At 36.4% G+C, this 60,122-nt stretch overlaps 5 protein-coding genes across 7 annotated transcripts; 3 read left to right on the plus strand and 2 right to left on the minus strand.

The window, feature by feature from the left end:
- Positions 1 to 3,206: 3,206 nt before the first annotated feature.
- Positions 3,207 to 9,579, plus strand: LOC131024704 (probable inactive DNA (cytosine-5)-methyltransferase DRM3). 2 transcript variants are annotated; one of them, XM_057954242.1, is made up of 12 exons: positions 3,207 to 3,483; positions 3,575 to 3,637; positions 3,742 to 3,870; positions 4,055 to 4,151; positions 4,388 to 4,434; positions 4,825 to 4,914; positions 5,462 to 5,560; positions 6,533 to 6,632; positions 7,075 to 7,187; positions 7,384 to 7,486; positions 8,022 to 8,092; positions 8,195 to 9,579. In XM_057954242.1, exons 2-12 carry the CDS (start codon positions 3,635 to 3,637, stop codon positions 9,509 to 9,511), a joined length of 2,169 nt encoding a protein of 722 aa, XP_057810225.1. In that variant the 5' UTR covers positions 3,207 to 3,483; positions 3,575 to 3,634; the 3' UTR covers positions 9,512 to 9,579. The 2 variants fall into 2 exon arrangements, with proteins under 2 accessions (XP_057810225.1, XP_057810224.1); XM_057954241.1 differs by having other exon boundaries at positions 3,220 to 3,488.
- An 8,292-nt stretch (positions 9,580 to 17,871) lies between these two features.
- LOC131024707 (1-Cys peroxiredoxin) lies at positions 17,872 to 18,889 on the plus strand. The gene is made up of 3 exons (XM_057954247.1): positions 17,872 to 18,024; positions 18,112 to 18,407; positions 18,479 to 18,889. The coding sequence occupies exons 1-3, from the start codon at positions 17,907 to 17,909 to the stop codon at positions 18,725 to 18,727; spliced, it is 663 nt and encodes a 220-aa protein (XP_057810230.1). The 5' UTR covers positions 17,872 to 17,906; the 3' UTR covers positions 18,728 to 18,889.
- A 1,502-nt stretch (positions 18,890 to 20,391) lies between these two features.
- Positions 20,392 to 31,595, plus strand: LOC131024702 (kinesin-like protein KIN-12E). The gene is given in 36 exon segments (XM_057954239.1): positions 20,392 to 21,072; positions 21,189 to 21,344; positions 21,556 to 21,639; positions 21,734 to 21,853; positions 21,929 to 22,042; positions 22,145 to 22,237; positions 22,315 to 22,475; positions 22,551 to 22,625; positions 23,305 to 23,392; positions 23,488 to 23,546; positions 23,631 to 23,694; positions 23,761 to 23,826; positions 23,904 to 24,068; positions 24,166 to 24,270; positions 24,348 to 24,583; positions 24,666 to 24,735; positions 24,811 to 24,879; positions 24,969 to 25,027; positions 25,451 to 25,517; positions 25,717 to 26,220; positions 26,222 to 26,299; positions 26,301 to 26,739; positions 26,818 to 26,879; positions 27,022 to 28,329; positions 28,403 to 28,510; positions 28,666 to 28,773; positions 28,775 to 28,830; positions 28,909 to 28,996; positions 29,081 to 29,155; positions 29,523 to 29,759; positions 30,069 to 30,167; positions 30,245 to 30,319; positions 30,391 to 30,449; positions 30,652 to 30,763; positions 30,863 to 31,124; positions 31,220 to 31,595. Coding segments are annotated over 36 exon segments (6,063 nt in total). The 5' UTR covers positions 20,392 to 20,562; the 3' UTR covers positions 31,252 to 31,595.
- Positions 31,596 to 31,829: 234 nt separating this feature from the next.
- Positions 31,830 to 35,094, minus strand: LOC131024706 (uncharacterized). Of its 2 annotated transcripts, XM_057954246.1 has the most exons (9): positions 34,468 to 35,081; positions 34,173 to 34,286; positions 33,857 to 33,925; positions 33,756 to 33,775; positions 33,623 to 33,675; positions 33,488 to 33,518; positions 33,266 to 33,341; positions 32,266 to 32,399; positions 31,830 to 32,117 (listed from the first exon to the last, which is right to left on the minus strand). In XM_057954246.1, the coding sequence occupies exons 1-9, from the start codon at positions 34,697 to 34,699 to the stop codon at positions 32,091 to 32,093; spliced, it is 756 nt and encodes a 251-aa protein (XP_057810229.1). In that variant the 5' UTR covers positions 34,700 to 35,081; the 3' UTR covers positions 31,830 to 32,090. The 2 variants fall into 2 exon arrangements, with proteins under 2 accessions (XP_057810229.1, XP_057810228.1); XM_057954245.1 differs by lacking the exon at positions 33,756 to 33,775 and having other exon boundaries at positions 33,623 to 33,698; positions 33,854 to 33,925; positions 34,468 to 35,094.
- An 11,938-nt stretch (positions 35,095 to 47,032) lies between these two features.
- Positions 47,033 to 48,928, minus strand: LOC131024708 (probable E3 ubiquitin-protein ligase RHA4A). Its single transcript, XM_057954248.1, has 3 exons — positions 48,470 to 48,928; positions 48,291 to 48,379; positions 47,033 to 47,372 (listed from the first exon to the last, which is right to left on the minus strand). Exons 1-3 carry the CDS (start codon positions 48,671 to 48,673, stop codon positions 47,168 to 47,170), a joined length of 498 nt encoding a protein of 165 aa, XP_057810231.1. The 5' UTR covers positions 48,674 to 48,928; the 3' UTR covers positions 47,033 to 47,167.
- Positions 48,929 to 60,122: the final 11,194 nt, after the last annotated feature.

The raw sequence follows: 60,122 nt of genomic DNA on the forward strand, positions 1-60,122 counted from the left end.
AAATCGAGAATGATTGAATTCCTTGGTTTGTAAAGATGGTTATTTAATTATTTTATTTGTTTTTCGATTAAGCATGATGATAGGAGTGGTCTGCAAAATTTTTTAATTAAGACATTGTAAAAAATAAGAAAAGAAAATAGAAATAAAAGAGGAAAATAGGAATTGAAAAATGTTGGCAAGGGGTTTCGAACCCCTGCCTTTGGGATGCACAAGGCACATTTATTGCCAAATGCGCTACACTATAGTTTGGATTTTTTTTTACCAACATTTATACTGCATCCGTCCACAAAATAAAATCTCATTTGCCCTTAAATTTTTGTCCACCAAATAAACTTCTATTCTGTTTTTTGTACAATTATGTCATCCTTTATTTCCTATATTTATTATTCTTTACCACTTATGGATCCACCCCGCAACACCTTTATCATTTTTATATTCACATTTATTATCCTTTACAATTTATGGGCCCACCTCACAACACCTTTATCATTTTTAAATTTTATATTTACTACCATTTACCATTCATGGGCCACCCCACAATACATTTATTACTTTAGTCAATTACTCATATATTACACTCACAACATCTTTATCAGTTTTCTTAGTTTCTGTGTCGACCATCAAATGAGAGTTTATTTCATGGACGGAGGGAATAATATATATTGTTGACGTGGGTCAGGGTGGACCCGCCGCATACCATGCGGTGGGTCACACCAGAGACCAACTCAACTTTAATTGTTTCAAGAACGCAGTGAAAGTGTGTGTGTATTCAAAAATGATTTATTTAAAAAAATATTACAAACATTTAAATTTAAGGGTAAATATCATGAAAACCCCTGAAGTATATCCGCTTTATCAAAAATACCCTGAAACTTTCAAAATGTTCTCTAAACCCTCAAACTATCGGGTTTTTATCAAATATATCCCGCATCTATTTTTCGGTCACCAAAAACGTGATGTGGTTCGTCGAATGCCACAATGTAATTTATATTCTATTTTTTAAATGAAATGGCAAAAACGATGTCGTTTCATAGCATATCATTTTTAAAAAAATCCACTCTGAAATTTAAAATTCACTCCTATCGTGTTTGAAATTCACGCTAATAACCTAGAATTAGGGATAAACACGATAGAATATGGTACAAAACGAAATCATTTTTTCTATGTCATTTTAAAAAAATAGAATATAAATTACATTGTGGCATCCGGCGAGCCACATCACATTTCTGGTAACCGAAAAATAGATGCGAGATATATTTAATAAAAACCTGATAGTTTGAGGGTTTAGAGAACATTTTAAAAGTTTCAGGATATTTTTGATAAAGTGAGTATAGTTCATGGATTTTTCATAATATTTACCCTAAATTATTTAAATTTAAAAAATATTTATATGCTTATAGTAAGAATTATTAATAAAAAATAAAATAAAAATGAAAAATACTTAATGGTGTTAAGTGCTCGTTAAAAGCAGTGGCATTTTGCACTATTTATGATATATTGAGAGCCTAAGAGCACCCGCATCGCGGGTACTCGAGGAGGTCCTCGAGGAGAGGGAGTGCGTCGAGGAGGGCGATGCGGCGTGGAGCTCCTCGAGGACTCCTCGAGTTATCGAGTATCCTCGAATGGGTGGAGGAGATGGCGCGTGCAATGCACGCGCCCAATTTAAAAAAAAAATTATGAAAAATTCGAAAATTCGAATTTATATACATTCTTTTGACCGCAGCTCCTCGGTCTCCGCACCTTTGACCGACCGTTTGCATTAATTTTTTTTTTTTCTCCTTCTTCTCTTCTTTAAAATACCCCACCTTCTTCCTTCTTCTCTTCACACCTCTTCTCCTTCTTCCTTCTTCCTTCTTCTCTTCACACCTCTTCTTCTCCTACAATTTTCTCCGTCATGGATCCACACAACCCTTTCTACGATCCAAATTGGTGCCCTGATCTCTCCTCCGATTATCATCCCGATATGGGAGGAATCAACTTGGAGGAGAGCCCGCCCGAGGAGGAACCGGTGAGTGCTCAGCAGAGTGTCTCCCCACCAAAAAAAGGCGGCCGGAGGAAGGAAAAGGCCACCAAAATGAAGCACGACAAACAAAAAGTTTACCGTCATACTTACCTTCCACAGCATACGGATCTCATCGTCCAAATTTGGGCGGAGGAGACCAACGACTCGATCCGTGGGACGGATCAGAAGTGAGAGTCATATTGGGGCCGGATCCGCGAACGTGTGAACCCCATCCTCGGCGTCGACCTCGGCATCAAGAACTTCAAGGCCACTGGTCCCGGGTGAGCGCGGATGTGCGTCTCTGGGAAGTTGTTTGGGTGGAGACGCGCAACAATTGGTCGTCCGGTCATTCGGATGATATGATTCGTGAAAAGGCCCAAACCATCTTCAAGGCTCGAAGCCCACAGAGGGCCTCCTTCAATTTCTGGAACGCGTGGAGAGTTCTCCGGAACAATCCCAAGTTCAAGTCGATGTACCTCCTTGGAGACGTGCATGCCTCCAAGAGGACAAAGACTACGGAAGAGGGCGGCTTCACCACCTCGGCGTCGGGCGAGGAGATCTCTTCTGCTCGGCCCATTGGCAACAAGGCGGCGAAGGCGGCGGAGAAAGGGAAAGGGAAGGCAGCAGCGTCGCATACGAGCTCGGATCCTCCACCAGAAATTGTGGAGAGGTTGGATAGGAACGACGCGCAGATGAGGGCATTCACCGCCCAGTACCAGCGGAGGAACAATATCCGGGAGAGGGAGCTCGATATGCAGCTCCTGAACACGGATACGACGAACATGACGGACGCACAACGTGCATTGCACGCGTCCATGGTCGCCGACGTGCTCAGGCGTCGTGGTCTATCCTAGGCTTTTAATTATGTGATTTTAATGATGTTTTAGGTTTTTTAAATTTTTATGTATTTTTTTTTATGTTTTAAATAGGTTTTTTAAATTTTATGTTTAATCCAGTATTTAAATATGCAATTTAAATTATGCAATAAAATTTAAATGAAAAATATAAAATCAAAACTAATATTATCAAGTAGGCTATCAAGGAACCCCAATGCAGCACTACCTACTCAATAACACAAACACTATCAAGTAGGCTATCAAGGAGGTCCCAATGCAGATGCTCTAACAGCCCATAATCAAAAGATAGAGATATAAAATATTAGGAATTTATATGATAGGGGTTATTTGCTATTTCTCCCGTAAAGAAAACTTTGAACTGATTTCAAGAAGTACTAGTTTATATTTCGCAGCGACTCTTCACGCGCCGCTATCTGCCGCCGTGAGTATTTTACGCTTCTAACCCTGGTTCCTTGTGGTTCTGTCTGAGCAAATCAAGGAGGACAAAAGCAATGGTTTTTATCATCATCTGTACTACTTTTTGATGATTTATTTGCATGCACTCGGAATGCGGCTCAGTTTATTAGCCTTTCAAAAAAAATTGTACCTTTGTTGTGCGGTTTCGTGTTCAATTGCCTGCAGCTGGTAAAGTATGATTCTCAATTTGGATATTGTTAATTTGTTTTCAGTCTTCCTGCTTTCCGTGTTATGTGTTCATTTTAATTTTGAATTGCAGGTTTTGTGCGAGAAGCAAGCTTGTCTTTTGATTTAATTGGGCGCGCAACCTATTTTTAAGATGGTGAGTGTCAAAGTTTTGAGCTTTATTTTGTTTCTTTAATGTTCTGTATTTTTCTTCGTATATGTCTGCCTTTTAATTAAAAAAATCTCCTGTTCTGTTTGCAGTGTGATGTAGTGGACATTTCAGATGATGAGGATTCCTTTTTGCTGGAAAATGATGCTGGAGTTATACCCAAGGATGAGAATTTGGATTATGATTTACCACCGCCGAAAACATTCTCAATGCCAAGGGAGGTATGATTCTCCTTAATAAAATACAGCAAATTCGTTAAGGATTGGGGGAAATCATGTCTTGGTTAAGTTTAATGCTGAAAGAGTGAGATTGATTCCACTACCGTTGTAGCTTTAGGACTTGAAGGACATGTTTTGCATCTTTTATTTACTGAAGAATTCATCGTCTTCTTTGGCTGCACTGTAGGAGGATGGCGCAAGCTCGTCGGGGACTAATTTAAGATCATCGTTCATTGGAATGGGGTTTGCACCAGCTCTCGTCGACAAAGCAATCAAGGAAAAGGGTTGGTGTACCTTACTCCTAGACAGTTTTGTGGCTTTTGTAATGTTTGAGTTGATATTAATCTGAGCATGGCTGTTAACCATTAATTTTCTTTTAGAGAGTCTCCAAACCATTGTACTGGCAATTTCAACTAAATCAAGATTTTGAAATAGTTATCTTTTATGTATTATAGTTACACATCACTATTCGTTTTGAATAATGACACATCAGGAAACTAATATCTACCTTACATTTTAGGTGAAGAAAACAGCGAACTGATACTGGAAGCTCTTTTTTCATATGATGTAAGTGTTAATCTCGCAAGATAAAAGTGATAAACTACCATATTTTCATACTTCTGGATTTTGGGTTAACATGACACACAAGTTTGTCTTTCACCATGCCATAAGTAATTTTCCTTTGAATTAGACTGTTGCCCATTTAAACTCAATCATTTGACTTTTTATCCTTACATCTATCATGTTGATAAGTTATGGCTGACTGCTGGTATTTCTATGAAAGACTTCTTTCCTTTTGCAGCTTATAATGCTTGAATTAGACATGTTTTTCCCAATTGAAGTTAGCCTTTTCCTTTGACTAGGATGCTGAATTGTGCCATGCATATCAACACAGAATTTAGCCTTTTTTGTTTAACTCTGCGTATGAAGTTATGCTGTCCATCCCTAATTGAACAGGCCCTTCAGAAACCAAAGAATGAAGTTCTTGATAATAGTTTTTCTGGGGAATGCAGTGATAGTTTAGCTGGAAACCTTCGTGCTGGGGAGGTATGCTTGTTCTCAGTTGTCTCTATGAGAATCCTTTCAATCATATCTACATTTGAGTCATTGACAAATCCAACATGTTGTCTCTGGTAACTTGCAAAGGATGAATTTTCTGTGCAAATAAAGACTTCCATTCAAAAACTGCATTCAGTTTTTCTGATTTATGATTGTTAATGCTAGAGATCCTTACTAGATCTGTGTTCTTATCTCAGTCTTTCCTACTTTTTTTGATCAATTGTTTGTTAGAGCATGTAGCTTACATTATGTCTATTCTTAATGTTCATAATATGGGTGTCTATGAAGTGAATCACTTATCCTTCTGATTTTATTAGTGAACCTTCTTTAGTTAAAATACTCGCCCCTGAGTTAACTAGTGAACCGTAGTTTTCTGGTCATTCTTTTTATCTACCTTTAGTTCCCACCCATAGATAAAGTTTAATATTATCTGTGTACTTGCAGAATGCACATTTAACTGTTCTCTTCTCTAGTCTTGAGCTTTCTTTTTGAATGTTTTAGTTTCTGTTTTCTGAAGTATTTTGAAATATACCAGGATTTTCACAAATCGGAGTCATCGGATTCTCTTGGTAGATTGTTTGCTGAAGGTACAAAGAAGAATGTCTATGTTGAGGCTGATATTCCTTTAAAAGTGGTAAATATCCATATTTTTCCATTACTTGTTTCATTCACATGTCATAACCATAGCATAAGGTGAAATTTCCCTTTAATCAACTGACGTAGTAGGCATTGCCTTGCTGCTGCATAGTTTTATCAGCTTTCTGTGTGACGTGTGCATGTTGTTTTTGTTGAAAGCCTTTTGCTAACTATGGCTTGAACTTTTCTGTACTGTACTTCTGAAGTCTTATACTCCCTCCAGGCTCCAGCCCATAAGAAAGTATCACATTTTCCATTTTCGTCCGTCCCATAAGAAAGTATCACTTGGGACATGGCCCCACTTTCTCTTTTTAACCACAACCACTCATTTCTACATAACTCTACAATCAATTCAACCATAAACACTCATTTCCACTCAATACATTACCTATCAACCTTTTCTTAAAACCCGTGCCATCCCATATGCGATACTCTCTTACGGGATTGAGGGAGTAACGATTATTAGGTTCTCAGTCTACTGTCTTTCTTACAGTTGCATATGTCTATTTATGTAATACTAGTTGCTGGCTGCATCAATTTGCAAACCAACCCAAATTTATGAGTAGAATAACTGTGCTAAGGAAGTACTAGTGATTTGATGCCTGCTAATCAGTCATCTAATTTCCAAAGCCTTGGGCTTTTTGTGTATTATTGTGCTCAAAATGTCTTATTCATGAAAATTTATAGCATCTTATTTTCTACAAATCAAATGATTAGAAACAATATTTCTGTTACTTTGATGGAAATTATTTTAATTGAAGAGTCAACTGTGTTCGGAATTACATGCTTTCCATTATACTTAATTTATTCTAAACATTCAACTACTTCGCTGATTTGTCATTGGAAATTTTCTTTCTATGTTTTTACCTCCCAAGGATGAAATTTACTCGTTTGCTTGCATCGAATAAGTCAGATTTCCTCTCCTCATACTCTGATGATTCTGATTTTGTTGCGATAACTGTTCTTTCAGGAACTTGATGTTGGCGATAGTGTCATTGATGAGAAAACGGCATCGTTGCTAAAAATGAATTTCTCTTTGGATGAAGTTGGATTTGCTATGCAAAGACTTGGTTCGTGGAATTTTCCCCATTCCAGCCTTGAGCTTCTAATTATGTGAAACATGCCTCATCTGTAAATCTAGTGAAGTGTGCACTCAGTGTCTCCCTGTAATTAGTAATTTATAACATGAGAATGAGCTGTGCTACTCTTGACTAGGTCATTATGCTACACTTGGTCATTTGCTGTATTTGATAATCTGTCAAATAATTTCTGTAGCTTCCTAAGTTTGTCAGTCATGCTTAATATTTCTAATATAGTTGTTTTTAATCATCATTTTGTTGATTGAAGTTTTCTTTCACGGTTTCACCTTATTCCTATTGATTATTAAATTTACAGCTAATTCTACTGCATGGAAAGTTAGCTGTAAAGTTACCTCACAGTTTGCTCAAAAAAGAAAAAGAAAAATTACGTCATAGTTGTTGCCTAACTGGTTACTTTGGTGTTGGATCACAGGTAAAAATGCTGCTATTGGTCAACTAATGGACTTCATCTTCGCTGCACGGATGGCTAGAAAGTATGAAAAGGACACAAATAATTCAATTCCTGGAAATGAGGAAACCGAAAAGGTCTTAGATGACATCTTTTTTATAGTTTGTTAGATAGATCTGATGATTTCAGATGGTTAGGTACTTAGGTTACATGGTTGGGGATGCCACCATAGATTTTGTTTGCTATTTATACAGATACTTATTTATTTCTATTATGCTCACTATCTTTTATGTTTTGGAATCTCATGTCTTAAACTCAGTTGCAAATTTGCAGGATTGCAACAATGAGGTATTATTTGGTATTATGGAGAAGTCACTTCAACTGCTCGAAATGGGCTTTACAGAAAACGAAATTTCCGCAGCTTTTGAGAGATGTGGTGAGATGATTATGCAAATTGACAAAAATATGCATTTAGTAAGTTCACCAGATGGTGCTAGAATAGTCGTATCCAAAGTAAGATGGTTTTCCAAATGTGATGTTGGAGTCCTATTCTATTTGATACCCCATGCATTGTTTCTCACCATGAGCATCTGATGTTTATTTTGAGGATGCATTGTTTGTGAGTGAGGTAATGAAGGACTTAAAGTAAACTGGAAAATAAAATTTTTGGAGTCTCTAGGAGATTGAACAATAATGATACTAGTTGTAATAGATAGATGCGTGCAATCAATTGAAAGTTTTTGCAATTTCTTGGTTAAATTCAAAACGAAAGTGCTACCGGATGTAGGTGTTTCCTACATTAGATCCACACCTGCACCGTTGATGGACCATTCCATTAAGTCCCAAGTAAATAGGATTACAACAATTGAATTTCAGGTTATTGTGTTCATATTAGTATTGTTACCACCAATATTTCTTGTTCTCTCCGAGTTAGTAATTTCATGATCTCTCACCATGTTATCATATCTTAGGTTCGGAAGCACCCGTGACACTACTTGCTGAATCGATTGTTACAGGTGGTACTTGCCCATTACCAGATAAGGTCTACATCATTACTAATACGATGATTCTTCATTTGTAGATCCACAGAACTGCCTTGTTATGGAAGGATCACAACTTCTGTTTATTGATCTTCATTTTGCAGTATTCCTCAACTCTTTTGAGCACCTCAGGTGTCCGAAGGAGTTTTCAGTCTTCGAAAAGAAAGATGGAAGATTACAACTCGATCTGCATTAAAACTGAAGAATACAGTTCAGATGTAGCATCTCAAGTTAGGACTTCTGACTTGCTGGAGAAATTGAAAGGCAAGATGCCAGAAGTAGACATAGATGAACCAAACAATTTCAAGAAACCAAAGGAAGAATTTATGGAAGACTACCCTTCAGTTGGTAATTCTGCGGCAGTCCTACAGAGACGGGGTGGCTGTTTTGCAAGCATTGATGATGATAGGAAGCCCACAATATCCTTACCCAATGCTTGCAGAAGTCTTAGTGATGGGGTGGCCAAACCCCCGTATTTCCTTTATGGAAACGTCACAAGTCTATCTCCGGGCTCTTGGGCCAAAATATGTAAGTTCTTGTACTCAGTTCAGCCGGAGTTTGTGGATTCTCATTTGTTCTCAGCATTGAACAGAAAGGAAGGCTATGTCCATAACCTCCCAAGTGAAGATCGGTTTCACATTTTTCCAAAGGGACCAATGACTATTGCAGAAGCCATTCCATATGCCAAAAAATGCTGGCCGTCATGGGATAATCGGAAGCAACTAAGCTCCATCACTTGTGATACGACTGGATTACCCTATCTCTGTGAGAAACTAGGAAGAATGCTGGCTGAATGCAACGGGCCTCCATCTGCAGAACTACAAACAAGGATTCTCCAACAATGTGTGGCCAAGAATCTTGTTTGGGTAGGCAAGCAGAAGCTAGGTCCACTTGAACCTGAACATCTGGAGCACATAATGGGCTATCCGCAGCATCACAGTCGAATTGCTGGATATAGCTTGACGGAGAGGCTGAAATCGCTGAAGCTCTCGTTCCAGACAGACACGTTGGGGTACCATCTCTCAGTGTTGAAGCGCTTGTTTCCAAGCGGGGTGACAGTGCTGTCGTTCTTCAGTGGTATTGGTGGAGCAGAGGTTGCTCTACACCGGCTTGGGATTCGTCTGAAAGGGGTGGTCTCGGTGGAGCCGTGTGAGACGAAGCGCAGGATCATGAAGAAGTGGTGGGAGAAGTCAGCGCAGAGTGGAGAGTTGATTCAGCTTGAGAGCATCAACAAATTAACAAGCAACAAGCTTGAAGATCTGTTGAAGAAGTTGAAGGGATTTGATTTGGTTATATGCCAGAATCCATATTCTGGTGCAGAATCAGATAGTGATAGCTTGGGCGGTTCAGATTTCTCAATGTTTGTAGAATTTGTAAGAATTATGCAGCGTGTAAGGTCTACGTCTGTGGATGACTTTTAAGTTGTTTATGTGATGAATATCATTTCAGACACTTTAATTCTAAATGTGACGAAGAAAGTAAGTGATTATATTCGCTTCTTTTATAGTGCTGAATGAAACATTAAGCTACTTCACTGATTTCTCATTGAGTTGAGACTTTTCTTTACTTTGGAAGGATGACAAGTGTTTGGCTCAACTTATAAACTCTTTTTTAAACAATTTAAAAGCTCGTCAAAAATAAGTTTATCCATCTAAATTAATTTTTTTCATAATCTTATATGCAATAATTAGTTTACAAATATTTTTTAACTATACTTTGTAATTTTCATTATATACATTTTCAACTTCACTTCTCTTTAATTTTCATATTTTGCTAAAAAACTTATCTCTCTAGCACAAAAAGTTTCAATTATCCAAATATTTTGGTAAATTATAACTTTTGGAGAAACTGCATCTTATAAGCTTCTATAATATTTTATAAATTGTTAGAGCTTACAAACTTTTTAAAATATGCTTAATCAAACACCCTCGGGTCAAATTTGATTTTGTTGCCATCTGTGTATATTGTGACTATTATCATTACTTTCTAAACACAGTAAATAATGCTAACTTATAACAACATTTTTTTCACGATTTGGTCTCTTGAAATTGGGCCAAACCTATTAGGACTTTTACAGGCTTAGATTGGGCATTCTCTTTAAAAAAATGAATCAGGTTGGGTTTGAAGAGACTTTGAGCTCCTCTTCATTGCTAATCGCGCGACTGAATTCCAATTTCCAACCATCCAATTCAATACAAAATTGCATATATTTAGAATATGAAAGCATAGTATATAGTAGCAATGTCATAACTTTATTATAAAATCAAAATTAGGATAAACAGAAATCAACATAAATTTTACACTTGAGTCGGCATAACAAAACATAGCAGAATCACTTTTCCCCCCTCTGTTTTAGTTGCAGCTATACCAATGGGATTATTATTAGAGGTATCTTGTTCAACTCAAGCTTTAATGTTTATTTTTATCTTAATATTTTTTTAGCAGACCCTGAACAAATTTTCCTTTTTCAATCTTCTTCTTCTTCATATGTATGAGGTTATACGGTGCTCCAGTATTTTGCTTTTTTTTTTCCTATACGTAGCCCCTTTTAATTTAGGACTACAAGGATAAAATAGTAATTCTATTAATATTTTTATTATTAACTTTAATTAGGAGGCTACAATGAATAAAAAGAGGGCTATGTATAAAATCACCCAGAATTTTATTATACATAGGATTGAGAATCATTAGGGGTGTAGATATCGGGTAGTCCCTCACCCTTTTCGATATCCATATGGATATCGGGTACCTAATATCCTTTAAAATTAATATTAGAGTCGGATGAGGGTATTAATAGTCAAGTATTGGGCATTCGCATCGGGTTTGCGGGTATACCCAATTTTTAATTTATTTATTTATGTTTTAAATAAAAATGATATTATAATTTTTTTAAAATTCATGTTGCGGGTCAGATACCTGCAATTTACAGATAGAAATACCCTCAATTGCAGGGATTCATAAAAATGTGGGTAATGCAGATATCCGAATACCTGTTGCAGGTATTCGGGTACATGTAGAAGGCTTGTGAGATGGGTGAGGGTATCAAATTTAAAGGATTTTGAGGGTCAGGTACCTACATATTGCGGGTAGGGTACCTGACCTGCCTTGAATTTACACCCCTAGTTGAGATCCAATGAGAATACTATTTCTCATGATAAATGAGAATAACGAATAAATCAGTATAAATTTATGAATAAACTGTTGTAATGCAAGAATATCCGTAATTCAGTTAATTGGTGAAATTTTCGCCTCTTCTAGAATTTGAACCCTGATTTGAATGGTTATTCGTGCATTACAAGAAGGTTATTTACAAATTATTACCTTATTCATATTAATTCTCAACATCTAAGAATCTATTGGGTAATGTTCCCTCCGCCCCTAAAAATTATGGACCAAAAGAAATGACACGAATTTTAAGAAAAAGTGTGATAGCTGTGTTTAAGTGGAGATTGAGTCCCATACATTTTTGTAAATAGTGAGATGAAAAGTTTGTGGGGACAGTTCCAAATAAGGAAAGACCACAATTTTTAGGGACGTCCCAACATAGTAATAAAGCCACAATTTTTAGGGACGAATGAAGTATCATTTTGTTGTTTAGTACCTTTCAATTGTTAATACTCATTAACTGTTTCATTTGTTGCTATTAATACGTCCACTCGTGCGATGCACAATAAGCATTGAAATTGAACGATATTTTAAATAATTAAATTTAAATATTAAATATAATTAAAATATAAACAAATGTAATTTTTTTAAAATAATATAATCCATATCAATGAATCAACAAAGCCTTTGAGAATATGTGAGTTTTCAACTTTGTATTTTCAATTGTTTAAATATCAATTAATTAGTTTTACTGATAATGAGTATAAAAATATAAAATTATGAAAAATCAAAAGCAAGCATAAATGATAATGAGTATTCTAAAATATACAAAATTATCTGTCTACATATAATTTATTCGTATATATTTTTGTAATGCATATTCAATATATACTTATCCATTCATTTTGTTTAAATATAAATTGTTGGGAACTTAATGAAATATCATAGCCCTAGTTTTGATGATACCAAAATCCTTAGGTTTTCTTTGTATTAGACTAGAACCTTTCGAACTCAAGTGTTGGAGTTTTCCTTCTAGTTTGTTTAGTATTCTGAAGACTGAAGACCGGAGGACCGGAGGACTGGAGGACTGAAGACTGAAGACTGAAGGCTAATTAACTCAACTGATGTTTGCAACTAAAGGCAAAGTCAAATACGAATGTTTGACTAAACGAGTTTCTCAACTGAAGAATCAGTCTTAACTGATTCATCAATGCTGGCTACGTGGATTTAGCGGACTGATACTAAAGTCAAGTATCAGTCGCCATACTTCCTCGGACTGAATCTCCAGAGTGTAAAGGAAGCCACGCACTCCAAGTACAACCGCATTAATTGCAGAGCATTCATTTTTGGTGATTACTTTTCAGAGGCGCCTTACCTCCTGTTTCTCACCAAATAAGGAATCTCGAAGATTGAAGCCTCAGCCCAAAATTCAAATTACTCTCACAACGGATGAATTCTTGAAGACCATCTCCGCCAACGGATCTATTCAAGACCTCTCCTATAAATAGAGCTCGAGGATCACTTCAATCTTCACCGATTCAAAAGCACAAGCTGAAACGCTACTAAAATTGCACCTCAGCCATTCGAAGCCATCAAAGTTTGAATCGAAGAAGATAATTCACGAAGCCAAAATTAAACTACTGATTACCTACATTCTCTTAGATCCTTAGGCAAATATTTGTAATATCCAAAGCCTAAGTTCTGATTACAGAGAGCATGTTCTCTGTGATCTAGTTGGTATTTCAAACCTCCTTTCAACTGAGCGAAAATAGTGTTTGAAAATAGCGGAGTTCAGACCAGTGTTATGACTCCAAGCGATCTTAGCCAACCGCTAGCAAAGGCATTGTGGTGTCTTAGCGTGCTAAGAGTGAGCGAGAAATCCAACCCAATGTGTTGGTACTGAAAAATTGATTTTCAGTTATAAGGTTTGCTGTGCACCCGTAAGCACAAGCCCATAGTGTTTTGTCAGTGTGATCAACTGACCGTGGACGTAGGAACTTGTTCCGAACCACGTAAAAATTCTTTTATCTTTTATCGCTTTCAGTTCTTACTTTCTTCTCTATGCACAAATTAGTTATTAACTGAAATTGATTAATCGCAAATTGAAACCTTAACCTGACAACGTGTTTATCAAAGGCCTTTTCAAAAGAAAATTTTTTCGCTGCCAGTGTTATTAGTCTAACTGATAAATCTTCGGATAATCAGTAAGATTCATAACACTCATCTGTTTCTAAATCAAGATTGAAGCTCTACGTGAATATCAGTTAAAGTCTCTTGCTTAACTGATATCTCTTTACTGAAGTCATCTTCAGTATCAGTCTTCAACATTTGTTTAACTGAAGTCTTCTCTTTCAGTTAACTTCAAAAGGTTGTTCTGTTTTGTGTTTTGAAAAATAGCCTATAGGTGTATTCCCCCCCCTCCAGACACCTATTCTAGACCTTCCGGGACCTAACAATGTTAAAAATAAATATCATTGAGGACATACAAAGGGTAAACATTACCAATATTATAGGTTTAATCTTAATTTTCCACCTTCTCCCAACTTATATATAAATTAAAATCCTAGAATGCTACATAATAAATATTTTTAAAATATAGTTTTGAATTCTATAATCTACCGTAATGAAGGTCAATTTAATGACAAGTCAAACCAATTTAAATTTTATAAAAACAATAAGTTTATTATTTATGTAAATTTTTAAATTTGACCTTATATAGTGTTGGTCTTGAGTGAGCACGTATGATTGTATTGGAAGGGGGAGGAGGGGGAATAAGCCGGTTACAAACTTTTTATTTGCTTATTAGAATTTAGTCTAAGACAAGTTCAACTAATAATGAGTTAACTTTTGTTAAAAATAAAAAATAATGAGTTGGAATGATTCAGCTCAGCTGACCGAAAGGTAAGCTAACTGGTAATACAGATAACTTTTTGTCTAACTTGGTCATCAACTAGCAATCCTAACGGCTACTCAAAAGTTGATTAATTGGAATAATAACTGATGTTTTGCGGAATGTGGTGGTTAAGCTATCCGCATTGTGAAAATCTTTACGTTCAAATTTTCAGTTTAGTAGTGTTCGATCAGGAGGTTAAGTCTGATGATTTTAAGTATGGTGAAACTAGGTTTTTCAGCTGATACTGGATATTGCAATACTGACTATTAGTGTGTTGATAAATGACAATATAAATATAGTTGTAGGTAATGCAGAATGTACATCACACAATAGTTTGACGTGGTTTAGAGAAACTCTTCTACGTCTACAAGCGCAAATCCACTAACTTCATATTTCTTTTTTTAAAGCTGCGAGTCAGCTGATCGGCAAGTTTCCGTATGCTGATCTACAGGATACTCGGCCGTGACTGTTAGTGTGATTTCCTTGGTTGCTTTCGAATATAACTTCAGTTTTTAGACTATCAAATTGTAAAATACTTACTGACAATATTCTAACAACTAACACATATCTTTTACAATGAGTGAGTATTTGAAGGGTGGTTAGTTTTCTAACTTAAAAACAAATTGTTACAATGAAGAAGAATAGGGTTTTCAGTGTGTTTGAAACTAGGTTTGGATTTACAAAATAAACACCTAGAATGTAAAGGATTAGAATGTTTATCAGAAATTTCTGGAAGATTAATTAGATCTTAAAATTGAATAATACTTAAACACTTGATGATTCACTTCTTTAGAAATACGCTGAGTTTGATAGAGAGTGAGATTGATATATATATATATATATATATATATATATATATAGGGGCGCGCTTCAGTGAGATCTCTTATTTTTCGTGTAACATGAGGACAATGAATAAGACTTATAATACTAATGAATAAGACATATATCTAACGAACAAAATGTATATACTGATGAAAAATAAAATTTTAAAAATTGGTAATGAATAAGACATATATACTGATGAAGAAGGCGGTATATACTGAGGAACAATGTAGTATATACTAATGAATAACAAAATTTAAAATATTATGCTCCCTCCAGGATTCGAACCCTGCGAAAAAAAATCTCCCTCCAGATACAATATCAGTCATATGATTGATAAAATAAACGCACAAGATCGTGCCTCATGTTACACGAAAATTAGGGGGTCTCATTGGAGCGGCCCCCTATATATATATATATATAGGGGAGGGCTACGGTAAAAACACTTCTTAAAATATAAATATAAACGTTTTTTTAATGTACGAATTTTATCCAACAAGGTTACGAATTCATCAAACATAGTTACGAATTATGAAAAATAATTTTTTGCTACCTTTGGGATTCGAACCCTGGACCACGAATTCATCCAACAGGGTTACGAATCAACCGTAGATCTTGATGATCTAAGGGCTGACTATCATTTATATGTTATACACTTAAGAGTGTTTTTATTCTATATATATATATATATATATATATATATATATATATATATATATGGAGAGGTTCAAGAAAGAACCATAAATAAAAAAAGAACGGATAACCATTTTCAACCATTCGATCATCAAGATCTACGGTGAATGCATCATCTTGTTGGATGAATATAGAACCTGGGTTCGAATCCTAAAGGGAGCATTTAAAAAAAATTAGTGCATTAATTTTAACAACGAATGCATTAATTTTTACAGTGAATGCATTAGATTTGATGGTTCTCCCGTTCTCACAAATATTGTAGCGGTGCTAATGTAAGAATAAGAATATACGCTAAATGTTCGACATAATCAATGTCCCAATGAAGAAACTTGGATTCTAAATCTTGATATATCAAACTATGTGATTTTTATATATTAAATGTACTTTTTAAAATAAATTTATTTTTATAATTAAATGTAATTTAATCGAGTTTGTATTGTTATTGTTCTTAAATTTACAATTAACACGATGAATTAACAATTAGCTAGGTAAGTTGTGAATTAGAGTTTCAAAGCCACAATTCACAACTAGCAATAGTTTTGGTAGTGAATTCAAGTTGAAAAACTGAATTTTTAACTCGAGTATAGATTGATTATAAATTCGAATTTAAAGTTAGAATTTATAACTAGAAAGAATATTGGTTGTGAATTTAAGTCTTAAAGCTAAAATTCACAACTAAGAATAATTTTGCTTGTAAATTTGAATTTTAAAATAAAAATTTATAATTTTGAATTTTAAATCTAAAATTTGTAATTAAAAATAATCATGCTTAATTTGAATTTAATTAAATATAAAATTTATAATCAAGTCATACATTGATTGTAAATTGCGGAAGAAAAATATTAAATATAATTATTTTTAATATTTTTAACATTATAGATAATTTTTTATTTTTTCGATTTCAATTGAAACTTATTTAAAGTCCACATATATAATAATATATAAAACATCAGTTTAACGGATATATTTTGGCGCCATAATTTAATTTTCAGTTCTTTACTTATCTACGCGAAATTCCTATTTTTTCGCTCAGTTGTAACGCAAACTCACTTTTTTTCTTTTCAAATAACAGTTCACGCAAATTTACATAGTTTTTTTTCCTTTCCACGCTAATGATTAATTTTCATGATAGAGTTACACCTTACAGTTATTATCTATTTCCCTTTTTTTATTTCTTTTTTCTTTTTTATTTCTTTCTAAAATTTGTGTAGTTTGATTAATAAAAAAAATATTCAATATGCATATCAAAGTAAAGAGCATGAAAAGAGCTTTAATTTGATATATATCATGTTAAAAATTAATTTTAAATAAAAATATTATGAAAGTTAGAATTCCCAAATTCAATTTTTTTTTTTCTCTTATAATGTAAAGAGAGAGAGAAGAGAGAATAAGTAATGAAATTATTGAAATTAGTCGAAAATATAGAAAGAAAAGATGAGAGAGAAAAAAAAGATTAGAGAGAAAGATGAGACAACTTTTTAAATTTTTTTAAATCTATTTTTAACTATTTTATACTATTAAATCAAAAATATATGTAATATAAATTTATATATAATTAGACCGTCACTCAAAATAAGTTGTTTTACCATTTATTTATTTGAAAATTGTCAAATTTGGTTTATGAAAAGATATTCTGTATACATGTTAAATTAAAGATTATGACATGATCATTAATTTGGTGTAGAAATAATTCAAATAAAATTTACAACGAATAAATCATTAGAAATTAATTAGTATTATTATTATTATTATTATTTAATAATTATAATTATCATTACATTTTATATAAAATTAAAAATTTATATGTTCGGATTTGGATTATTTATTGAGTGATTGATGTAGATTATTTTATTTTTTAAAAATTACAGTTGCTTACATTTTAATTATTTTTAGTATTTATATTTATTTGTTTAAATACGTAATTCAATTTCAATGTTCACCGTGCATGACACGGGCGGACGTACGTACTAGTCACATAAAAATACACAGTATATTAAAGGAAAGATAGTGTTTGTTAATAAAGGTGGATGTGGGAAAGCATATTCAAAGTGTTTGACCTTTAAACAAGGGAGTTTCTATTTACAAGTAAAAGATGAATTAATTACGTAAGTAGAAAGAGAACGTGGAGGGAGAAGAAGGAGATAATGCATGCAAACCTTCCACCTCAACTGCCACGTTCTCTTCATGCACCGTGCAACCACCCATCTCTAACTCACCACTTATATATAAGTATGTACCATTCTCCCTCTCTCTCTCTCTCTCTCATCACCGGATACCAACGTAATTAATCCTTAATTAGAAAGATGCCTGGGCTTACCATCGGCGACCCCCTCCCCAATCTCGAAGTGGAAACCACCCATGGCCCCATCAAACTCCACGACTACGTCGCCGACTCTTTCACCATCATCTTCTCTCATCCAGGTAAACCAATTACTCATTCATTTATATATATGACTTCTTACATATATCACAAGTAACTAATAATTTCGTCTTAATTATTTAATTGAGGCGACTTCACTCCCGTGTGCACGACGGAGCTCGGAGCGATGGCCGCCTATGCCGACAAATTCTCAAAGCTCGGCGTGAAGCTGCTGGGGCTCTCTGCCGATGACGTCGAGTCCCATAACGCTTGGATCAAGGACATCGAGGCCTACTGCAACGGCTGCAAGGTGACCTACCCCATCGCCGCCGACCCCCACCGGAAAATCATCAAGGAGCTCAACATGGTCGACCCGGACGAGAAGGATTCCTCAGGCAACCAAGTCCCCTCTCGCGCCCTGCACATCATCGGCCCCGACAAGAGGGTCCGTCATTCATCCATCATATGATATGATTTTGGGTTGAATGTTTTATGTACTAATTCATGTGATGGCAGGTGAAGTTGAGCTTTCTTTACCCGGCGAGCACGGGGCGGAACATGGATGAAGTGGTGAGGGTGGTGGAGTCCCTGCAGAGGGCCGCCAAGCACAAGATTGCTACTCCGGCGAACTGGAAGGCCGGGGATGCTGTCGTGATATCGCCCGGTGTGTCCACCGAGCAGGCCAAGGAGATGTTTCCGCAAGGGTATAAAACCGCCCATCTCCCTTCTAACAAGCCCTACTTGAGGTTCACCAATGTCGATTGATGTCGTCCATCTCAACAATGCAATGTCGATGTGTATCTCAATCTCCATATATAACTACTACATATTACTCTTAATTTTGGAATGTCACTACTAACTAAGTTGATATGTTTTTTCCCTTGTTAAAATTCTATGTATATGCAACTAGCTATTAATGTTTCGTTATTGCATTTTCTTTCAATTTATCTTTGATCGCGAGAAAACTCAATTTGGGGTTTCAATAAGCGATTAGATGTTTTGATTTAATTTCAAATTAGTGTGTAGTTCGGTGGGGACGGGGTGAGGGGCACGGGGCATGACTTTACGATAATTAAATAAAAAATTGAACGGGGTGTCACTTTTAAATAGTTAAATAGGAAAATGACGGGGCATCACTTCACGACAATTAAATAAATGATGATCTTATTGTCAAGAAACGATGTTTGGGTTCGAAAATCTAGTTGCCGATTACGGCGAACCGTTTAGAACATACATTCCTTTAGAACTTATCCAAAAATTTAACCGTTTAGGATATATATTCCGTGAGGACACTTTTAAGGTTTCGAAAAGAACATTTTTAAGGTTTCGAAAATAATATTATATGCTCCTCCAGAACTCTTTTAAGGTTTTGAAAATCACAAAAAATACCGTGAAATCGGTTTCACAATGACACTACTTCTTCAACATACAAATGAAGCTTCATAATAATACTACTTCAATATATAAATGATATTTTAAAATATTAAAGTGTCATTATGAAGCTGGTTACACGAATGAAGCTTCATAATAATTTAATACATGTTTCATAATAATACTACTTCAATACTACTTCATAATAATACTACTTCAATATATAAATGATACTGAATTATTTACCTGTGAGGTAATGTTGAGAATGGTTCCATGCTTGTGAGGCTGGATTACTTGTCGATGAGGCAAGGGTGCTATTTATATTGTGCTGGTGAGGCAAGTTGTGAATGAGTATCGTATTTCCACAATTTAATACATGTTTGGATAAATCATTATTTTCCTATTGTTTTCCACCACTAAGTACGTTATTGTGCTCACCCCCTTTCATTTAAATTATTTTCAAGTAAGTGAGTTTGGAACGGCGGCGGAATGGGTGTAGTGAAGTTTATTTTGTGCTTATTGGTTTCGCCTTGAACGTTAGACTTTATGATCGTTAAATTTCTTTGAGTCGTTAGATATCTCTGAAATTTTATGGTAGTTGGTTTAAATTATTGGTGAATGTTGAACTTGACGTAGAAGTATTTGGTTATTTTGGAGTTAATAGATGTTTTTCTGAAATGGCGAATTTTCCTGAAATTGAACCTATTTTCGCTAATTAGATTTTCGATTGGTTAAAAACTAAGTTGTATTTAGATTCATTTACTTTTATGTTGACCTGAGGTTTTAAGAAAAATATTATTTTTGATTAGTAAATTTTAAGGCGTTAAACTTAATCCTTATAATTTTTAGATGGAGCTAACAATGCCACAACCCTAAAGTTTAGTTTTTTTTAAGATTAAGGCACAACCCTAAAGTTGAGTTAAATACTAATTCGAATCACAATTAAATGCTGGAGAGAGAGAGAGAAGTGGGGTCAGATTGTAATTATACAAATTTGAGGGGTTGGGCCCAAGCAATTCGTCAGTCGAAATTTGAATTTGAAGCGGGCTCTTCTTTTATTAAATTTGTTATCCGTTCATTCACCTTCAGCTTCAATCAAAGCTCACACCTTTCTCACCATAATTTTCTTCCAATTCCCCAAAATATCATCAATCAATGCGTCAACTTTAACACTTCATTAATTTCCAATCTCTTACAAAGTTTTTCCGCTACAAATCACACCTCCAGCAATGTCGCCGATTCGCCGGAGAACGGCGCAGTCGGCCGGCGACGAGAATGAATTCGAGAGCATATGGAATCAGACGATGCTCGTTCCATCAAGACCTCCGCTCAACTCGATTCCTGACCCATCCCAATACCAATCGCAACTATCTCAGCTCCACTTTGAAGAGAAGCCCGAGTCGTCTCGTAGGAGAAAACATGAGGGAGTGGGAGAAAGGCAGGTCATTTCGGCTTTTATGAGAACTCCAAAGGCTAATGGCAGAGCTAAGCCTGCTAGTTCGGAGCCTAATTCAGCCCAGAGCACTCCGGCGAGAAGTGGGCATAGGGTTTCTTTCGCTGGCTCTACTCTTACGAGGTTGCCGTCTCAATTTAGTAATGGCGGAGGAAGAGCAGGCCTACTGCACCGGGATTCTAATTCTAGGAGGTTTTCTATTGCGACGCCTCAGCAATTGTTAGCTGATGTTCCACATTTTGAGCTTGATGATGATCCCTCCTTCTGGAATGACCATAATGTGCAGGTCAATCGCTAGTTGATCTCTTGAGAATTGAGATCAGTTTCTAGCTTTTCGTTGTGAATTCTAAGGAATATGGTTTTGGTATCATCATTTCATGTTCTTATTTTGTTGTCATGTAGGTTTTAATTCGGATGAGACCGTTGAATAGCTCTGAGATGGTCTCACAAGGATATGGGAGATGCTTGAGGCAAGAAAGTCCGCATACAGTAGTTTGGCAAGGCCACCCTGAAACCAGATTTACATTTGATCATATAGCTTGTGAAAGCATATCGCAGGTTTGTTTAACTATTTTGCCAATGATTTTTACTCAGTAATCTTGAAATGGAAATGTACGGACTTGCATTCCTGAACTTAGATGTAACTAATTCACGGCATTGACAAGTGTGCATGTACAATAGTTTTTCTTAAACCATGGATATTCATGTTGTCTAGTATAGCTCCGACAATGGCTCTTGGTACTGACTTGGATACTCTGAGATTGTTTAGGAAAAGCTATTCAAAGTTGCTGGACTACCCATGGTGGATAATTGCATGTCTGGGTATAACAGCTGCATGTTTGCTTATGGGCAGGTAGGTATCATTGTGGAAGTTTGTTATTGGACCATATGATATGAATGTTGTGGTTATTTGAAACAATAATCAAATCTTGGATAATTTGTTGCAGACTGGTAGTGGAAAGACATATACAATGATGGGCGACATTGATAAGATGGACGGAAGGCTTGGTGAGGACTGTGGGATAACTCCGCGCATTTTTGAGTATCTATTCTCAAGGATAAAAAAGGTGGATAACCGTGAGCTGGCGAATATTAAGTATGTGCTTGTATATCGGATGCTGATCTGTATTTATATCTTTTAGGAAGAAGAGAGCAGGCTGCAAGAGAGATTAACATACAGCTGCAAATGTTCTTTCCTAGAGATATACAATGAGCATATAACTGACCTTCTTGAACCTTCGTCTACAAATCTACAGGTAACAAAAGTTATGATTGTCGTTATGAGTATATTGTGAATGCTTACTATGACAATCTAACTGGAATGCAAATAATTTTTGTTGTTGTTTTGATAAGGATAGCTTAGAGAAGACTTGAAGAAAGGAGTATATGTTGAAAATCTTAGTGAGCACAGTGTTAGAACAGTTAACGATGTGCTGCACATTTTACAACAGGTGATTCATTAAGTTATTTATTAATGTAAATTCATTTTCTCCGCGTGAAATTTGTTTTCTGACTATATTTTGGGCAGGGAGCTGCAAACAGGAAGATAGCTGCCACTTATATGAACAGCGAGAGTAGCCGATCTCATAGTGTTTTCACATGCGTTATTGAGAGCCGTTGGGAGAAGGATTCAATGGCCCATCTTAGATTTGGAAGGTTGAATTTGGTAGACCTTGCTGGTTCTGAGAGGTAGTACTATGTCTTAAAGAAAATTAATCCCAATTTGGTGGACAATGCATCTGAATAATATTTAATATTTGATAGACAGAAGAGCTCAGGGGCAGAAGGAGATCGATTGAAAGAAGCTGCAAATATTAACAAGTCACTATCAACTCTAGGGTATTAGTTTCTTAACTTGAATTAGATAGATTTTTCATTGATGCAGCTGTTCCTTAGCCTTTTTGATGTGCTAATACTTTGATTACCATCAACGTAACTCGTCTTCTTTTTTAAATGATATGGTATGTTGAATATTTTCTGAATCACTTTGGTTTATTATCATATCATTGTCCACATGTTCAGTTCTCTTGTATTAGCTAGTTATATTCTTGTCTTCTAATTTAGGTAACCATCCTCAACAGGACATGACAAGTTGTTCAAATGTTATTTGGACACAGAATTCAAAATATTTTTAATATCTACTAGAAATATTGATTGGGTAGCATTAAGATCATAATGTAGATTGGGTCAGCATTAAGATCATAATGTAAAAGCATGCTATCTACAACATGTATGATAGTAATAAAAAACAAACTACTTATTTGATTCATAAGCTCCAATTCGGATATGTACCAGTCATCTGTGCCAGATACTTATGTTGTTGAAGCTTCATAAAATAAAAATAGTTCCATTTTACTCAAGTTTGTCCATCTATTCATCTGTTCACTCTGTTGAACCAATTTCTGTGTATCTACTGGTCATTTCATTCTAAAGACACTATGTTGATTCTTATTCTTTATTTCTTATTTTTTTTTCTTTTGGCAGTTTGACCTAAATCTTCTACTTTTTGTACATTTAGACTGGTCATAATGTCTTTGGTGGATTTAGCGCAAGGGAAACATCGACATGTGCCTTACAGAGACTCCAGGCTGACATTTCTTCTTCAGGTCAGATAAATATAAATTTGGCACTACACAAATAAAATATTCATCAAACTTGTATAATGATGGGTTTGTAATTACATTAACCGATATACATACAGGATTCTCTTGGTGGAAATTCCAAGACAACCATCATAGCAAATGTCAGCCCATCTATTTGGTAGGATGATGATAATCTGGAAGTTAGTATGCAACTAATTTATTGATGAAAGTTGACTAAGACGTTTTTTATTTTGTTTTGCAGCTCTGCAAATGAGACTTTGAGCACTTTGAAGTTTGCACAACGTGCTAAGCTTATCCAGAACAATGTATAGTTTTAATTAACTTGTTCTCTAGAAAATTTGTTTCAGTTATTAATGCTTGGTTCTTTTCAGGCTAAAATAAATGAAGATGCTTCTGCGGGTGTCATTGCATTGCAGCACCAAATCCAACAGTTAAAGGTTGAAACTGTACTACTAGTACACTAGTGTAAATTGTGACACCTGTGAGCTTGTCATTAAGTGATTTACTTAAACAGGACCAGCTGTCTTTCCTGATGAAGAACCAGAACAATCCAATGGAACTTAGAGACATTGTTCCTGGAACTGAACAACGCTTGGGTTACTTTTCTGAGGTTCGTAAGCCTACTAAGGAAATCAATGTTCGTGATGTGTGTGAGACTCAGAAGGGAGAACTTACGAAGGTAACATTATAATGAAATTAGTCACCCGGAAAGCATGTATCTTTTCCATTCACTGATAAAAGCTCTATGGGCTTGTTTGCTATATTGTGCATGGCAGAACAAATACTTGAAAGCTACCCTTCACAGTGCCCTACGGCGAGAGAAATTGGCTGAGACAGAAATCAGAAGCCTGAAAGTGGAAATTGAACACTTAAATCGTCTGGTATTAATTATATTCCTCATAGTTGTTTTGTTATATTGGTGTTTCTATGTTGTTACTTAATTATGAATCTGGTCCAGGCTCACCAGCAACAAGAAGAAACTCAGCGTACTAAGATGATGCTCAAACTCCGGGAGGACAAGATAAAACGCTTGGAATTCCTATCAGATGGATTGACATCTGCTGATAAGTTCTACTTGGACGAAAATAGTGCTTTAAGAGAGGAAAATCAGTTGCTTCAAGCAAAAATTGGAGAACATCCAGAAGTCATAAGATTTGCAAGGGAGAATATCAGATTGCTCGAGCAAATCAGACTGTAATCATCAAGAATATTACATATCTAATTCTTATGCTATGATCTAGTTGTATCTTTAACTCCCTTCCTCCATTCATCTCAGGTTTCAGGAGTTCTATGAACAGGGTGAAAGAGAAACATTACTAGCTGAAATCTCAGAACTGCGCAATCAGGTGCTGAGGAGTTTAAAAAGTAATGTCAGGTTTACCCCATGATAACGTTCTCATTGCAATGTCTCATGTCTGTAGCTTTTGGAATCACTCGAAGTTAGAAAGGGCCACATTCATCACCAGTTCTCTCCAATGAAAAAAGATCAGGTTAACAACATATTACATCTGTATTCTATATTTGATTTTTCTAAAATGTGGAGTTATCTAATTCTACATATATCTACCTCAAAATGCAGGAACCACAAGTCACAAAAGAGTTAGAACTATGCAAGCACATGAATTCGAAATTACTCAGGTGCGTGAATCTATGCCCTCAAGTTTGATAACCTTCAATGAACTCACCTAGGTGGTGGTAAAACTCTTACATGTATCTCGATTCTCGACTGTTTGATATGCTTTTTCCACTTGTAATTTATTAATGGGTTCAGTAAAACAATATTATTTGATACCTATTCTTTTAATAGTTAATATTTTGATTCGTGAAAGTTGGCATAAAATTCTAACTATTTGGCAGTATCTGAAATGAATTCTCTACTTTTCCCCGCTTGTAGTCAGTTGTCCTATTATTATTTAGCATTCCCTTTTCATGACATACAAATGACTTTGTCATGTTTACTTCCTTAATGAACTGCTTTTGAGTCAGAGCTGAACATTTTATAAGTCTTGAGTTATCTTTCTTTGTTCGTTATTTCATTTTTATGCGCATTGCTGTTTTCAGGGAAGTTGATGAATTACAACAGCGACTGTTAAACAGAAGGGACTCTAGCCAAGATACTTTCAACTCTGTAAGGACAAATTATATGTACTTTTTGGAAGGATTCTACTACAGTGCTACTGGTCAAGGCTGTGGTTTAAACTTGAGGAACCTAAAGAGCTAAAGCATAGTTATTAATTATTATTGTTTTAATCTGCATGGCCAAGTAAAAGAGAAGAGTATCCTGGGAATCTGTTCATACTGAATATTTTCTTAACAATATCTTGCAGATGGGTAATCTGTCACTAGGTAATGATAGTGTTGATGAAGTAACATCCAAGAGTCTTCACAAGAATGAAGTTATTGATGGCAAAAATGATGAGAAGGACTGCAGGTTGAAAAATCAGTGTGAGGACTTAGAGAAACAACTGATGGATGCACAAGCTTTGATTGAAACCATGAAACTGGAGCAGTTCCAGCTACTCAAAGAACTAGAAACTATCCAAACCGAAAATCAGAGCTTGATGAATATGCTGGAAAGGAATCAATGTCTTCATGACAGTATTGAAGAAACTGAAGGCACTAGCATCTTGGCTCTGCAAGATAAGTTGGAAAAATTGACTAAGGAGCTAAAGGAAGCGAAGATACTTAATAAACAACATATTGAAGATCATGCAATGCAATCTTCTGAACATCACCAAACTGAACTGGTTCGTAGTGAAGTTGAAATGGAAACTACAAGAACAATCATACATTTGCAGGAGGAAATAGATAGATTACAATCAGAATTTAAGCGTATGCTTGTGCTCTATGACTGAAGAGAACTTGAGTCTCAGAAACAGTGTAGCAGCTAAGGAGGAGGAACTAAGAGTAATTCTGTGCAGAGTGGGAACGGGCAATCTTGGAGCTAACCACATTCCTCATAGATGGTTCTAGATCCCTACGAAATGCATCTCATCAGATAAAGAATATCTCATCATCATTTCCAAATGTCAATGGTTGGATCAATGAACACGTGGAGAGAGCTGCTCAAGTGTCTGTTGAAAAGGAAGAAACCATTTTGCTTCTTCAAAAAAGTTTGGAAGATGCACAGAACACTGTGAGGCATATAGAAGATAAATTATGCTCCTTAAGGGGAGCAGCAATTGCTCTAACTGAGCTTCAGTGGCCAGAGAACACTTCAGAGACAGAGGAAATCCAGATGTCTAGAATGCCAAATGAATCAACTCAAGTTGAAGAGTTTCCCAAAAATAGATCCCCGTCTAGAAAGAGCCAGGCTGTATATTGTTCTACAAGCACTTCTGGAGTCATGGGTAATTTGCCATTATCACTTACAGATGCTCTTGCAACAACAGACGCTGACAACCAAATTGAACTGGCAACCCTTCCAGGTGGAGGACTTGATCAACCAACAAGTGGAAGAACTGAAGCATGCATAAACATTTTTGGAGAGGTAAGCAATCAGATTAATTAATTATAAGCGTAAGCAATATATGATGTAATTTGTTCCCTCCATTTTAATATATATCATAAGTCCAGAAAATAGTTGATTTTCATTCTTGATTGCAAAACCCGACATATTGTGCCACATGCAGTTGGCTGTTGAGGACAAACATAGCCTGCCAAATAGCTTTTTTGCAAAATGTGAAGAGGCTTTTGCTGCCATGAAAGAGGCTGACCACACCTTAAAGGCAATGCTCAAGGCCAATGGAAATGCAAACACATTGACAACAATGTGGAAAGAAGCAGCGGAGGAATTGCTGTCAAATAGTGCTAGCTTGAGTGATGAGCCAGAACAGTTAAAATCATGTGTTTTTATGGGAGATGGGGAGAAAGAAGTACTAAAGAATACAGTCCAGTTTAGCTTGAATGAAAAGGATTGTATGCTGACTTTTCTTGAAGAAAGTTTTCCTGCAATGCAAATAGAAGTTGAAAAATTGTTTGGGACGACGTGCAATGATGCCAAAAAAGTTGTTGAAGAGACTCTGGCTTTCTTTGGTAGCTTCAGATTATCCTTGGAAGACTTAATGTGCAAAGCTTTGGGGAATGATATTACCATACTTGTGCTACAGTTACAAATAGGAGAGTACTCTAAAAAATTCAAAAGCACAACTTCAAATTCTCTTAGATCCATACTCCAAGAACACTCCCTTGCTTATGATAATCTTAAACAAGATCATGTAAGTTTTGTTCGTAACCCAGTTCTTCAACCTGTGAATTATGGATGTGAAGGATCACAGGTTGCATGTGTATCAAGAGAGGAAATCAAAGAGTTTGAACTGGTTGATGGTGATACTTTGGATGAGCACTCTAAACTCCAGAGAGAGCTCCAACACAAAGATGTTTTATTGAAAGGGTTACTATTTGATTTCAGTTTGCTCCAAGAATTTGCTTCCGACAGGAAGGACATCAAGGATGAATTGGAAAAGTTAATTGTTGCCATGCGAAACGTTCAGCAGGAGCTGCAGGTCAAAATTATTGAACTCAACGACATTCTTGTTCAGAAGTTTAAACTTGAAGACCATTTGTCTGAAGCTGAGCAAGACTTATTCGATTCAAACTCTGAATTAAGTCGGGCAAAAGGGACCATAGATGTATTGTCAGAGAAGAATATTGCGTTAAAGGATCTTTCACAAGATTTGTATTTGAAAAACTCTGAAACTGAGCAGCAACTTGAAGATCAAAGAAAAGCTATCCAAAGTTTGGAGAAAGAAATAGTACGATTATCTTCATTACAAGAGATACAACCAGTTTGGTCAATGGAAGATTATGAAGGTGCTTTAACAGAGATGACAACTGAGAGACAACTTCTCCTTGAAAAGTTAAACTCTTTGCAAGATAAGTTGGATATCGCATCTGCTTTAGCTGATGAGAATCAAGCTATTGCTGTAGAAGCCCGCCAGGTATAATTTGGAGGTATTTTTGATATTGTATGAGTTTGTATGATCTACTTCTGAAATCAAGTTGAATTCTCAGGAGTCAGAGACCAGCAAATTGAATGCTGAGCAAAAAGAAGAGGAGGTTAAGATTTTAGAACGTTCTGTGGAGGAGCTTGAGAGCACCATCAATGTACTGGAGAAGAAAGTAAGTCCAATTTTGTACTCCATTTACAAAAGAAAAGTTAATCTAGATTTTCGAATGAGTTGCAATTTCACATTTGAAGTTGGGAAATACGTAAAAGCCTCCTATTTTTAACGAGATTGCTACTTGGGATTTACCTATGTTCTATCATGTTCAAGGTGCTTGAAATGGAAGAAGATGTAGAACAACAGAGGCTGATAAGGGATTCTTTGGAGTTGGAAATTCAAGAACTTAGAGACAGATTATTAACTGTTGAAGACCTCACATGAAAGTATGACTTCTGAGAGCTCTTGTTCTGCAGTATTTGAGGAACAACGTTCAAGGTAGAGGAATCCCCATTTTCCTCTTCATATTGTTTATAAGTTCAAAATTGTTTGCAGACTTCAAATTGTTATTTTCAGGAAGTTGCATCACAGATCTCTGGAAATTAATGAGACCCGTAGCCGCATAAGATTTCTTGAAGAGGAGAATGCAAAACAAGCTAAAGAGGTTCAGTTACTTCTAATTGTGCCTAGCTGATAGACTAGTGTTATACTCCTGTATGCTAATGCATATGGTTTGACATATCTGCAGATCAGACAGTTCAAAGATTATATTTCTGAACTTATTCTGCATGCTGAAGCACAGGCATCTCAGTATCAAAAGAGGGTAAAGAAAACCTATTTTTGGCCAATAGTGTATTTTGTAGATATATCTTAACTATATATTGTTAAATTACTGGTTTATGGAGAAACTTAAGCGGTTCTTTTTGCATACATAGATTTGTGAGAATTTACACTGTATCATTAAGAACCCCGTAGGTAAGTCTGGAATTTTGCTGCAAAAAAGAAAATAAAATAGTAGGCAGACAGTCTAGAATCACCACAAATTGAACTTCCAAAGGAGTGACATGTTGTGACCTCACTATAAATATCATTTACCAAGTTATGAGCCTAGATTTGTCTTGGTTGGTATGTTATGCTTGTCCTACCTGATCTTTTCATTTACAATTGCATGTTATATGTCTTGTGAACAGTATAAGACCTTGGAAGCAATGGTTGATGAAGTTAAAACAGATGTAGCAAATGTATCTGCTGGGCAAGTCTCAGAACGAGGTGATAAAATCACAGGAAGAACTAGAGGTTCGAGTTCACCATTCAGATGCATCAGTACTCTGGTCCAGCAGATGAACCAAGAGAAGGATCAGGAATTGTCAAGTGCTAATCTTCGTATAGAAGAGTTGGAGGCATTGGCAGCCTGTAGGTATAAAGAGGTAAATAGACTATCTCAGTTGTCAATTGTCATAACTATTTTCAAAACTCATCAGCCTACTAACATATATACATTGTTTTTATAAAGACTAATTCAATGTGGTTCCGACATAGTTATTTTTGCCTGCTCGTGGACAATAACTAAACTAAATGCTTTTTCCATCCAGTATAAAATACTTTCTGTTGTTGCCATCTTGTATTTTGGTTTATATGGGTGTCATGTTTGTTTGTCTTGGTATGTCCTTTTGATTCATATTTTTTTCTTGTCGTGAATCCCTTTAAATAGTTGATGCCTATACCTTATACGTCAGGTTTGTTCGCTGAATACTAAACTGGCAAGTGCTGAAAGCATGACACATGATGTCATTCGTGATTTACTCAGTGTCAAATTGGACATCTCGAATTATGCTGTAAGTTCAGGCTTAAATATACAATCAAGATATTGGAAAAACGTTTCGTCTTGAGTCTAATTTTTTGGTTCCTGCAGACTATCATTGAGCAGCATCAACTGCAAAAGTTGATTGAGGAAGCTCATCAACACAGACAAGATTTTGCTGCTATGGTATTTCTGACCACTTTCTGATCATTTTCTTGATATATATTCGTGGATAACATTATATTTTCTGTGACTAGGAGCGCGAAATTGTCAACCTGAAGAGTAAAATTCACGAGTTACATGAAGAACGAGAAAGGTAATTTGCAATAAGTCATACTAAACATAAATCGCATATGGAAATGTTAACTTCTGTTTAAAGACGATTTGGTACAAATATGATGCATTTTCTGGCTAGTGATTTTTCATGAAATCACTTGCATGGTCAGGACTCAGAACATGATAATGCCACTTGAAATGTTGCACTGGTACAAATCACCCCGTCTTTCCTTTCTCTGCAGATGCATTTCAGAAATCAATAAAAACAACGCAGACCAACTTACCATTCAAATTGCCTTTGAACAATTACAAGAACGAGATCAGATGTTGATCGCACAAAACGATATGCTTAAGGTATGAGGCACACTGTATAGGATCTTGTAAAACACATTATCTCCTCAAATCATATAAAGAAGATTACTTATCATACATTTACTGTTAATATGCAAACAGATGGACAAAAGTAATCTACAAAAGAGGGTTGCTGAACTAGACGACATGGTGAGAAAGTTATTCAGCATGCAGGAGTCCCAACCCCAGAGCTGGAACCAACCTAGAAACTCTAGTTTCTCAAGGTCATTCGGATTTGATCTTTCTGAGAGGTTGGCCAATTCACAGAAAGTGCTTTCAAGAGTCAACAATCAACTTGCTCAGTATCGTAGACCTGATGGTACCAGCCCAGATGCCAATGTTCATGCAAATAATCAGTTGAAAGGTGAGTTCTTCAGACTGTTGGAGAGCACATTTCTAAACTATAGTGATTTTACTACCCACTTCTTGTTAGATACTTGTTTATACAATCGTTTACAGGGTGCAGAAGTCGTTATCATAATCATTTGTGATGGTGAAGAGTTGCTTTTTCCCAAGGCTTCCCATGAACAGATGGAATGGCTGTCTAAAAAAGTCTTCTAGTATGTATATTCAGGCATCTTGCTCATACTGATGTATAGAGTTATTGTGTGTGTGGGTGTGGGTGTGTTTATAGTGTAAATTGCTCGAGTTAGTTGTTGTAATTGAGCTGCATAGCTAAGAGCTTGCCATTCTGGTTTTCCTCAAATTCATCTGGCAATCAATTTGTTAATTCGATTGCAGCAAGTTTGTTTCTAACTAGACAGTGTTTTATTGTAAACACAGTACATATCGTACCATCATTGATAAAGAAAGTATTGTATGCGGTTTGGATTCATTCTACTTGTAATTTTAAACAAGAAACACAGAAAAGTCCAAATATGTTTCCAGCTTTGACAGAATTTTGATTATTCCATATCCTAGTCAGAAAACTCGACGAGCTTAATCAGCAATACTTAATGTTATTATCAGTGTCTCCAAAAACAGCCAAAAGCTATCAGTGCTCACTTCTCCCTCAGATTTGGAATATACTTTTCTAGCTGATGACTGTAGAAAGGTTAAAGATTAGAAAGAAAGAAAAGAAGAGAAACTTTTATTCTCCAAATACAACAGTAATAAGATATTACAATCATCAAACAATGCATCCGTATAGTTAGCAGTAGACCCAACTAGACAACTCTGCTCTTACAATTACAAATAGCAGGCAACACTCCCAGCTTAATTTATTAATAATAATGATGTAAAACTAGGGGGTTTAGCAATAATCCTGTATAGAATACAGTTACAGCTGAGGGTGATCTCATCATTTCATTTCCCTGTCAAGATGACTGGCTCATGCTTCATTCTTCTGAGACTTGTCCTGAAGAGCACAAGACCATATTTTAAAAGCAGCAACCATTTTTATTATGGACAATGTCAAAGTAGTAGTAATTAAGGTATTTGCATATATATACTTAATGATATTCAAGAAAGTTGAACTGTACCACAGATTTGTTCCCAATACACACCTTAGTACACACATAGATATAGTGGACATCAGCATTCATTCCTACAGTTCCTGTTGAACCTCCATTTGCATCTAAAGGAATTGGAGTGGTCAGATCCCTGGCCAAATTTGAAGTATTCCCATATTGAAGCTTCCCTGCATGTCATAATGTACACACATATTAGATACAGCTTTAGTGCTCGAACTAATTTTTCAGGATCTTAAGTTAATATTCGGATCAGTTAATTACTTTGGTCGGCTCACACAGTATTTTCATGGTACAGTAAGGCTAACAATTATCAAGTATGTTGTCTGCTAATGCTAGATTTTGGTATTAACCATTGAAATAATTATTCAAATAAGCATTTGCATGAAAGTAAAGAAAAATATGCCTCATTTGATTGCCTCACCCTAATGCAGCCCCCCACACTTTTAAAGATAATACTTATATTTTTTTGATTCGATTTTTTCATATGGCTCCAGTGAAATTTTGTAGTTGTTTCCAATCTCAATCCTTACAAATATTTTCTTTCAAAAAATTTATATTATCACATGGATTTATTATTCTAACCAGTGCCTAGTGCTACATTGCATCCCTAGCAAACAAATGATGATTGAATTATTGGAAAATTCAATTCAGAATAAGGTTAGTAGCTGGGTAGACAACTTTAGTTCATAAAAGCATTATGTTAAAATTAGGCGCAAATATCATGAAGAACTCAAAGCATTTCTTAGAATCGATAGCTAATATTTGATTTGTGGAACGTTTACATGGCTTTTTATATTCTATAGGTTTCCACTTGTAAAATGGTGTAACGGAAGGAACTTAATAGCATCCTTCATTTGACTAGGAATTGGGGAGTTACACCTAACAAGATAGATGATGCAATTACGTTGGAACACCACCTAAAAGAGGACCCTCTACAAGTGTCCACAAAAGCGTATTCATCCTCAGAGCAAAATAGCTGTTTTAAATAAACCTTCAGGGTAACATTTATGACCATTATGAATTTTTAACAAACCTATCACATGAAGCTTAATTGTCCAAGATAACTCTTTCAATATTGGTAGTCGATAAACTGGTGATCCATATGTAATCTGCAAATATGAAAAAACCTAAATTAGATACCAGAGGAATACCTCAAGCAGCTTTCCAATACAATGGGTGGGAAAGAAACATCCTACAAAAATGCTTAAACTAAAAATCGAAAAGAGAGGAAAACACTCTAATTTAGGCGGCTTACCAGAACATATACTCCTTTATCCTTGAGTACCCTATAGTTTGTCATCAACTGCTTCAACTTATTGAAAGAGTGAATTTGATAAAGCAACAAGAGAATTAGAAAATGGGCAAAGGATTTGAAGTTGATTAATTGTACCTCCAGACCTCCACAAGCATTCTAGCAGCATTTTGCTTTGAGTTGAGGCCACACTGAACGAAAAAGATAAACATTTCTGCTTACTAATAACAAGTCTGAAAAAGAAACACCTAAAGCAATATAGATAACTCACCAAAAGAGAGTCCAGTGTCCCTGGAAGAATGCATCAAAAAGCATCAGAAAATACTGCAAATATTGTTTTTTGAGATAAATTCATCATGGCAAAAATACTACCTTTATCTATAACAGCAGCAAAAGATCTCGTGTCAAAGGCACTCATATCTTGTACATCCATAACCATATCTGCTCACACATTTATTAAGGAAATCCATTCCTGCCTTAACTTTGCGATCCAGAAAATACTAGTAACAAGTAATTAATTACAACAGTAATTACTTCTTTGCTTTCTTCTACAAATAATAAGAGTTGCAATCCATATTACCAGCCATTCCCAAGTGTGATCTCAACCACAAAATGTTAAATTTATTCAAAATCTTCCACAACAAAACAAGTTTAACTGAGAATTAATCATATATTCAGTGAAAGATACATTTCAGATTTGGATTATTTGAGTACTTCCTTTGCATTGCTTCGATCACCACTGTCGAGATATCGATATTGATGACTTCACTGTATCCATCATCAGCCAGTCCCTCACTAAAACCTACAGAGAGAGAAAATAACAGCCTTTAAGGTGCCAATTTTGCTGAATCAATCACGACAAAAATGTGGCAAGATACGTTTTAGTCGGTCAATCAATGTGCAAAGATCAATTACGAAATCAGATATAGGCAGCTCACAATCACACACAAAAGGTGAAAAAGTGAAAAGAAAGGGATTATTACCGGAATTGCCGCAGCCGACGACGAGAATGGGGTGGTGGCGGGGGATGTAGAGGCGGATGAGAGGGGCGAGGGAGGGGTATTTCTGGTACCAGTCGAAGGTGGATGGATCCTGCGCGTAGCGGTTGTCCCAGTACCATGCTTCTCCGTACGCCTGCGTGCTGGTGGTGCTGTCGTCGCCGTCGCCGTCGCCGTCCGCGGCCTCCGGAGTTTTACCCGCCGTCATTTCCTTCATTGATTAATTAATGAATGAATCAACCTACACCGAGATGAGATGATTTTGTTACGTGATTCAATTTTTATTTTTGTTATTAATTTGGCAGTGTTAGATCAGATGCAATGATGCATGCTTCCTCCTTCAATGTTGTCTCTGTTAGATACCCCTCCATCCCTTACTTATGCTCCAAATTACAAAAACACCCTTGCACGCATTCATTACTCGTTCTCAAAAAATATGTGTGATGGATAACTTTCCTAAATTGTTTTTTCCCAACGAGATTTGAAAAAATAGATCAAGCTTAAGCTTATTGGTTAGATTCGCAAGTTTTTCTCTTATTCTTGAAAATCAACCCCCAAACAAGAATATCGGTTAGATTTGCAAGTTTGTTGTTGTTAATTTTGCGACTAGAGAGATCATTCTTTAATTTATTTATTTCATTCAAGTTATATTATATTTAGGGCTGGTAAACCGGTCGGTTCGGTTATAACCGAACCGGTTTACCGGTTAACCGGAACCGGTTTAGAGGAAATCCTCTAACCGAAAACCGAACCGGTTTTTCAACCGGTTAACCGATTAACCGGTCCGGTTAACCGGACCGGTTAATCGGTTAACCGGTCGAAACCGATTAATGCGATGGTTCTCAATTTGGCGAATTAAACCGGTTAATTCGGTTAACCGGTTAACCGATTAACCGAATTAACCGGTTTTTTTTAAAAAAAATTCGAATTTTTAAATGTGTGCAATAGGATTTGAACTCATGACCTTTGAAAGAAAGAATGAGACCTTATCCACTGCACCAATTCATAACTTGTGGTAATTTAATAACAAAAAAAAAACTTATAGACACATGTAATTTATATTAAAAAAAAAAAAAAGAACAATGATAATAAATTAATTCCCAACCTAGACAACAATATTAACTCACATTATAGCCAAAATCCAAAAACAACAATAATAAGTCAATTCATAAAAAAATCTAATAAATTTAATCTAAACTCCACCAACAAGGCAACAAACATAAAGTAACATAAGTCTAAAGTTCAACGGTCAACACAAACAACAAATAAATGGATTCACGATAAGGCAATTCGGCTTGTCTGACTAGGAACATCTCCACTACTTTCTCCACGAACTCCATGTCCTCCACTCATCCCAAGTTGTGTCAAAACTGTTAAGTTTTTAAAATTAAACAAAAAGAATAATTAACATATTTGTAAATTATAATGATTTGAATTTTATAGTTTATAAGACATTAAAGTACTCACCCGATTCAAACTCCTTCTCTAACTCAGTCTCAGACACATCTTCTTCATCTTCGAGAAATTTATCCGACGAACTAGATTTGAGCCAATCCTCAGCGCATATCAAAGCCTCCACCATATTAACAGTCAACGAGCTTCTAAATTTAGATAAAACACGACTACCCGTGCTAAATGCAGACTCAGAAGCAACGCTCGATATAGGGATAGCCATGATGTCCCTCACCATCTCGGATAGAACAGGGAAGCGCGGGCTATTTTTGGACCACCACTGTAGGATATCAAACTGATCCCCCTCAATAGCTTTGTGCTTGTATTTCTTTTCAGCAAAATACACAGTAATCTCTGACATATCGCCTGAATCTTCATCTTCACTATCATCAGAAATAACATCAACGTGACTTCGAGCACCACTAACTCGAGGTTCAATTTGAACCGAATTAGGTGCATTCGCAAGTGCTCCATCAGTTGAACCAAGTTGTTTCTTGTAATACTCAAACAACTCATTCAATGAGTTGCGCACCTCCCCCAACAATTCAATTGCTCGCTGCGGAGCATAAACTTTCTTCAAGCACTTTTCCACATGTGTTATCTTCTGTCTCGGATCCAACAATGCAGCAATGTAGAACAACTTGTTCATTCTTGGGTTCATCTCATCAGTTTCCAACCAATACTTTCCAAGCTTGTCCTTCATCTCATTGGCCATGGACCTAATCTCAGTATCGGTGTCCTTCTGTAACTGAGTAATGAACTCAAAGATAGAGCACATTTCCTTGAAAAACAAATGGGCAGAGACATATGTGGTACCTGAGAAGAGAAGTGTCAAATCATGAAATAAAAGACTTGCTTATTTCCTTTAAAAATAAATTGACTAAGACATAAGTGGTACCTGAGACTGAGAAGTGTCAAATCATAAAATCTGCCCAAATAATCACAAATCATCCTCACTTTAGCCCAATCATTGTTGTCAGGAACTCCAATTGTCAAGTCTTTGTGCTTCTTTTGATTCAAATCATGTACAAATTCCTTAACTACATTCACATGTAGATTGAAGACCTCAACATATGGCACAGCAGACTCGAGCATCAAATATGTAGAGTTCCATCTCGTCGGCACATCCAAAGTCAAAGACTTGCTGCAAGCAATCTTCAAGGCCTCCACATAACCTCTAAACTTATCCGCTCTAGATGGTGATGCCTTTATCCATTTGACGGCTTCTCTTACTCGTCTCACGGATATGCCAATCTCATCCAATCCCTCCTTCACAATTAAGTTTAGGATGTGAGCAACACAACGCATGTGTAAATACTTGCCACCAACAACACTTGTCCCCCACCTCTCAAAGTCTGGCTTCATGTACCTAATTGCAGCATCATTTGACGTTGCATTGTCCATCGTGCAACAGAGTACCTTATGCAAGCCCCACTCCTCCACTGATGATATGATTGCAGTAGCAAGATCATCGCCTGTGTGACTCATGCACTTGCGAAAACTGATTATCTTTTTATGCAATTTCCAGTCCTTGTCGATGCAATGTGCTGTGACACAAATAAAATTTGTGTTGTTGATCCCTGTCCAACAATCAGTCGTGATCGACACTCGTCCCATGCCTTTAGCTTGAAAAAAAGTTTTCAAAATAGCCTTCCGCTCCAAAAACAATCTCATACAATCAGCTCTTACTGTTTGTCTGCCCGGGATCTTGAACATAGGACATGCGGCCTCTATAAACATCTTGAACCCCTCACGCTCGACAAATCTAAATGGAAGTTCATCCATGATGATCATCTGACACAATGCCATTCTAACAACATTTTGATCGAATTTCCAACTTGTCAACGATCCTGTTCCATCAGTAGTGGGTTGTAAGTTGAGAACCGATTGACTAGCTGTTGCTTTTGCTTGATGCTTCTTCAAGCACGAAGTAGTATGATTCCTCAAAGCAGTGGTGCCGTTTCTATTCGGATCAGCCTTAATTTTTGTGCCACAACGCTTGCATTGCCCTTTCTTAATCTTTTCATCCCCTTCTCCTTCCATAAGCTGAATATAATCAGCCCAAACATCGGACCTTGTCCCAGAAGATTTCCTAGTTTTTTTTGCCTTTGGTTCTTCATCATCACCTTGTAGTTCACGTATTTCAACCTCTTCAAACATATCATCGTCTTCAATTCCAAGCCTATTGCTAGCTTGTTGTGTGATAGATTGCGATCCATCTTCAATTCTCTCCATCTAATCAAGAAGTTCGTCAACTTATTACTTAATCAAGACAACATACTAAAAAAAAAATTATTGTCCAAATCAATTTAATTAATAAAGCAAAGATTATTAAACACATTGCCTATCATCATCTCAATTTATATAATAAAAAAGAGTTAAAAGAGACCATAATCAATTTATATCATCATCGATTTATCATCATTCATCAGACTCGAGCAAGAAATTAAGTTACTAAACTCTATAAAAATAGTACTTATCTTTTTAAGAACCACGATATTACTTCTGTAAAGTTTACTTTTTGGATATAGAAACTTGGTAAAACACATCCAGATCTCTCTGTAAATGAAACAAAACCAGTAAATATTGGTATATATGCGAAACATATACAACTAGTATTATTCCGTCCATCTCCATACAGAAATACAAACACACTTGAAGAATAAGGAATATATTCCCAAATTATTGAGTTCTGTTTAATTATATTAACCAAAAAGGGATAAGCACTAACCCTCAAAATAAGTTAATCTTGCAACTTGCAAGTTTGCTTACACTAGAATCCAAAACTCCAGTTCATCGTGAGTCGAAAGCAATAGTTTGGGTGCTTTTGTTTAAGATAATATTTATTTATTCTAAAATTTTTAACTTTGATCGATCAAGAGCTCAAAACGAACTTCATTTTCATAAAAGGTTTATGGTAATCATGTCAAAGAATCATCAGTATCAAATCACCAACATGGCAACACATAAATACATCATATCATACATATTCAAAGGAAGAAACTAAGTGACGAGCTGCTGCCCCCGGTCTCAAATCACCAACACATATAATACATGATACATCATTATAGCAACTCATGAACTTCTCAAATTAAACAATGGCTAAAATCTAAAAAATGAAGAAAAGAAAATATGGTAACCTGCTGAATGGACGAGCTGCTGCTGACGGAGGGAAAAACGGGGGAGGAGGCGAGCCTGGCAGACTGATCGACGCCGGCAAAGTGACGAGCTGCGCTGCTGCTTTCGTAGGGCAAAATCGGCGGAGGAGGCGCCGGTGCAAGGGACGAGCTCGAGCGCTGCTGCTACTGGGACGAGCTGCTGCTGCTGCTCGAGCGCTGCTGGGACTGCCGGACTGGAGAAAGGGAGGGAGGCGCCGGTGGGAGAGGCAGCGGCGCCGGCGCCGGTGGGAGGCGGGGATGGGAACAGCCGAACAGAATAGGAAGAGAGGCGAGAGAGCGGCTGGACTGGATGGAACAGTTTGGAAATTCAAACTTGGATGAAGTGGCGGAAACCCTAACCTAAATGACTAACTATTGTTTAATTAATTAATTAATTAAATTAAAAAAAAACCGGTTAATCGGTTTAACCGGTTAACCGACCGGTTAAACCGATTAACCGGTTAACAGTTAAAGTACTAACCGATAACCGAACCGAACCGGGAAAAACCGGTTTTCGGTTAACCGATAACCGGTTTTTTCCGGTTCGGTTACGGTTATAACCGAAAAACCGGCACCGAATTACCACCCCTAGTTATATTAATGACTTTAAGACTCGATTAAGATCTCCAATTAATTTAAATATATTTGATATAGATTATATTATAGCCTTTACTATAGATTATGCCCAATAAATTGAAATCATGTCTGGCAATCTCGAAGTTCAAGTAAAGGAAGATTATATTAGTTAATTTATAAATCAATATATTGCAAGGATTTGCTTTTAAATATTGCAGGATGAAGTTGATCGGAAGTGAAGATAGTTCAAAATGTAAGGACAACCTTGTGCAAGTACCAAAAATGAAGGAATGTACTTGGAGAGTAATCAAGGCTCGAAGATCAACCTTGATCCTAGTAAATACAATTATCAACACGAGGGCTGGATAAAGGTGAGAGATCAACTTCTAGCAAGCTCCAACTGCACCACGCCTTAGCTAATAAATGCTGATCAAGGGCGGATTCAGAATTTAATAATGGGGTGGGCTGAAAAATAATTACTTCAACGCAATAAATTTTATGAATATCAAGAATTTTTAATGTTCATATAAGTTGTGCCCTACGTGACTTCAATACATAAAATTCATCAATAATTGAATCTATATCTATATCTTTAACAAAATCTCTCTCAATATAAAGCATCAGTGAATCTTCAAGCAAATCATATCCTATCTTGTTACGAAGTGCCGTCTTCACATGCTTCATTGCAGAAAATGCTCGTTCAGTTGTAGCAGTAGAAACATGCAATGTCAAAAATTAGATGAATTAGTCTAATTAACATAACATAGACCTTCGATCTTCCACTCTTAGTAAGTAGTTGACTCAACTCAACAAGTGTAGAAATTTGAAACTCCTGCATCTCAATCACACCGTGCTTATAATGTCCCAACTCATACTCTAACGAAACAATAACTTGATTAGTGAAATCTTCATGATAGAATTTCCTCGCAAGCTTGCAAATATTATCACTATTGAATGATTCGAAAGACTTTTTAGGATCTAAAGCCACGCTGAGAGAAAGCAATTCAACCGACACATCATTAAATCTTGTATTCAACTCCATCAAGATGTAATCTATTGCTCCATTGAAAACATCAAAATGGTAATGATGTTCAATTGTAGTTTGCCCACGAGAATGACCAACCTTATATGGAGAATCCAAATTGGGGACATCAATATCATTCCTCAAGCAAAAAACCTTGACTTCTTCAAGAAATTCTTCCCATCCACTTTCTCTCAATTCTTGAAGAATAGTTTTAGTAGTAGAGACAAAAACAATAGCAGCCAAAATATCTTGAACTTTTCTTTGAAGAATCTGACAAAGAGAGTCAGTAACTCTCATAATCCTATGCATTAGATGTAGTGTGAATACAAATTCAAAGCTCGCCATATTTTTGTAAACTCCCTAAACTTTGGCTTTAGATCTTCCATTCTGAGAATGTTCAATGAGACTTTCAAACACTTTACATGTTGTAGCATACATACCTATCAAACTCTTCACATAGTTGTAGTGTGAACTCCAACGAGTAGCTCCAGCTCGCTGCAAATTATCAATTTGATTGGCACCACTTCCATAATCAAGTTCTTCTGCAGCCAATAAACTCTAAATTTCGTGTCTTTGAGCAACGTGGAGTTGAGATACACTCTTAGTGAAGAAGTTATAATATTAAAAACATTATCCAAGTGAGAAATGAACTCCCAAACAACACCAATATCTTTAGCTGCAGAAACTATTGCCAACTGTAGACGATGAGCAAAGCAATGAGTATAATAGACATATGGACAATCTCTAAGAAATAATGCCTGAAGTCCATTCCATGAACCACGCATATTACTAGAACCATCATATCCTTAGCCTCTCATTTTCTCAACTTGCAGATCATGATGAGAAATAACATGACATATCTCTGTTTTCAATTTATTGAAGTAGTGTCACTAACGCTTTTAATTGCAAAAAAACGTTCAGCCAAAATTCCATGATCATTCACAAACCTCAAGATAATGGCCATTTACTCTTTCTTGGAGATGTCTTGTGCTTCGTTAACAAGAATACAAAAATATTTATCTCCAACTTCTTCACGAATCATTTGGCTTACTCTATTGGCCATTATATTAAGAAGCTCTTTCTGAATTTCTGGAGCAATATATTGAGCATTTTTTGGAGAATTATCAAGAACAACTTCATTAACTTCTGTATTCATATTTGAAAAAGCCTTCATCAATTCAATAAAATTCCCATGATTGGATGAAAATGATGACTCATCATGACCTCTAAAAGCACAACCTTGAAGTGCTAGTCATCGAAGGCTTGTGATCGAGGTCTTCAAGCACAGTCGATTCGTTTGTTTCTCAATAATTGATTGAGAATGCATCACTTTGTCTATATGCCCAATTGGTCTCATCAAATCTTTAGCACGTCTTAAGCACATAGTATGTGGTGATGTAGTTGTCGAACCAACATGAGTAAGAATTGCGCACTTATTTCCTTGATTTATTCTTTTCCAGTTGTCAAATCCTTCCTTGACTAATGCAGAAGAGCCAGACATATTAACATCACTGATGAAAATAAAGCAATAGAAACAATATGCCTTATTTGTGGAAAGCGAATACTCCAACCAATGGAACTTATCAAACCATCTCTTATGAAAATTACGATTTTGAGTGCCAAACTTTGTAACAGGATACACTTTCATTTTCAGTTGGTAAGGCCTAGCTTTGAGATATGCACGTCTTATATCGTCTCGTGCATTAATAGAATATTCACACAATTATTTTCTTTAACCTTGATCACGCTCAATACATGTGACTGGATTTTGCTCTACAGGAGTTGATGGAGATTGATTAGTTTGATTTTGGGCAGCTGTGGTTGAAGGTTCCGAGCTACCTTCATTGTCTTGAGTATCTTGATGATCGCGTTTCTTAAAGAAAGATGATATAAGTCCTTTCCCTTTCTTTGCAGTATGTTGGTGTTCCATTTAAATTACTACAAGAAATTTAAAAATAAAAAATTAAAAGTTTTATAATGTTTGCTTATATGTATCGAAACTAACAATTACAAATTAAAACGAGTGTTTCAAATAAATAATGACAAATTATTTTCTCTATTTCAATCTTCAGTATCATGAAATTAAATTCAACAAAAATAAATTCAATTTCGATATTAATTATGTTGGGAACTTAATGAAATGTCCTATCCCTAGTTTTGAAGATACCAAAACTCTTTGTTATTATTGTAATAGACTAGAACTTTTCGAACTCAAGTGTTAGAGTTCATGTTTCTAGTTAAATCTGAAGACTGAAGATTGAAGACCACAACTGAAGAAAGCCGCAAAAGACAAGTCAAATGCATCCGTTTTGACTGAACGAGAGTTTCACTGAACTGTCAGTGATGACTAATGTTTTAATGCGGAGCAAATGGAATTAGCGGATTGATGCTCCTGACAAGTATCAGTCGACATTCTTCATCGGACTGAAGCTCTGAAGCCAGCATTAAATGCTCTTGCAGCCGCATTAAATGCAGAGATTTTGAAGATCGTCCTTTCTCTGCAGAGAGTTCCTATTTGGTGCAACCTTTTCAAAGGCTCCTTACCGGATGTACTTTGAGACGCCGTTCTTCACCAAAATAGGAACCTCGAAGATTGTAGCCTCAGCCATATTCAAATCTACTCTCACAACGGCAGAAATCCTGAAGACCATCTCTCCAACGGATCTATTCAAGACTTCGTCTATAAAAAGAGCTCGATGAACACTACAATCTTCACCGATTCAAATACATAAGCTGAAACTCTGTCAAATTTGCAACTCAGCCTTCAACTGCCTTCAAAAGTTTGAATCGTGGAAGAGAATCATCAAACCATAAATCAGATCACTGATTACAAATATTCTCTTAGTTTCTTAGGCAAATCCTTGTAATACCCAAAGCTCAAGATTTTGATTACTTGAGAACCTGTTCTCAGTAATCCTAGTTGGAAGAGACCAGACCTCCTTTTCAACCGAGCGAAAAAGAGTGTTTGAGAAGAGCGGAGTTCAGACCAGAGTTCTGACTCCAGAGATCTTAGCGAAGTGCTGATAGGGCACGAGTGTGTCTAAGCGTGCTAAGAGTGAGCGAGAAATCCAACACAGGGTGTTGATTTTCATAACACTTCTCCGTTTTCGTTCAAACTTGACTCAAGCATTATCTGGACTTAAGTTATTTGACTGAATCAGATAACTAAAGTCATGCACTGATAGTTTTATCAGTATCAGTCACTAGCCTCTTTTCTATTGAAAACTGTTAAGTTCTTATCTCTTTTCATACATCAGTTTTCGCAAAGAATTACTCTACAGGTGTATTTCCCCCTCTCCCCCCCGATACACCTGTTCATAGTCCCTCCTGGACCCAACAAATTCTAAGTTATAATTTAAATTACATACCGTAATTATCAGACTTGTCTGTTGCTGAGATGACGGAGAATTGTCAAATTCAAAAATTTGAGCGAGACGACTCAGACGATAATTAATGGCTATTGTTATTGCTGGCTGCTAATATTTTGCTTAAAAATTCGTGCCCTAGTTGGTTTAATTAAGTCTATCTATCGCTGACTTGCCGCAACACTTTATTCCATTCCATATGTTGAATTTTTTATTTTTTTTCTTTTAAGTTGGGGTGGGCTATATGGGTTGGGATATGAGTTATTTTATTTAGATATTATATATATAAGGGTAATATTGGGCTTGCACTGGGCTGAAGCCCAGTGCAGCCATACCATAGATCCGCCCCTGATGCTGACATGGTTTTTTTCTTGAGGGTAAATATCACTTTCTGTCCCATCGTTTAACCGAATTATTGATTATGTCTCAACTTTCCGATAATATCTAATTGGTACTCAATCTATCAATTTTTTGTGTCCTGTAAAAAAATTTCTGCGCCCGGGAATTGACATGGAATGCCGGAGTTTGATTACGTGGACTCATTAATTCACTTGGAATTTTTAGCTATATTATAGTTAAAAAAAATTAATCTGAGATCGACGTCGTCTTCTCCCAGATCCCCATCTCTATCATAAAAAACGCGCTGATTGAAAATTAATTTGGTGATTGAAAATTAATCCCAGATCGGCGCCTATCCAGAGTCAGTAGCTCTCCTTCATATATGTGCTACATCTAATCTAATGCTGATTGAAAATTAATTTGGTGTTTATGTAGTGCAGAACTGTTAGTGAGTGTATATGCAGAGCGTGAAGAGCAGGCAAGGAACTGCAATCTACACGGCGGAGTGCAACCATGCCTTCCACTTTCCCTGCATCACCGCCCACTTCAGGAAGCAAAGCGCGCTCGTCTGCCCCGTTTACGCTGCCGTTTGCAAGGACGTCCCTCTGCTCGCCATCCACACGCAACAAACTGCCAACAAGAGGAGAAGATTGTCCGAATCGATCCCGCCACCACCCCTCTCTGTAGCCCTAAAATCAATAGAAGGTGCGACGCAATGGTTTATGTCGACGATGAGACCTTGCTCATGCCGAAATTCAATCATATTCGAGAGTTTGTGGTGGATGAAGGGGAGGATGAAGTGAGGAGTTTCAAGGGTTCTTCGTCAATCCCGTTTCCAGCAGCCACAACGTTTTCTCTTTCAACAATCCACCACAACAATACTAATACTAATTAAGTTTTAGCTTAGACATTGAAAGTGTCCATATATCAATTAAGTTTACACTTCTAATTCTAGTAAACATGTGTCTCCATTTACTAGCTAGACTGAACAATGAAGACTGAAGACCGCTGGACTGAAGATCGAAGAATTGAAGACGCTTGACTGAAGATTGAAACTGAAAAGGCTGAAGACAAAATACTAAAGTATTTTGTAGGACGAAATATCACTGAAGAATCAGTTATGACTGAACACTAGTGTTGGCCACGTGGAAAAAGCGGACTGATACTTGAATCAAGTATCAGTAGACATTCTTCCTCGGACTGAAGACTTAAGTTTAAAACAAGCCACGTATTCACACCAAGTACAGCTGCATTAAATGCAAAGGATACGAAGATCGTCCTCGCCTGAACAGAGTTTCCTATTTCGTGCTAACTTTTCAGAAGCACCATGCTCCTACTCCTAAGGACACCCAATCCGCAACCAATCAAGAGCCTTGAAGATTGAAGCCTCAGCCAAAGATTCAAAATTTGTCTCACAACGGCAGAAATCTTGAAGACCATCTCACCAACGGATCTATTCAAGACTTCGCCTATAAATAGAGCTCAAGGATCACTTTCAATCTTCACCGATTCAAATACTTAAGCTAAAACCTTGCCAAATTTGCAACTCAGCCTACTCAGTGCTTTCCAAAGTTTGAATCGAAGAAGAGAACATCCAAAGCCAAAATCAGTGCACTGATTACCAGAATTCTCTTACTGTCTTAGGCACTTTCATTGTAAACCTTTAGCCTAAGTTTCGATTACTGAGAGCCTGTTCTTAGTAATCTAGTTAGTATTTGAACTCTTTTCAAAAAGAGCGAAAAGAGAGTTTTAGACTGTTGTCTGAACTCAAGAGTTCTTAGCCCCTGCAAGCAAGACGTCTGTTGTCTTTGCAATTGCGAGTTGTGAAGGAGATAAGAAGTCCAATCCAGTGTGTATTGGCACTGAAACCTAGTTGTTTTAGTTTAAGGTTTGTTGTGCACCCGTAAGCACAAGCCCAGAGTGTCAGCTTGATCAGTTGGCCGTGGATGTAGGAACTCGTTTTTCGAACTACGTAAAAATCGTTGTGTTGTTTATCGCTTTCAGTTATTTCCTTTCTTTCGATGTATTCAAACTCTTTATCCAACTGAAAAGATAAACCTAAAAACCGACAAAATGTTAATCACAAAGGTTATTTCTTAGAGTTTAATTTCCGCTGCTGGTGTTATCAGTCTAACTGCAAATCCTTGGATAGTCAGTAAAATTTATAACACTTATCTGATTTCAAATTCTAGACTGAAACCTTACGTGGATTATCAGTTTATCGAGTTGTTGCTAAACTAAAATCAAATACTGAAACTATTTCAGCATCAGTCTAAACCCTTTCCTAAACTGAAACCTCCTTGACTATTGACTTCAGTCTACACTTTTCAGTATCAGTTGATACTCACTTCAGTTTTTAAAAAGAATTTTTAAAATAGCCCACTGGTGTATTCCCCCTTCGCCCCCCTCCCCCCCTCCCCCGCGCCTCATACACCAGTTCAGTGACCCTGCGGGACCCAACAACACCTTAACATTATTTTGGGGCAATTGACAACCGTGCAAAACAATAATTGATACTTCATATTGCAAGCAGAATTTTTGATCATGTACAAAATTAAAATTAATTTAATGAAAATTCATATACTTAGGCGCAATTATATTATATAAATGGAGCTTTATGTTACCATGCATGCATATATCTGAAAAACCATCAATTTTATTTTGTATCTCAAAATTGGACGACTACAACCTTTGTAGGAGTACTCGTGCATGCATGCATTCGATATTGCAATTACAAGACAACTATGTGTTAATTTATAGGTGGTAAGTAACTAGGCAGCTGTAGTTGTTGATTCCTGAGTTATATGGTGGTGGTGGTGAACGGCGCCGGCGACGGCGACGGGGGCTCTACAAAGTGGACAAGTGGAATGGTTGTGAAGCCAGTGGCGGATACATTCCACGTGGAAAATGTGCTTGCATGCCGGCACTTGAAGCACCTCCTCTTTCAACTCGAAGTCTCCCAAGCAAACGCAGCACCTATATATATATATGTGTATTTCAATTTGACAATTCACTTATGTAATGGAAATAATTAAAGATGCATGCTGATGATGCTATATTTAAGTATCGATGACACAATGATGTAATATAGTACAAAACTGTAACGATCCATAATGCACATAAATTTTTGGGCAGTAGAGTAGGAAGTTGTTTGACTGTAATTTTTTCAAAACAGTTTATACTCCCTAAATATATATAAGTGTTTGAAATATAAGTTTTTAAACAATTTATAAGCTGTAAAATAAGTATTCCAACAACTTCTAAAATTTCCAAAAAAAAAATTCCTTGATTTCAATTTATTTATTCATAATTTTATAAACAACAATCATTTTACGAGAACAATCTTACTTTGATTTGTTATTTTCAATTGTTCATCATATATTCTTCCAATTTTATTTATCTTCATTTTTTTTCTCCAACTAAAATTTTCTCTATCTAAATCACAATTCTCTCCCTATTATAAGCTCAATTATCCAAACAAAATAATAATTTATAATGAGCTTTCAGTTAAGATATTACATTTGATAAGCTTTTGAAATATTTCATGTATAAGCTCTTTAAAATAATTAAGTTAGCCAAACACCCCCAAGTAATAATTAAAGGAAATTAAAAAAGAGTACAAGTAGACAAAGCATATATATATATATATATATAGTGGGTCTCAGCATATGTGCCTAGGCAAGCTATATCTTACTAGCTATAAAGCCACTTTATGTATGTTGGCAGCCAAAAAAGTGAAAAATTCCCCAGCCATTAAACCTCCAACGTCCATTTCTAATTACCTAGCTAGTTGGCTAGCTGGTTTTAATCATGTATGTATGCATACAGCATATATAGGTAAAAAGTAATTAAATTAAGTATATGCAAATTAATGAAGAGGTAGGTCGGACTTACAAAGAATCCCTTGATTTCATACAGTCATCATACAGGATTTGGCAGAGCTTGTTCTTCACTTCATTTTTCAAATCGGGCTCACAATTAAGCTGGACGTAAAAAAATTAAGTGATTAAGAGAGTATTAATAATGTAAGTTTTAATTTGTGTAGAGAGAGAGAGAGAGAGAAACATGCATACCTCGGGAGCAGCAGTTGTGGTGGGAAGAAGATGCTGATGAGGTGAAAAATTAGCTCTTCTCTTGAGGTAAAAGAGGTAGAACAAGAGAAATAGAATGATTGAGAAAAGGATTGGAATTGAAAATATAAAGGCTTGATAAAGCTTGAGCTGGATTGCTTGAGGGTATTGGTGAGGAGGGCTGGGAGCTGATTGAGGAGACTTCATCGATCGATACTCTTTCCTAATTCAATGATCATTCAATTCCTCAAATCTATCTATCTATATATAAATTAATTTTCTAGCTAATCCTGCATGTTCTTATGGAGAGAGAGAGAGAGCGAGAGTAGAAATAATGAATAATGGGAATTAATATTAAAGAAGGATATATAGCTATAATACGCCTGGAAAGAACTTTAGAAGATCAAACTATATATTCCTTGTTTCTTCTTTTTCTTTTGAGTGAGAGATGGGACACCCCCACTTGATTTGGATCATGGCATGCCCGGCCCCAGTAATCATTCATCCTAATTATTTCATATTTTTTTCATTTTTCTTCTCAGATAAAGCTTAATCATTTTTTAATCATTTCATATATATTTCAATCAACTTTTGATTACATATGATCACTCCACTCAACGAATTAATCCCATAACATTGCAAGTAAGAATTCAGCGAGATATCGACTCACTATCTTTTCTCTTGTATACAATTGCAGCTCTAACGCAAAATTGACACGAAAATGTAATAATTAAGAAATCTCATTACACATAAAGTGTAGATCTAGTTACACAATATATATTAGGGTCATACTTAAATTATAAGTAGATTCAACGTCATGATAATTTTAATTACAAATATAGATATTTATATATATATATTGTTCACTTAATAGCTCGAGTCAAAATTTTCGGTGGCCAATTGAAGCTGACCTTTATCGCCGAAAATTAATTTGGAAACACTTTTCATCTACAAATATATAATTAAGCTTCATTTACATTCAATCACTCAGTGTCAAATCAATCTCTGGAACTATACTTAGTTTTAGTTGGCCGAAAATTTTGACTCGAGCTATTAAGTGGACAACGTAGATAAGTATAAACTACTATAATGGTAATATTTGTAAATCCAAATTAAAAGATTACCATGAAAGTGTTAGATGCATGGTTGTCTTGTTAGCGCGCTTATTTAAATATTTGACTTAGATTAAGTCGAAAAATCTTAAAATAAACAATAGATTAACTTATATGTGAGTTAGGTTTTCGATTCAAGGTATTTTAATTTTTCGAACTGTTATAGTTTAGATCTGCGACGACAAAAATGAAGTTTCGAATTGTTCCTAATTGAACTTTGTAAACTTTCTAATTTTATCGGTTCTGATTCAATTTTTAATCAGCAGACCCAAAAATCCATGAAAGTGTTATGTCTTTTTCAGGAAACTAGACAAGAACAGAATAGGAAATATCATAAAGTTAGAACTAGTACTATTCTATACAAATTTCTCTGGTACGAGGTTTTTTTTTTTTTTTTGAAGAAGTAAATCTATTTAAAAACTCAAGAAGAGTCGTCCAGTACAGTTTTCATCAACCAAAGAGGGAAATCTTCAAACCACCAAATGGCGTGAGTCTTAGATCTAGCATGCTGAGCTAGCTGATGCGCCGCACAATTGGCGGAACGCTGCTCATGAAACACACCTTGCAAAAAGTAGCCTCTCGCCGTTTCAAGGATGTCACAAATGTCGTCTGGTAGGAAGAGCGACCATCTTCTGGTTTAGCCATAACTCTTGCCGCCAGTAACGAGTCCGTGTAGATCTCTGTAGTTTTCAGCTCCGCTTCCACACTTGCTGTAATCCCGTGAACAACCGCCATGATCTCAGCCATCAAAACATTAGAGGACGAAGTAGTCGGTTTCGCCAAAGCAAAAACAATCTGACCCTCATGGTCCCGAGCAATAACCCCCACTCCAAAAGCTCCTCTCTCATCATCAACCATCGCATCGACGTCCACTCTAACCACACCCCGACGAGGCGCCACCCACTTCTTCGCGCCAACCTTCACTCCCATCAAGGCCTCCGCCGAGTATGTCGGTTTTGCAGCTTGATACACTTCCCATAAAGCCACACAATCTTCCTCCGAAACCTCTACCTCCTTCTTCCTGTCGTCATGAAGGGACCTGCACGCAGCAACCCAAATCTGCCAAACCATCAAAACCCAAAGTGCATAATCATCAAAGCTCATTTCCTGGTGCATGGCTCTGGTACGAGGTTAATTAGTTAAATTTCCTCAAAAAATGGAACATACACGTGTGCACAATTTCTATATATGTAATGTTTAATTCCTATATGTTTCATGCATATTTGTGAACGTTTTCATGCATAACAGTGTATCTTAATATGCAAAACTGCATATTAGATCTATGTATGTGTATACTAAGGTTAATATTTTCTCAATATGCAGCAAGATTGAGAGATGAGTCCAAAGAACCAGAACAAAGCCAAAAGCCTAATACACAAGAAGAGCAAAACAACGAAAAAGAAATGAATATCGAATCAATGGAGGAAGAAGCAGACAGAGGAAACAGAGGAAGCACTCGAAAGCACTAGCAAGGAAGTGCAGAAAAAGAAAAAAGGAAAGAAAGTCAAGCGGACAAAGGAAGCAGATGAAGCACTCGAAAACAGTAGCAAGGAAGTGCAAAAAAAACAACCGAAGAAGGCAGTTAGAAAGAGAGAACCAAAAAGAAAGAGAAAAAGAGAGTGTACATATATCAAACCGAAAAGGCCAACATGCAAAGGCAAATAAACTTCAGAGCGTGTCATTCATAGTTCCCCATCTCCCATGGACGGAGAAAGACAATCATGTTGATTGTGAAATTTACGCGATGCGCCATATGGAGACATTCAAAGGAGAGCTCAATGGATGGGAACACAGACTCTCTCCAAAACAAACTGAGGAAACAAATGATGAAGCTGAGAATGAAGTATTGTGCTTACACGTTGGGATGTGACTGCAACGACAACAAAGAATACAATCTCAAGGAAGCCAACTACTTCTACCGTGTTTCATCTGATGAGGGACCATTAAATCTGAACAAGATTCTTATTCCCTAAACTGTTGCAGGTTGATACAAATCAAATCAACAGGGGGGGCAGGGGGCAGGAACTAAAACAATCAGTTTTTAAAACTATCTGGTGTGTGTCTGGTGAAACAAACAACTTTTTTTTTTCTTTTTTATCTGATGGTGTGATGGATTGATATTTTAAACTCTTATTTTAATATGATGTTTCATGACCAGTTCAATAGTTCTCTAATCAAGATCTGATGTTTATTACATTTTGCCTCAATACAATATGCATAACGTTGAACATGTTTATGCATATCCTTGAATACATATATGCATATTGTTTAATACACATTAAAATATAGGGAAATATGCATAAAAAATACACATTAATACGTAAAAAAATAAACTTCTGATAACATATTACAAACTCTCTAACTTGGTCTTTATAAAGAATGAAAACAAAACAAGAAATCAAAAGTTAAAGAATATGCATAACCCATAAGGTACATATGAATAACCCAAAACAACAATATGCATAAAGTCAATCTTTATTGTCTGCAGTAAAATAGAAAATAACAAAAGCAAAAAATATCAGGAAGCAATCTGCTTAGGCTTTTCACAATTTTGAAAATCATGATGTCCAAACTAATGACAATCTGCATTTCCTTTGTAGCATATCCTTCATCTTCAATGCCTTCTCTTTCCTAGACTTCAATCTACTTCCACTTCCTTTAGTCTTCACATAATCAGGAGGATGCACAACAACTTCATTCACTGGCAAACTTCCATAAAATTCAGAAAATAAATCAGAATTTGAATTGCTCGCCTCAGACTCCACACCAAACATATTCTTAATATCTTTGAAAGCATACATCAATTTCTGAATCTTCTCTGAATTACCTTGCACTAGTGCAATACAACTATGAGCCTCCGCATAAAGAAGGGACATGTTATCATTCGATCCTGTTTCAATAGCAATCATTGGTTTTTTCATATCAATAAGCTTTGTCCACCGTTTCACAATGTCTTCATACAGTATCCTCTTAAAGTTCAAATTCCTATAAACAAGTAACATATAACAACAAATAATACCATGCCTCACAAAATGTGTGCAATCACAACTTGTCTTACAATCAACAAAATTCTGCACCACAGTAAACTTACCATCCACACTGTCATCAACCACATAAACATTCTCAACATCCCCATTCTTAATCTCCAACAACCTGCACTTAAAACAAGCCAAAACAAGCCTATTCTGAAACTTGAAAAACATCGTAGTTGAGTACAATGATGCTGCATGTCTTTCAATTTTTAAATCAGTCCTTAAATTTGGAAAATTAGTCTCATCAAGGCTCTGCAATTCATCACATGCATGTCTCTGAGCATCTATAGCATGATCAAAATGCATAAAGAACTCAACAAGATTTGCACGACTATTGAAATATCGCCCAAAAAACTATTATTACTCTCAGACATAGACGTCGTCCTAAACAGACCACTCATCTCAACATTCCTAAAGAAAGCAGGTATCCCATAATAACGGAGTCCAAACATCACATCAAACCACTTATGACCAACCAAATCATATTTTTCCATCAACTCAGCCCATTTTTTTTTTCAAAATCTAATGGTTCAATATAATCAGACCAAACAATACCAGTTAAATCCTTTTTTAAAATGCTCATCACCTCTAAGACGAACAAGAACCTTATCAGCCGCTTTGAGCATAATGTGCCACATGCAAAATCTATGACGTGTACCATCTAAAATACGTTCAACAACTTTTCTTAAAGCTGGATCCTAATAAGTAATAATCATCCTTGGTTTCTGACCCATGCAATCAACAAATTTCTACAAAACCCATGAATATGACTCCCCATCCTCCCCTAAAATCAATGAAGCTCTAAAGGTGATGCATCTTCCATGATTATCCTTTCCAGTGAAAGGCATAAATATTAAATTGTATCTGTCAAATAACATAAAGAATACAGCATCAGAATAAGAATTATGCATATCTTCACGAATAAATGAGGAAGAAGGCAAAGGGAATGCTGCTGCCCTTCCTCACCTCAATATAAAACATCTTCCAAGGATCTGTTGAAGAAGAGGTCGTGCACCGAAGAGAAGGATCCTCCATCGAAGAAGAAACTGAAGCTTGGTGATCCCACTCCTACTACAGTCATTGTACTGAAACTAAAGGCCGCCCAAGAACTGGCTCCCTTTGGAAAGACGGGGATTCTGAAGTCCCACGCCATCGAAACTAAATTTGAGCACCGAGACAAGTGGGTGCCCAGTGAATTAAATGATTGGTGGGAACGACTGAAATAGATCTACACCAAGTGGTCTCTTGTCTGTGCCAATCTTCAAAAGGACGCCAACACCCAGAGACAAGTGTGGAGATATTTTCTCAACAACTGGAGTGAGCGGGATAAGATCAAGAAACTCTCCGAAGCTGCTGCTGATGCCAGAATTCAGATGATCCCATATCCTTTGCTGATCAAACTGACACCACCCAAGACCGATGGACATATCAACCGGGAGGCAATCAAACAAGAAGTTAAGGCCATCTGCAACATATGAAATCTCGATAAAAAGTGGGATTAGAAACAAGTTTCCAGAGTGAAGAATGCCATCTTCGGGATTTGCAGTCAAAATCCCTAACTTGTATCTTTTGCTTTCATCTTGCCATTTGGCTATGTATGTTTCATCTTGCCTTATGGCTATGTATGTCATAGAAACCGATGCCTCATCAGTTTCTAGTGCAATGAAGATATATCTTTCTCAATTCACCCTGAAGATAATTTTTCTTTGTCCTGGCTTTGACTTGCCTTGTGTTTGCTATGTTTTTGCTTTGATGCCTTATCAGTTGTGTCTTGCTCTGATACTGTTGCATTATTTGCTCCGATAGTTCTGGTTGAGTATTAGCTCTATTACTATTGCTTTGATGAGCTCTGGTACATGTTGTTGTGTTTTAGTCTTATTATTGTATTACGTTGGTCACATTTTTTATTTGCAGGTTTTAGGATTATATTGTTAAGGGGGAAGTGTTTTCATTTAGTTTATAGGAACATGCTTTCAGTTTTGCCTTAGGTTTTTTTGTATGGTTTTGGCATCATCAAAAAGGGGGAAATTATTAGAAAAATAATAGAAATATCGTTTCCTTGTTTTGATGATCCCAAAACACTTAGTTTATTCTTCACTAGACTAGAGTATTTTTGAACTCAAGTGTTAGAGTTCATTTTATTAGCTAGACTGAAGACTAAAGACTGAAGTATTGAAGACTGAAGACCAAGAGATTCAAAACTGCTGACTCGCACTGAAGGACGCGTATATAGAAGTATCAGTGTTAGGAAAACACTGATACATGCCACGTTGGATAAAGCAAGACTGATACTTAAGTAAAGTATCGGACTGAAATCTCGGACTAATTCTCTGTCCTAAACCGATTCTCAGTTTATGGTTGTCTCATTCATTTCAAATGAAGCCACGTGGAAAATCAACAAGGACAACTGCAATTAATACTCAGATCTGTAGAATCGCCCTTCAGAATATGGAGTTTCCTTTTACATGCTGCTTTACCCTACAACACCCTCTCCCACGACAGAAATGATGGTACCTTTTTCCTGTTGGAGAGAATGAAGACTGAGGACCTTGGCCCAGATTCAAAACTAAGTCACAACAACAGAATATTTGAAGACTGACCTCCTCCAACAGATCTTTCTCAAGAAGCTGCCTATAAATAGAGCTCAATGATCAACCTCAATCTTCACCGATTCAACGCACAAAATAGAAACTCTATCGAACTCAAGAGTCAAGATAATCCACTGCATTCAAGTTTGAATCGAAGAAGAGAATACCCATTGCCTTAACTATCAGTCTACACTGATAACTTACATTCTCTTAGTTGTTCTAGGCATATACATTCCCATCCTAAGCCTAAAAACTAATTACTGAGATCCTGTTATCAGTTTTCCTAGTTGGAAATTCGAACCATTTTCAAAGAGAGAGAAAAAGGAGTTTAAGAGAGTGTTCGAGACTGTTGTTTGAATACTAGGTTGTTTAGCACCCGTAAGCTAGACGTGTGTTTACTTAGCACCAGTAAGCTAATGAAGAGAAGTCTAACAGGTGTTGGCACTGAAACGAGTGTTTCAGTTGTAAGGTTTGGTGTGCACCCGTAAACACAAGCCTAATCGATTGTCAGTGTGATCTACTGACTGTGGACGCAGGAATCAGTATTCCGAAGCACGTAAAAATCTTTATGTTGTTTGCTGCTTTCAAGATTTCAGTTTATATCTGCGCACTCACTTTGACTTATACTGAAAATCGATAACCTAAAGGATAAACCCTAAAACTGATAATCTGATTCACTAAAGGCCATTTCTTAAATCGCTTCCGCTTAAGTGTTATCAGTCCAACTGACAAGTCTAAGGACAGCCAGTAGGTTTTATAACACTATTCTTATTTGAAAACTGAAAAGGCTGCACCCCTAACTGAACTTTAGTTTGTCGACTAGTTCCTCACACTGAAGTTACCGGACTGATTCATTATCAGTCACAGCCTTTACCTTTTCCTAAACAGATTCTATATCTCACTGAACATCATTTTCAGTTTCTATTTTCACTAATTCCAATTTCAAATTCAGTTTTTCTCGAAAATAGCTTACTGGTGTATCCCCCCATACACCAGTTCAGTACCCCACTGAGACCCAATATATGCATAAATGTACTCGTGAATATGCATACCTGTTTGTAGAGTAAGTTGCATAAAAAAAAATAACTTCTCCAAAAATTTTGTATTTATCAATTGCTACCGAATCAGCCCAAAACAAACGTGTAAGCTTATCAGAATCATCAACACTATGATCAAACCAGAACCTATTATCAATCTCATGCCTACTGTGAAAATTATCCAGTACGATCTGAGCATCACAACCAAGAACATATGTACGCAAGTCATGTGCAAAATTCTTAAAATCAACACTGGTACAACCAACTCGACTGTAGCTTCCAACCAATTCCTTAAACAATCGAAAAGACTTAACAGAAACCAATATTAGATCTCAGATAGTTCAAAACAAAGCTCTTATGACCTTTATCCAAAACCGGACTAGACCTTATAAAATGTTTATAAACATCAAAAGTAAAACCATGTGTGTGAGCCTCATCAAACCTTTCAATATAATAACCACTACCATCAACAAGAGTATTTATAATTACACGAGCCTTGCAATTAACCCGAGTTGTCAACCTACGTTTTCTTTTCACATAACTATTATCATTAGAAACACTCTTCTCGCCCTCCTTCTACATAGAACGTGCCTACGACTAATAACTCCACTTTTGGAACGTTTCACAGGATCAAGACGTGCCTCAAAACCACATTTAACTGCATACACTTTATAAAAAATTTCAGCAGCAACTAATGACTCAAACTTCATCCCAACATACGGTTTGTCTCCACTATCACAATCCGGTATATTATGAACAATTGAACAAAAACTTAAATCATCGGCAACATCTGCATAAAAAACGTGTACATAAATATACATATCTCAGGTAAATACATACAACAGAACAAAGATATGCAGAGATTTGATAGGAAAAATCGAAGGCGGATAAGCAAAATAGAAAGATAATAACAATACTACATGTATAATGTAAATATTTTCCTTCATTTAACCTAATCAGTAACATATGCATAAAAAACGCGTACATAAATATAAACATCTCAAGTAAATCCATACAGTAGAACAAATATTTGAAGAGATTTAATAGCAAAAATTGAAGGCAGATAAAGAAACTAGAAAGATAATAACAATACTACCTGCATAATAAACTGAAAACATATTAATCGCTAACAAATCGCAAATAAAATTAAAATCAATACAAAAAATTTTAGACAATTGCCTGCGATCGACGACATAATCAAAATCGGACAAATAAACCTAAATCGAGAGAACAAATCAACCTAAATTACAGAGCATAAATCGCACAACTAAATCGCGGAAGAAGAAGAAGAAGGTATAAATCACGAACAATTGCGAGGAAGAGAGCAACAAGGTAAAAATCAAGCACAATCGCGAGAAAGAAGGTAAGAAATCACGTAAAAAATCATAAACGAAACTAGGCAAAAAAGAGGCATGCAAAAAATGAAAACAAAATGACAAAACTACCCTTAATGAATTTAAAAACGATCAAGTCAGCCCCTAATAAGCACCGTTGACTAAAACATGATCAGCAATTAGCGTTATATACTATATACTATTATAAGGGGGTGAATCTACATGAGAGCACCTTTTATAGGAAAGGGCTACCGTGAGAGCACCTTTTAAAATAAGAAATAAGAACTACGAAAAATGTATGAATTTTATGTAGAACACGTATGAATTCGTTATATAAAGGTATGAATTGCAAAAAATAAATTTTGGTTACCTTTGGGATTCGAACTCAAGACCATGAATTCATCCAACAGGATGATGAATCAACCGTAGATCTTGATGATCTAAGAGCTGAAAATGATTCTTGTTTTATATCTTAAGAAATGTACTTATTTTAGCCCTCCCCTATAAATATATATACTCCATCCGTCCCATTATTTATGACACGTATTCCATTTTGGGTTGTCCCAACCTACATGACACGTTTTCTATTTTGGGAAATAATAAGGGGTTACTTAAAGCTTTGTTAGGTCCGGAGGGTCTCGAATAGGTGTATGGGGGGGAATACACCTATGGGCTATTTTTACAATTTTATCTAAAAACAGAGGGATCTCAAGAATGAGATCAAAACTAAACTTTACACGCAAACTATGACACCTGTTGACTGAAAACAGTTTTGACCAAACAGGGTTGACGACTGATACTGAAAACTCTTCAGTAAGGAGTTATCAGTTAAGTCACTGGAACTTAACTGATGCACGTAAGAGCTTCAGTCGAGTTTGCTAAAACAGAGATGATATAAGTCTTCCTGACTATCAGAGGATAGATCAGTCAGACTGATATCACACGCAGCAGAAATAAACTTGTTTCGGAATAGCCTCGGTTGAGCACGTTGTTAGTCTTAGGTTTCTCTTCGTAGTTATTCAGTATTCAGTTTATCAACAGTAAGAACAGAGATAAGAATGTAAAGACTGAAAGCTGTAAATAACACAGAGAGTTTTACGTGGTTCGGAAAACACTTTCCTACATCCATGGTCGGTTGATCAGACCAACAATCCACTCCGCAAGTGCTTAACTGGTGCACTGCGAACCGAACCGTGTGCTTGCCGGGTGCATACAACCGTTTCACTGAAGAGACCTTACTTCAGTACCCACGCTTCACTCGCGTCGGATTTCTCACTCCTAGCACGACCTTGCACTAGGATCTCACGGAGTCAGAGTACCTTCCTGAACTCCTTTTCATTCAAACACTCGGCTTCTTTCTTACGAAATGAGGTTTGAAAACCTTGCCAACTAGACTTCAAAGAACAAGTTCTTTGGAGCAAGTTTTGACCTGGGCTTCTGGGTAAACAGATATATGCCTAATGTCTAAGAGAATGTGTGTAATCAGTAGTGACTGATTTTGGCTTTGGAATTCTCTTCTTCGATTCAAGCTTTGGGGAGATTAAGCTTTGGGCTGAGTAGCAATTTCGGCAGAGCTTCAGCTAAGGTCGTTGAATCGGTGAAGATTGAAGTTGATCCTCGAGCGCTATTTATTGGAGATGTCTTGAATAGATCCGTTGGCGGAGAACGTCTTCAAGATTTCTTCCGTTGGAGAGCATTTCAAATTTGGGCTGAGACTTCAATCTTCGAGGTTCCTTGTTTGGTGGAAATGGCTCTCTTGAGGGATAGGAGATGTGACGTCTCTGATAAAGTAGCCACCAAATAGGAATGACCTCTGCAGATAGGGATGATCCTGAGATCTCTGCATTTAATGCGGCTGTACTGTGTAAGCACGTGACTTCCTTTGAACGTTGGAAGTTCAGTCCGACGAAGAATGTTTAACTGATACTTGACTTTAGTATCAGTCTGCTGAGTCCTCGAAGCAAGCATTAAGTAATCAGTTCTGAACTGATTCTTCAACTGATACTTCAATTGGTATCTTCAGTCTTCAGTCCTCCAGTCCTTCAGTCTTCAGTCTTCAGAACTGCTAACTAAACTAGAAACGAACTCTAACACTTGAGTTCAAAACAGTTCTAGTCTATTACAAATTAAACCTAAGGATTTTGGTATCATCAAAATAAAACCTGATATTCCATGGGGTTCCCAACAAGCTTAATTAATCCCTAATTAACTACCTAAATAAAATAAACCTTAACTATTTTGCATCTCTCTCTCTCTCTATCTCTATCTCTCTCTCTCTCTTTCTCTCTCTCTCTCTATCTATACTTCCGCCTTTCCATCTTTGAATTTCCTTCTTCTTCATCCCTCTATCTCTAAACCCTAGCGCCGCCTACCGCAGGCTCAACGGCCTCTCTTCTCGCCCACCATCCGTCTCCCTTCTCTCTTCAAAGTTCTCGCCCACCATCCGCGTCGCCTGCGCCACCTATGCTGTCGCCTCCACTGCCCTCACCACGCCCATGCCGCCGTCTGCTCCACCCACGCCGTCGAAACCCTTGAGTTTAGCGCGGGTCTCCA

This window comes from Salvia miltiorrhiza, chromosome 5 (assembly GCF_028751815.1).
Source record: "Salvia miltiorrhiza cultivar Shanhuang (shh) chromosome 5, IMPLAD_Smil_shh, whole genome shotgun sequence".
NCBI lineage: Eukaryota > Viridiplantae > Streptophyta > Magnoliopsida > Lamiales > Lamiaceae > Salvia > Salvia miltiorrhiza.

Excerpts from the sequence above, each read along its gene's own strand:
- LOC131024704 (XM_057954242.1), top strand. Across the intron at positions 4,915-5,461 it reads GAAACCTTCGTGCTGGGGAG|GATTTTCACAAATCGGAGTC; the intron begins GTATGCTTGTTC and ends GAAATATACCAG. Across the intron at positions 5,561-6,532 it reads CTGATATTCCTTTAAAAGTG|GAACTTGATGTTGGCGATAG; the intron begins GTAAATATCCAT and ends CTGTTCTTTCAG.
- LOC131024707 (XM_057954247.1), top strand. The coding sequence starts at position 17,907 with ATGCCTGGGCTTACCATCGGCGACCCCCTCCCCAATCTCGAAGTGGAA. Across the intron at positions 18,025-18,111 it reads CATCATCTTCTCTCATCCAG|GCGACTTCACTCCCGTGTGC; the intron begins GTAAACCAATTA and ends TATTTAATTGAG. Across the intron at positions 18,408-18,478 it reads TCATCGGCCCCGACAAGAGG|GTGAAGTTGAGCTTTCTTTA; the intron begins GTCCGTCATTCA and ends ATGTGATGGCAG.
- LOC131024706 (XM_057954245.1), bottom strand. The coding sequence starts at position 34,699 with ATGAAGGAAATGACGGCGGGTAAAACTCCGGAGGCCGCGGACGGCGAC. Across the intron at positions 33,926-34,172 it reads AAATAATCCAAATCTGAAAT|ATATGGTTATGGATGTACAA; the intron begins GTATCTTTCACT and ends ATGTGTGAGCAG. Across the intron at positions 32,400-33,265 it reads AATTAAGCTTCATGTGATAG|GGAAGCTTCAATATGGGAAT; the intron begins GTTTGTTAAAAA and ends TATGACATGCAG.
- LOC131024708 (XM_057954248.1), bottom strand. The coding sequence starts at position 48,673 with ATGAAGTCTCCTCAATCAGCTCCCAGCCCTCCTCACCAATACCCTCAA. Across the intron at positions 48,380-48,469 it reads CCACAACTGCTGCTCCCGAG|CTTAATTGTGAGCCCGATTT; the intron begins GTATGCATGTTT and ends TTTTACGTCCAG. Across the intron at positions 47,373-48,290 it reads ATGAAATCAAGGGATTCTTT|GTGCTGCGTTTGCTTGGGAG; the intron begins GTAAGTCCGACC and ends ATATATATATAG.